Below are 72089 nucleotides of genomic sequence, written 5' to 3'. Positions count from 1 at the left end.
GCCAATTGGCTCAGCTTCTCATTGGAGTGATCCATAGGGTTCATGCTAGTCACGCGACTCTCGGAACACCACCCTCCCCCCGCCCCCCCCCCCCCTCCCCGCCCCCTTCAAGGATCACGCTACTACAAACAGGTACCCAAAAATGCATCAGAATCCTCATCAAAAAAGGAGGCGTTCACAGACGGAAATGTGACTCATCAGTGTACAGGTTTTCAAAACCACAAAATGATGTTCTAGCAGTGGAGGCTACAGCATTGTAAAAGCACACACAGACGGTCAAGTGTCAATGTAAAAATATCCTCCAGATACTTTGTGGAAGTATTTATTGATGCAATGTGGAGAAGAAAGCACAAACTACCCTAAAATATACTTCCTACATGTCCACCTAGAAAATATTCCGTTTCAAAAGAAGGCATCAAATATATGTTAGATTGCAGTGTGGAATAATTCAATTTAAAGATAATCCCAATTAACCTGTTAAAATAATCAATAATGAAGATATATTTACCATTTGGAAATAAGAGCCAGAGAGATTAATTTTTTTAAACGTAGTGAGTTGTTATGATTTGGAAAGCACTGCATTAAAGATGATAGAAGCAGATTCAAATTTAGGATTTGTACTTGAAAGGGAATGATCTGCAGAGATGGCAGGGTCAACATGTACAAAAATGGGCTGATTGGCCTTCTGTGCTGTAAGATCCTAAAATATCAGTTGCTAATCTTGAGTAGGGAAGCATTTTATTTGGTTTGTTTGTTTTGCTTTTCCAGTCTTGCCAATGTGGGATAGATACAAGTCCTGAAACACTTCATGGTTTCCCATTCTGTTGTATTGTTCGACAAAGACCAGAGTTTTCCAGCCATTCACGCCAGCGGCATCTTCCGGTCCTGCTGATTCTGCACCCCCACCATGGGTTTCACAGCAGCAAAGGGTGCATTCAACAGGAAACCCTGTTGACAATGACAGGACCCTCTGCCGGCCAATGATGGCCACGTCCCACCGCCATGAAATACGCATCAGGTTGCACGGTAAGTCCCGCCCAATATCTTCTTCAATCACCTAGGTAACTTTTGGGGTTGCAGTTTACAAGAAAGCTTTTCATACATTTCCCAAGATGAATATATAGATCGAAGCTCTGACCTGGACTGCTCACCCATTCTGAAAGGATGTGGAATGCTAGATCAGTGTTAAATTGAGTTCATCATTCTTTCTCAACAAAGCTTTGACTGTGCTAACTCCTCTCTCAGTCTCACCATTTGTTTGTGGGTACTTTAAAGAGCTAATGTCGTGAACAAATTGATATTCTTCTACAAATTTACTGGACCATTCATTCACAAATTGTGAAGCCAATTGTCTCCATTGACAATATATGGGTTGCCATATGTCGCAAAAATATCTTTTCGTGAATTGATGACTGCTTCTGAATTTGTTCCTTGAAGAGATTTAACCTCCACCCAAGGAGCAACAGTTGACAACTCTGAGAAATGTCTTCTCCTTGATCTCAAAAGATCCATTCCAAGGCATTTCCAGGATCTGGATTGAAATGATGATACCATCAAAAGTTCTCTCTGCTCTTGGCAATGGATGGTACAGGGTGGTACAGCTCACAATCATGTCACATTGTGACTTTGAATTTTCTGGCCACCAAAAAGAATTTTCTGCTTTAACCCAGCACGTTGTAATGCCTAGGTGTCCCTGGTGTATTCCTTAAAGCATTTTGAGTTTGAAGGCTCTTGGTATGACCAATCTCTCATCATAAATTGATAAATCATTCACAGTATTGAGATACCTCCATTGCTCAAACTATTGTTTTAGGATGATAGTGTTAGGAACATCATCTCTTTATCCATTCACGCAACATACTCTCAATTTAGCACATTCTTCATTTGTTCTGTGATCAATGTATTTCATTCAGTTTCCTTGTGGTTTTATTGTGAGTGAATTGTATGAATCTACCTCCTCAAAAATCTCAACAACACAATCTCTAATTAGCTTATCCTTCAGGGCTCCATATTCACAATTTTTGGCGAATCGATATGGGTCATTAGCAATGGAAACTCTGCTCTCTCCCGGTCTTTGGGTGCGTCTGTTAAATTTTCATTGCTCTATTATCATGTTTTCATGAATGTTATATTAAGCAGCAAAGGTTTTAATGATTTCTTTATTTGATTCTATGCCTTTGTTTACTCCCTGTTTGACCATAACATGGTCTGTACCACTGCCGATGGTGTAAAGTGAGGTACTGATCTGCTCTTTGGTAATCCTTCCTGTTAGTCCCAAGTTCTGTTTCTAATAAACCTACAATGCCACTTCTGCCATTCTTGGCTTGGCAGTAAGCCTTCCATGTGGTCAGAGAGGTGGGACTTGTTCCATCTCATCTTTTTCCTGTCGCTTTTTCTGGAGTAGGGCTAACTATTTTCCTAAGTTGTTCTTGAGCTGAAATCAGTTCCATCCTTGCTCTTTCCATTCACTGTTATTGATGTATTGGGTAAAGAATGTGATCCGTGACTGATAGATAAGACTGGAGGCAATACCATTAACAAACGTTGGGTGGGATTCTCCTAAAATAAACCTAAGTGCCGAATTCGTGTAAAAACTGGAGTAAACCCTGTTAGCTTTTTCAGCGGGATTTTCAAAATGAATCACAGAGAGCCCTAGCGTGAATCATACTAAAAATCAGGGATGGGGCCTATTCCCACTGGAGAGGCTGACAGCATAACGCTGAGTGGGCCACTGCGCATGCGTCGATCTGTCAGCACTGTGATTGGCGCTTGCACAGTAGCCCGCTGTGGTGAACCACTGTTACTAGATGTATATGCCTGGACACACCCATGCTGCACCTGGCCCGAGACTCCTCCCTTTCCACCTGAGACTCCTCCCTTTCCACCCAGAGTGGGGTATAAAGGTGATGGTCCCTCGTCCTCGCCTCAGTCTAGACCAGGTCAGCTACAAGGGTGTGCTCCTGTTCGCTGTGAATAAAAGCCTATTAGTTTCCCTCACTCACTGGAGTCTTCGTGTCGTAATTGATAGTGCATCACCCGCACTATCAGCCTCCCAGTCACTGGCCATTGATTGAGCTGGCCAGCACAATGACCATGCAACGCTACCGCACTGACCCCCTCACAGCCCAATCGCTGGCTTTCTAGATGTGTCCAGGCCAGCCCTCCCCCCTTCCCCCAAGGGGCCAGGCTCACACTGCAAAACTGGCAATTCCGGGGGGGGGGGGGGGGCAACCCCCCCTTACCTCTGACCTCTTGGGGGGCCTCCACGAACCCCTTTCACTCCAGCGGGATCAGGCCACCAGCTCCCCGCTAGTGCGGATCTATTGTAAACTCTGCTGGGGTAGAACACTCTTGGCGGGGAGGAGAGGCTAGTGGGCCCAGAGACGTCAGTCCCGGGTCCGCTAATGATATTAAAATAGTCGTCTGCATAATTTATTCAGCTCCACACTGATTTCTGGTGCAGAGCTAATGATGCCGGAAATCCGGCAGGCAGAGACACGCCCAGCAGGAAGACCGCCTCATGCCCTCTGCTTATGAGCAGCATAGTGGGCTGGGAGAATCACCTCCTTATCTTTTATTTAACATTATACTAACAATTTACAAGGTTGTCTCTACAAGATATCCTACATGGAACTATCTCTCTCCATGCTTTGTTATCATGTGACCTTATATCAGTGATGATGTTGACTATATAGAACCATAAAAAATTTGCTTCATAGAAGGAGGCCATTCAGCCCATCTTGTCCATGCCAGCCCAAGGACACCCGCATGCCCTTTTGTAATCCCATCTTCCTTCATCTGGACCATAACCTTGTAGCATACAGCACTTAAGGTGCAGATCCCAGCACTTTTTAAAAGAGTTTAGGGTCTCTGCCTCCACCACCAACTCAGGCACCAAATTCCAGACATCCACTATTCCTCATGTCCCCTCTACACCTTCTGCCACTTATCGTGAATCCAAATCCCCTGGTCCTAGAATTCTCCACCAAGGTAAACAATTGTATCCTGTTTACTCTATCTCTTCCTCTCATAATTTTGTACACCTCCATCAAATCATCCTTCAGACTTCTTTGTTCCAAGGAAAATAACCCCAACCTACCCAATCTCTCCTTGTAGCTGCACTTTTCTTGCCCTGACAACGTCCTTGTGAACCTCCTCTGCATTCTCTCCAGAACACTTACATCCTTCCTGTAATGTGGTGACCAGAACTGCACACAATACTCCAGTTGTGGCCTCAACAGTGTTTTATACAATTTCAACATTATATCCTTACTTTTATACTCTATACCTCTGCCAATGAATGAGAGCATTCCATATGCCTTCTTTACAACCTTAACCACTTGAAATGCTGCCTTTAGGGACCTGTGTGATTGTAAGCCAAGATCTCTCTCACTTCATCTCCCCCTCTTAGTATATCCCCATTTATTGTTTACTCCCTATAATTGTTTGACCTCCCTCAACGCATGACCTCACACTTCTTTATGTTAAAATCCATCTGCCATTTTACCGCCCACTCCACCAATCCATCTATATTGTTGTGGAGATTATAGCTATCCTAAACATTATCCACTACTTGGCCAATTGTTGCGCTGTCTGCAAATTTCCCAAGAGTGCCCCCCCCCCTCCCCCCCAACCACACTTCCAAATCATTAATGTATAACACAAACATTAAGGGACCCAACACCAAGCCCTGTCGAACATAACTTGAAACAACTTTCCATTCGCAAGGGTATCCATCAACCATTAACCTTTGTTTCCTGTTACTGAGACAACTTTTGATCCAGTTTGCCACATTACCCTCTATCCAGAACTTTTACTTTTTTGATCAATTGCCATGTGCGACCTTGTCAAACACCTTGCTAAAATTCATGCACACAACATCCGCTGCACTACCTTCAACAACTCTTCTTGCCACTTCCTCAAATAGTTCAATCAGGTTTGTGAAGCAAGACCCTTTCACAAATCCATGCTGACCATCCCAGACTAGTCCATGCCTTTCTACATGACAGTTAATCCTGTCTCTCAGGATTGATTCTACTAATTTGCCCACCACTGATGTAAGACTAATTGGCCTATTATTATTTGACATATCCCTTTGACCCCTTTTTAAACAATGGAATTACGTTTACATTAGTCCAGGCCTCCGGTACCTCCCCTGTGTCTAGTGAGGATTGGAAAATCATCCTCAGAGCACCTGCTATCTCCTCCCTGATCTCCTTCAGCAGCCTCAGAAACAATCCATCTGGCCCTGGCGGCTTAACAACATTCAAGGACTCCAACCCTTCGAGTACCTACTCTCTCTTTATGATTATCCCATCCAATATCTCACAGTGTTCCTCCTGGAATATATATCTGCATCATCCCTTTCCTTGGTGAACACAGAGACAAAATATTAATTTAAAACCATCCCCACAGCCTCTACATACAAATTCCCATTTTTAACTCTGATAGGTCCCACTTTTATCTTACCTAACCTTTTACTATTAATATATTGGTAAAAAATCTTTGGGTTTTCTTTAACTTTACTTGCTAATCATTTTCCTACCCTCTCTTTTGTTTCCTTATTTCCTTTTTTTACTTCGTATCTACACATCCTATATTCGTCTAGGCTATCTGCAGTGCTTAGTTCTTTGTGCTTATCATATGCTTTCTTTTTCTGTTTGATCTTCCCCTGAGCTCTACACAATGAGGAAGGTCTAGATTTGGCAGCACCACTCTTATCTTTGGAGGGGACATGTCTACTTTGTACATTTAGGATCTTGTTTTTTAGTGCTTCGCATTGGTTTTCCACTGATTTTGCCCCGAGCAGTTTGTCCAGTCCACCCCAGCCAAGTCCCTTCTCATTTCTGCAAAATTAGCCTACCCCCAGTTCAAAACTTTTACTCCTGCTTTATCTCTGTCCTTTTCCATGGTAATGCTAAATCTAACTGAATTGTGATCACTATCCCTGATATGATCGCCAACTGTCACTTTACCCAATTGCCCTTCTTTGTTTCCCAAGACTAGCTCGAGAATTGCATCTCCTCTCATTAGGTTTGTCACTAATTGGTTGAAAAAAATTTCCTGGACACCCTGCATTAATTATTTTCCCTTAGCGCTCTTTAGATTGTTTAAATCCCAGTTGATATTGCGATAGTTAAAGTCTCCTACTATTATTGCCCTCTTGTTCTCACAGGCAGAAATTTGTGCACACGTTTGTTCTTTTAACTCTCTTTCACTATTTGGGGGTCTGTAGTATACTTCCAATAGTGTGGCTGCCCCTTTTTTTATTTCTAAGCTCAACCCATAAAGCATCATCTCTTCTCACAACTGGAATTGATTCATTCACCATTAGTGTTACTCCCCCTCCTTTCTTATCTCCCACTCTATCGTGTCTGAAGACTCTATAACCAGAGATAATGAGCTATCAATTTTGCCCCTCCTTTAGCCAGGTTTCCATTGTAGCAATGACATCCTGCTGCCATGTGTCTACTTGTAGCCTTAACTCATCTAATTTCTTTGTAATACTTCTTGCATTGAAGTATAAACAGTTTAACTCCGTCAATTTCCTTTGCTGGACACTTTGTAAACTTTGCCTCTCCTGTAATTCTAAATCTATCACTACATCTTCTACGCCACTAGCTAATGTTCTATCTCCATTTACCTGATCCGAATCTGACCTACTTGATCCTACTCCTGGAATTCCATTCCCTTGCTACACTGGTTTAAATACTTCCAAACAGAACTAGCGAAACTCCCTGCAAGGACATTGGCCCCAGCTCTGCCTTGGTGCAGCCTGTCCAGTTTGTACAGGTCCCATCTTCCCCAGAACTGGCCCCATTGCCTCAAGAATCTGAAACCATCCTGGCTACGTCATCTCTCCAGAAACATGTTCATTTAGTCTATCCTCTTATTCGTGCTCTCGCTAGCATGTGGAACTGGGACTAATCCTGAGATTACTACATTTGAGATCTTGCATTTAGTTTATGCCCTAACTTCCTGTACTCAGCTTGCAGGTCCTCACCCCTTAGTTTACCTATGTTGTTGGTACCAATGGGTACTACAACCACTGGCTGTTCACCTTCCCTCCCCAAAGTCCCTGCAGCCATTCCGTGACATCCTGGACCCTGACACCAGGGAGGCAACATATCATCATTGTGTCACATTTGTGGCCACAGAATTGTCTGTCTGTACCCCTAACTATTGAATCCCCTATCAGTATAACCCTGTCACTCATTTCCATCCTGCCTCTCTGAGCAGCAGAGCCATCCATGGTGTGATGAATTTGATTGCTGTTGTTTTCCCCTGAGAAGCCATTCCCTCCAATAGTATCCAAAAAGCATATCCAATCTGTTTGAGAGGTGGATGGCCACAGGGTACTCCTGCACTAGCTTCCTGAGTCTTTTACTGTTCCTGATGGTCACCCATTCCCTTTCTGCCTGTGCAATCCTCACCTGCAGTGTGCCCACCTCACTAAGTGTTCTATCCATGACTTGCTTGGCATCACAGATTTTCCACAATGAATCTACCCACAGCTCCAGCTCCAAAGTCTGGTCAGCTAGAAGCTGCATTTGGGCATATCTTCTGAACACATGGTCACCAGGAATGCTGGAAACATCCCTCATATCCCACATTGTGCAGGAGGAGCATATTATGGGTCTGAGGTCTCCTGCCATGGAGTCCCTCTCAATTAAGCTAGCCACTCACTTAAAATTTTACATTAGCTATAGTCCTTCATTATGTTAGCCCGGGACATTCTTTCTTATCAAACACATCTAATATAATTGTACAGTACTATTCTATACTCTCTTTTCTTTAGTCCCTTTCTCAGCATTAAGCAATGACTTACTTTAATAGATTGAAAATACTCACCAGGACTTACTCATTGCCAGCTGCTTTGGTTGGCCCCATGTCACTTTCTGAACTCTGCTTCCAGAAGAGTGTCCCTCACAGGTTCAGTGCTCTCCACTCTCTGAAGATAAGCGAGGGTCCCAAACCGCATGCTCCCTTTATTGCCCGCTCCCAGAAGAGTGTCCCTCGCAGGTCAGGTATGCTCAACTTCCGGAAGGTAAATGAGAATCCCGAGCCTAGTGCTCCCTTTATCTTCCCTTTGTACTATATTTGCATATTCAATATTAACCCTTTACACTACAATACCCCCTTTAAGATTTTATTCAGATAGATTTATTTTATTCCGTGAAGAAAATGCAAAGCATTGCATTCTTAGGAACCATCTTGAATGCTGAGCTTGAAATTTTGACGCAAAATGACTGCTCAAAACCTGTGAAAATAAAAAGCTAGTTTTCTGGGACAAGAACAATGTAATGTAAGTAAGATTTTTAACAACATACAAACACACGACATCCTTTAGAAATTAGATCCATTCAGCATTTTTCAATTTGGTTGTAATTCTTTTTCGTGGGTTTTTGTTTCCAGCACAGATTGTGTTCTGTTGTTTATTTAGTTTGAAAGTTTAACAAACTCATTTCATTCCTGAATCTGACTGAATAATTAGTCAATCCTTTGCAAGATTTCTCCCTGCGCCACACAATAGAAGGTTTTGTTGAGTGTATGGGTTTTGACTTTTCGATTATCCATCTTTAATAACACTGCCTTTACCAAATACCTTCCTCTTTCTCTTGAGGCAGCTGGATTGTGTTTGGGTACAGTTCGATGGATGCAATGTGGCAGGCAACCCAGCAGCCTTCAGCCAAGTGACTTTCCTTCTCATATGTGCATCCAAAAACCAACTCTAGATCGGTGGCTCAATCATGGGAGGCAATGCAGCCAAGTAACATTATCTAAGCAGCCAAGTAACATTATCTATTTACCTGGCGTCCATTCATGTGCACAGTGTGGGGTGGTTTGAGGAGTGAGGTGTGATATTTGGACTGCTGATTGCCTTCCTTAAAACATTGACCACCGCTTCCATGTTTGTTGATGATATCACCTGACAAATCTCAGGCAAGTGTTTAAGTTAACACTCAGCAATTCTGCTCCAAAGAGGTGAGTGGTTCTTTAACAATGCAAACCAGTGTCTCGTACCTGATTACTACTTCCAAAAAGAAATGGGCCGAGCATATGGACAAAAAGCCAAGCCCATTTCTACAAACACTTAGAAATCTTGAAAGGTACTACTAGAGAATGTTCCAAAAGGGGATGCATTTTCTAAATAATTTTGCAGGGCCAGGGTGCACAAGAACGCCCACGCAGGTCCACCAAAAACCTTTCAGCTCAATGTAAGCACAGTTCCTTCCCATCCTACACTGCACTCCCACACAAGAAAGACATGCTGGTTAGGTGTATAGGCCATGCTAAATTCTCCCTCAGTGTACTCGAACAGGTGCCGCAGTGTGGCGACTAGGAGATTTTCACAGGAACATCATGGCAGTGCTAATGTAAGCCTACTTGTGACACTAATAAATAAACTTAAACTTAAACGTAAAACTTAAAACACATTCACTTCCACCCACTCCCCCACCCACCCAAAAACAGACATTGCATGCAAGCAGCTGCATGGAGCTGCAAGTTCAATTTCCACCACTGGAAACTGGTGAGCTATGCACACATGTTAACAATATCATTCATCTCACACACACACACAGACACACACACACACATGCACACACACACACGCACACAGAAGAGCGGCTGAGACAAGCACAGCATGCAGTGGAACTGTAACGTCATTTGAAAACTTAGCATGCTGCTGTTAGTGACTGTTGGAAAATTAGGCATGTGCTGTGCATGACTTTCCAACTATTTAAATTAATTGTAGCAATAACTCCTGTTCTCTAGACCAACTTAAAAACATACACCGGCTGTCTTCAAAGAGCGACAGAATTCCAAAAGTTCAATTTTGTCAGAGCTGGGGAAATAATAATATTGCTCTTTAGGCATGTGCCCTGTTAAATCCTGCTATGCTTGTGGACTCCTTATTCAAAAAGAAGAGTGAAGATTGCTTCATTTTTTTTTGAGAAGTTCTGTCATCTTTAATTGGTTTGCATTGGTAATACATCTTGAACAGGCTTTTGAGACTTGCGACTTAACTGTTTTAAATTCTCACTTGCCACTTGATTTGAGAATTCACTTTATTTGCTATTAAGATTTTACGAGTTTATTCTGATGTCAAAATGTGCCTCATATGCCTGATAGGATCAAAAGAGATATGAGATATAATTCCAAATTACTGTTGTCTATTTACATTCAGCACAAAAAAGATGTTTGGACGAAGCTCTTTTTAAGAAATTCTTAATTTATAATTTATAAATCTTTGGTATTGGCTTTTTCAACGTTCTATATTCAAATAATTTTCAGCTGTAATTACTCAATAGTTCTTTGTATTTCTGTCTATAATTAGTTCCATATTTTGCCACTTGTGAGTATGCTTCTGTTCTGAGCCATCTCTACTAAAAATCACCAGTTTACAAGCCAAATGCAATTCTGTTTAACTCTATTATTTCAGTTTGATTCCAGTCAGGGCATTATACGCACAAAGGGCACTTTAATCTCTTTAATACTTTCTTTGTGTAAAGTGGTTTTAACTCCTCCCCAGAGCATTCAAGCAGCTGTCTTCAAAATCCAGTCAATCAAGATTAAATATGATAGCTCTGTGGCTCCGCATATCGGATATAATGAGTAGGCTACAGGCTCATACTTGTACATGCACCAATACCAGTCTCATTGTTTTGCTACTCGTCAATTCTGGTTGAAGATTGTAGCAAATGCTTCAGCTTTATCTTTTGCACTGAAGAGCTGGTCTCCCTGAACATCAAGGATGGGAATATTTTTGGAGTCTCCTGCTTCAGTGAGTTGTTTAATTGTCCACCACCGTTCACAGCTGAATGTGGCAGGACCCCAGAGCTTAGATGGTTCTGGAATTGCTCAGCTTTGTCTATCACTTGCTGCTTCCGCTGTTTAGCATGTAAGTATTCCTGGTTTGTAGCTTCACCAGGCTGATACCTTATTTATAGGTATGTCTGATGCTACTCCTCGCATGCTCGCCTGCACTCTTCATTGAGTCATGGTTGATCCCTGGCTTGATGGTCATGTTAGAGTGGGGATATGCTAGGCCAAGAGGTTAGGATGACTATGTCAGACTGGTGCGAGTTTATGAGTCAGTTCTCCCAATTTTGGCACAAACTTCCAGATGTTAATAAGGAGAACTTTGCAGGGTTGACAGGGTTGGGTTTGCCACAGTCATTTTTGGTCGTCCGTCCGGTTTCATTCCTTTTTGTCGGCTTCATAGCTGTTGGGTACAACTCAGTGACTTGCTTGGCCATTTTTGGGGGCAGTTAAGAATCAACTACATTGCTGTGGGTCTGGAGTCACATATAACTAGGTAAGGGCAGCAGTGAACGATATGTGCTTTAACGACAATCAACAATGGTTTCATTGTCATCATTTGACTTTAATTCAAGATTTTTAGTGATTCCTAATTCTCCATCTACTGTTATGGGATTCAAACCTGTGTCCGCAGATCATTTCCCTGGATCTCTGGATCACTAATCCAGTGACCCTCCCACTGTGCCACCACCTTCCCTTTTAATGCAGTGAAGCATTGAAGATGTTTCGTCAGGAGGGTAAAAACAGCAAACCTTGGAAATTACTGTACATTAACTGGAGTTCCATTTTAAAGTATACAAGGCCAGTCAGACCAGTATTATTCATTTCCCAGATTTTACTGGCTTTTCCAAGCATTAGGCAAAATTCAACATCAAGAGATTATCACATTATGAAATATTGGAAAGGTGAACATAAGACTTTGAAGAGCATTTTAAAGGAAAGAAAGGTAGAGAGGCAGAAACGTTTAGAAAGAGAATTCCACAACTTAGAGTCTAGGCAGCTTAAGGAAGAAACACTGACCGTACAGCAGCTATAAATAAGGACGCAGACTGAAAATTGGCAGAATGCAGAGAGTTCAAAGGGTTACTCGGCTGAAAGATGTTACAAAGATAGGGCAGGGATTGAGGCCATAGAAGGATTTGAAAACAAGGATGCAAATTTAAAATCCAGGTTTTACAGCCTCGATTTTCACTCCTCACAGCACAGATTCAGAATGTTTCCTGTGGCAGGACAAGGTGGCTCAGGAACTTGGGTTTTCCTGGTTCCCTGTGAGTTGGGCTGGGTGACCCAGGAATGAGTACTGAGGATGCCAGGTTCAGGAGTGGGCTGGGAGGAAGGCCTACCTTGTGTGTCAGCACAATATTGATGTATTTTTTAAAAGAAGTAAGAAAAGCATAAAACAACACTCAGGGGAACCCTCAGGTGGTGGTGTTCCTGGGTATCTGCTGCCCTTGTCCTTCTAGATGCCAGTTGTCATGGGTTTGGAAGATGCTGCCTAAGGAACCTTGATGAGTTGCTGCAGTGCATTTTGTAGATGGAATAAACTGCTGCTATTGTTTTCTGTTGGTGGAGGAGTGAATTTTTATGCATGGAGTACCAATCAAGTGGGCTGCTTTGTCCTGGATGGTGCCAAACTTCTTGAGTGTTTTGTTGGAGCTGCACTCATCCAGACAAGTGGAGAGTATTCCATTGCACTCCTGACCTATGCATTGTAAATTGTGGACAGGCTTTGGGGAGTCAGGAGGTGAGTTATTTGCTGTAGGATATCTAGCCTCTAACCTGTTCTAGTAACCACAGCATTTATATGGCTCGTCCAGTTCAGCTTCTGGTTAATGGTAATACCCAAGATGTTGATAGTGGGGATTTGGTGATGGTAATGCCATTAAATGTCAATGGTTGATGGTTAGATTCTCTCATGTTGTAAATTGTCATTGCCTGGCAATTGTGTGGTGAAAATGTTACTTGCCACTTGTCAGCCCAAGCTTAGATATTGTCCAGGTCTTGCTGCTTCATAAAAACCAACTTACTACATTTAAATTTTTACATAATCAGCAACAACAACAACAACAAACATTTATTTCAATTATATAATCCCTTATAAAAACAATCCTTGGAATTCATAGTCCCATTTCAAAGAGTCCACAAACAATTGATCAAACTGCAGGCACCCCACTATGATTGTGATGGTTAGGACATCAGTTAGGCAGCACTAATAAAATAATGTCAACCTTAAGGCCTAGTTCAGCAGACAGATTGAAATAGCAAGCAATCTTTTTTTAAAACATTCCAGATTGGTTTTTTTTCAAAGCGTAAAAGGGCAGGAATTTTAAATGCCTTGACAGCTTTTGCAGCTCCCTTTGACAGTTCATCTTGATACTTTTTAATAGTTGTTTTGGCTGTCCCAGTGAACTTCAGAATTCCAAAGAATTCAGGCACTTTGTAAGCACATTTATGCCTACTTTAGCATTCCAATGGATACCTCACCTCTTCCAAAAAGCAACTGATCTCCCACAAAAGCTACCCGGGGACTATATCCAAAGGGTTGGCTTACCTTTCTAAAAGGATGTTCTGGCTATCCAAATGAATCCACAAAGTTCAGACCTGTTCCTATCAGGTTAATCTATGCACGTCGGGTTTCAGCGAGCTGTCATATCCAAATCACACAAGTGAAGACAGCTGCTGGTTTGTATGGGCTGCTGCATCTATAAAACTGGCTTGCGCAAATCCTGACCAAGGTCTCTTCCTACTCCAGTGAAAACAGTAGGTACCATTTTTGGGAGAGGGACTTATGTATTACAGCCTCTTCCACCAATTTTGCTGCAGTAGAGAGGCCCTCCAGCATGGTAAAGATCCAGGCCCGGGAGTTAATGTAGATCAGCAAGTACAAGGCTAATGGGTGAATGAGACTTGGTACCAGTTAGGACATATGGAACAGAGTTTAGGATGAGCAGAAATGTATGAAGTGGTTAGGTGCTTAGCCAGAAGAGTATTGAACTAGTTGAGTCTGGAGGCAACAAAAGCATGGATAAGCATTTCAGAAAGTTTTTAAAAAATGCCCAAGAATAGCCTCATAAATTGAATATTTAATAACGTGTCATGGGGCTGGTTTCAATTTCTTCCTACACGACTCAGTTGCATTTTAAATATTACCAGAATATATATCAACTACAACAGCCTTACAGGACTTAATACTGAACAATGCTACCTCTGATGGATTCCTTGCTGCAATTGCTTCTTGACCTGCAGTTTTAAAATATATATCATACTTTTTGTAATATTTAATCATAGTCAATGAGTCACAGTGTTAGGATTGTGAGAGATTGTGGTTTTGGAGCTTTGAAGTAGTGGAGTGAAGTATTGAAAAGCTGTCCCTGTGCCGATATATCATGTATTATACAGATAAGAAAGATGTGTTCCCACACTCACAGTAGAAATTATAAATATAATTGCCATGCCCAGCAAAGAGATGTCACATTATTAACTTTCAGTCAATACTTTTAAAAATTGGACACAAACAAGTTGGTGAGATGGCTGCTGCAAAATGTGTGACTTGGTGTTTGGACAGTGTCTCGCGTCAAGTCTTTGACAAATGCTGAATTACATAAGGACATAGTTGAGGGTGCCTCACAGCCATTTGTGGATTTCATTATTTAAGAGTGGGCCAACAGCTAAACTGCCCGACTTCATGTTTCATACTCGGCAGAAGGGAAGGTTGAAACTCAATGGCCATTATCAATCCCCATTGTATCACAATGACCTCCCCATCCAAACTAGATTGAATGGGCCTCAGAACTGGTAACCCAGCAGTTATGTGACTGAAACTGGTTTCAAAGACTGTATCCATATTACTTCAAGACCCAGAAGATCATCAGGACCAACTGCCATCAGCTACTCTGAGAACCAAACATCGACACTCGCTGCAAGTCAAAATACTCAACCTGTTTATGTTTGAAAGTTCATCTGAGAACCAACCTCTTAGATATTCAACCACACAAAAAAACACACAACCTCCTGTGAATTCTTCATTTTACAGTACCCTCCCTTGAACTTTACATAATCAAGTCCATTCAAAAAATGACACGCCTCCCACTTGGGAGACGGAAAATCATAGGGTAGAGCCTGAATCATTTGTAATCAGTAAAAGTGCACGATCTTTATATGTATTCAATCATTGTGTAATTGTGTGTGAGGTTATGTTTCTGGGCATGCATGAGACTGAGTGTGTGATGTTGGGCTAATTAGGGTTTTTGGGGTTCGGACAGAGAGAGGAAAAGTCTCCTTTTCTTCTTGCTCTGCCTCTTTTCGTTCGACTCACATCCAACCCATGTTGCCCCTTGCGATACCTTGCCCTCATATTGTGGCATTTTGTCTTCTTGTCTCCTGGGCCTTTTCCTTTTTTTTTATTACTCATGTTAGTTTTTTCTTGAGCAGGGTGGTGGGTATACGGCAGGGTATATTTGTGTGGGGGGAAGAAAAGGTGGGGGGTGGGTAGGTGTTGGTCAGGAGCCCTGGAGGGAGAGGGTTGTGGATGCATGGGTTCTGCTGTATTTTAGGTGGTTGGGGAGAGGTGGTTGTTGAGATGGTGTGTGTTGGGGAGGGTTGTAAGGTTGGGGACTTTTGTTGTGTTTCTGGAAGTTGGGGTGGATGTCAAGGTCATATGTGCGTTGGAGAGTTTATTTTGGTTTCCTGGCTGGAGAGGTTTTGTGTGCGTGTTGCTGAGTAAGTCTCTGGATTGTGGGGGGCTTCTTCTGGTGGTAGTAAGTGGGCGACTGGGGGAGGTCAGGCGGTGGGGGAAGATTGCTGGGGATTTCCTGATAGGGATGCTGGTGGGTAGGTAGTGGGTTGAAGCGTGGTTTGTTGTCTTCCTGTGTCTTGGCTCTTTTGCCACCATGTATGTGTCTATTGGGATGGGCGGGGCAAGAGGGTTATCGGAGCTAGTTGGATGCAGTAACTTTTTTTTGTGGATGTTTTATGTTGTGGTGGGCAGGGTGGGTGGCATGGATTGGGGTAGTACGTATCAGGCCAGTGTGGAGGCACTAGTTAGTGGAGCAAGGGGGTGTCAGGACATCCTTGTTTATCAGAAAGGTTTATAGGTTTGGTATGAGACAGGAACCTTTGTTGGCAGTACAAATTACTTCTTTGACATACTATTTATTTATTTATGTCCCAAGTAGGCTTACATTAACACTGTAATTAAGTTATTGTGGAAGAGTACACCGAGGGAGAATTTAGTATGGCCAATCCACCTAACTAGCACATCTTTGGAGTGTGGGAGGAAACCAGGGCTCCCGAAGGAAGCCCATGCACGCACAAGGAGAATGTGCAGACTCCGCACAGGTAGAGATCCAAGTCGGGAATCCAACCTGTGTCCCTACCCTTGTGAGACAGCAGTGCTAACCACTCTGCCATTGTGCCGTCCATAAATGAATGATTTCATGTATTTGGTTTATATGTCTGGCTTCTCACAATGCTGTCTTCTCTGTTGTCCACCTCCCCTTTTATCGCCATTTCTTCCTTGTTCTTCCTTGCCCATTTGCCTTGTGTCCTCTGGATTGTTCTTGTGTGCCACCTCATTGCTCCATCAGTTCTCCTCTTTGCTGTGGTTCCTCTGTATCCTCTCTCTGCTGCTCTGCTCTCTTGGCTTCCTTATTGACAGCTGTTTGGGGGAGGGGGAAGGATGGTGTGGTGACATAAACAGGGCCTAGTTTTAAGGCTGATAAAATTGGATATCCTAAATTAAAGAATTGGGCACATTGAAATCAAACACAGTCACACCTCAGGCAGGCCAATTGTACAATACACAAATGTGTCTGGGCCTGACCCATCAACCACCCATCAAAGGTCGTTACACTCTACTTGAGACTTAGCAGGAGATCATGGCACCTCATTGAAATGCATCGGTCTATTGTTAGAAGCCCAGATCGGGCCAGACTTTCTGTCACCAAGAATCCTGTAGAAACCTTACCTGATAACAAGTTTAACAACATGGAGATGGACACCTGGGGGGGGCGGACCCTGGTGTCCTGTCAGGCAGACATCAAGAAACCCACTGGGTATTGGAACCCCCTCCTGGGACCTCATTGGCCAGAAGCCAGAGAAGTTTCTGGAAAGGCTGGGGATAAAGGGACACACTCAGAGGCACACAGCAGCGAAGACTCGACAGGAGAGGTGGCCGTGACCATTCGGAAGACTGACCAGAGAAGGAAGGAAGGAAGAAGCGGCCATCGAGACTCACCTTCGTGATGACAGACCAGAGGGACTCAGAGAATCGGGCCTGCAGTTTAACCAAACCACCTTTACAGGTAGTATACTTGAATCTGGGGTATCCTCTTGTTTTATGTGGGTAATTTAAGGGTTAATAGTGTTATTATTAGTAAACTTGTTGAATCTTTACTTGTGTTTGTCCTTTGTCCAGCTTGCAAATAAGGGCACTGGGGTAAAACCTTGGAGTAAGTAAACTGGTTGAAAGTATCTGAGAATTAACAGGTACAACAATGGTTTGGAGAAAAAATTAGGAGGGGGCGGGAGGTTGATTCATGTTTGAGTCTGGGGTTTTTTTGGAGAAAGAGAAAAGGAGGGGGGAGTGTCCGAGGGTTTTTTTGACTTGTGTTCTGAGGGTGAGTCTTCTTTTTTGTTGTGTGTTGTCTGGCCTTTGCCATTGGTTGTGTGGTGGGGATGGTCGTGGCAAGGCAGTGAGCCAGTTTTGGGCCTTTCATTCTGTTTTAGGGTCGATATGTGAGACTATAGCGAGGAGGTCCACGGTGAGCCCGGGGGTTCTTTTTTTTGTTTAACAGTATATATTTAGGGGCGTTACAGGAGACTTGTCCCTTGGGATTCAATTATTTAGTTGTACGTTCCTACCTTGACATTCTGTCTCAGTATTCTTTACCTATCTTTTTCTCCTGTGTGTGAGGAAATCCCCAGACTTTGGAGGGCTTAGTAGTTTGTAAAAGGTTATTGTGTGGTTCCCTCTTGTTATGTGAACTGTTTGTTATGGTTTCCCAGTTGTGTTATGTTTCTCTACTCCTTTCAGTGGTGTTTGCTTGGATGCGTTATTGGTTTCCATCAGTTATTTATAGTTCATTGTGGTTTTGGATCTCTGTGGACTGGGTAGTTGACCTTTTAGATCCATATCTAACCTTGTTCTTGTGTGGTTTGTGTGTTCCTGTGTTCTAGGTTTAGGCCATTATGGAATAAGGTTTTTATTTTATAGATCCGCACCTTCTCTGCTTGTTTTCCTTCTGCTGTGGTCCAATGGACATTTATACCTAGTCCCATGATAGTTAGGGCTTCAATGCCATGTTGCATGAAATGTCTGTTTACGGCCTTGTTTTCCTTTTTTGTCCTAATCCCACTGAGGTGTACTGAGAGTCTTTCCTTTTGTGTGTTGCCTGTTTCTCCTATGTATATTATCTTGCATGTCTTACATTGAATGGGATACACCACATTGTGTTGATCGCATCTGATATTTGATTTTAGTGTTATGCTGTTGTTTGTATGGTGGTTTTTTATTTCGTCTGGTTTTACCAGGTGTTTGCAGGCTGGCAGTTTTTACTCCTGCATTTCCCCTCCTTGGGCAGTTTTATCCTTTTTCTGACTAACATGTCCCTCAGATTTTTGTGTCCTTTATAAGCTGCCAATATGTTGTAGTTCTCTAAGGTTTTGTTGTTCTTTTTCAAGTTTTCAAAGTTGTTTTTGACTATCCTACTTATTTCTCTACTCTGTGGGTTGTATGTGATGATTAGCAGTACGATAGGTCTCTCTTCTTTGTGCTGGTTCTCCTTTTGATCATAGGAAGTTTGATTTGAGTTGTCTCAGGAATCTCTTGGTGTACCCTCTTTATTTAAGTGCTTGGAAAAGGGTTGTTGTTGCCTTTTCAAAGTCTGCATGTTTACTGCATATGTGGTGGAAGCGGGACAGTTGTGATTTTACTAATCCCCTAAATGTATGCAGTGGGTGGTGGCTGGATGTATGTAGGAGTGCATATGTGTCTGTGGGCTTGAAGAATGCTCCAGTGGCCAATTTGCAAGTGCTTGCATTATCGTGTGGTGATTTAAATACTTTTGTGTCCAGGAAGTCCATTTGGTCCTTATGTATTGTTGTTTTGATTTTAATTGATGGGTGGTTGTTGTTTCGTGTGTTGGTGAAGTCCTTCATCTCCACCTCGGTGTGTATCCATACTTCCCAGATATCGTCTAGGTTTCTGTAGTAATGTAGTGGTGTTTTGGGGCATTTCCTAAAGGTGCTGTTTTCCCATTCTGCCATGTAGATGTTTGCATATGCTGGTGCAAAATCTTTGCCCTTGACCTATAGGTAGCACTTGCTATTGAATTCAAAGTCATTCCTAGTCAGTCCGAGGTACAGTAATCAAATTATTTCCTCATCTGGTCTGCCTTCTTGGAGAACTTTCAGAAAGCTTTTCTTACTACCCCAATTCCCCTGTCTGTTTCTATATACACTCTTTACGTATAGGCTCTCAATGTCCATCGTGAACAGGAGGCTGTTTGATTGGATGGCCAGGGAGTTTACTATTTGTACAAAATGGTGGGTGTCTTTGATATATCTTGGATGTTTTCTTGATATTGGGTTCAGGAAGTAGTCGATATATTTGACTATGTTGTAAGACTCACTACCACAATCCAATACTATGGGTCTGCCTGTGGGTACTTTCCCGGGTATTGTCCATGTGTCTGGGTGCTTGTGTATTTTTGGGAGTGTATAGAAGATCCTGGGGCTGGTTGCTGACCTGATAGATATTTCCTTTGTCTTTTGTCTGCTAATAATTGATTCAGGATGTTTTCTATGATTTGCCTGGTTTCTGGATAGATTGGTCTTTCTAATTGTTTATAATGTTCTCTTGTGGAGTTGTTTCTTTGCCTTGAATAGATATAGTTGTCTGTCCATGATGACAATGTCTGCCGTGTATGATGTCCCTATTCTCTCTGAGTTCCCTTATGGCCTGTCTTTCTGTTTTCGTGAGATTTGGTTTGTTTTTCAATTGTGGGATCCTTGCTGTTTTGTCCCTTGTTGCTGCAATGAATTTGAGGATCTCCATGCTGATTTTGTCTTTGGAGGGTTTCCATGTGGATTTTGGTGTGAATGGGGGCCTATCTGAGTCCCTCCCCTCAAAGTGATCTAAGTGATCTACTAGTTTTATTTTTCTGTAGAATTCCTTGAGATCTCCTTCCATTTGGCTGGGTTTCAGATTTCTGTGGGTACATAGGAAAGGTTCTTCGCTGAGGTCCTTCTTTGTGTTTCTATTATTTGGAAGATAGTGCTCAAGTTTATGATTGTGTCCCCTAGCTTAGGGGATGGGTTATCCCTGGTTGCATGTTCCCCCAATTGGTCTTCTGTACACTTTAGTTTAAAGCCTTCATCCATTTTGAGATCATGTGTTGGGCTGTGGCTTCTGTCCAATGAGTATTATCCTGTCCCACCCTAAAGAGTTTATTGCTAAGTGCCAGAATGTGGTCCTGCGTATTTATGAATTTATTTATCTCTCATATGATTGTTTCCTCCTCCTTAGGAAGGTCCTGTAATTTGGGGCTATCAGTAAAATGCGGCCATTGGGGACTTTTAATCGGGTCGTTTTTGGGGGTATTTGTAGTTGTTTGGTAATTGTGGCCCTTCTGTTTCCTGTTGTTGATCCCTACAGATATGATTAATGTTTAATGGAGATGTAGTTTTTCCAGGATTGACTGAGCATGTATAAATTTTGCCCCCAGGAAGCTGTCTATTTGTGTTGTCCCATTGGGGCAGTAGTTAATCTTGCTCAGGTTTGAGTCTCCCATGACTATTATGGGTTTTATTGGTGTGAGAGTCCAGTCCTTGATTTTTTGGTGGATGTTTGGGTGCCCCTCCGTATTGTGCGTTCTGAACATTCTTATTTGGTTGTGTTCCTGGTCTCTTTGGGAGTGGTTTGTTTGCTAGGTTGGTGGTTACATGTGGCCTCTCTGTTGTGCCTCTGTCTGTTATGTTTGGATTCTGCTGTCCGTGTCTTCTTGTCTGTGTGTCCCTGATTCTGTGGTATGTTTGTGGTTCTGTCTTGTCCCATCCTGTGTGTGGGTTTCTTTTGCTGATGTATGTGACTGTTTTAGTTCTGCCATGTTGGTGTTCCCTCTTTGTGTTGTTCGTTTGGGGTGTGGCATTCTGTGTGTTGTTCCTCTTCCCAGGTGTTGTCTGTTCCCCTTTCGTCCTTCCCCAGCTGTGGTGGGCTGTCCCCCCTTGTCCCTTCCTGGGGAGTCCCCCTGGGAGGGTGTTTGGCTGCGATCTGCCCCCGGGATTGTGCTATTATGTCTTTCAACGGGCGGAATTTTACCGGCACGCCCACCTGAGGTTCGTCAGATCTCGCCCGAGGTTAACGGAGAATGCTGTTCTTCGAGGCTCGCCCGCTCCCGGAATCGTGGCAGGAATGCCAGTAAAATTTCAGCATATTTGTCTTGGAACCCCCCAATCTGTTTGGGAATTTGAAGTAACTATAGCTAAATCTGACTATCTTGCATCTATATATTAATCAATCGTTCTCCCCACAAAGCCCAGAAATGGTTAAAAGTAATATAACATTTAGTTTCAGGGCTAATTGTTCTCAAGTGGCTCATTAATGTGCCTAATTAGCATCCCACCACCAGAGGAATTCTATCAAAATCTCTAATAATGCTAAAGGCATCTACTTGGGCCTTTTTCCAAGAGAAATCGTTTTGTCATATGTATATCCATTCATATGTATAGTAGCATACTTATAAATCTTTCAACATCCTCGTAAGCCTTTTAAAGGGCATCGGGAAAGCATGATTATGAATATTGGCATCTTTGGTGATGGTGGAGGTTGAAACATAATGGATTAGGTTTATGGTGTGTACCCATGGAAGGGCAGCCCCACAATTTGCCAACATCTCTCTGAGGATGATGTTAAAGGTGGTGGAAGAATGGAGGGAAGTTACGCCTCCAGAGTGTGGCCAGACAGCCAGTCAGACAGATAAAGCAAGAATGGCTGGAGGTGGCTCAAGAGTTGAGCAGCTGCAGTGTGGTAAACAAGATTTGGTGCAGGAATTTTGATTTTCAATTTGATTTGATTTATTATTGTCACATGTATTAGTATACGGTGAAAAGTATTGTTTCTTGCACGCTATACAGACAAAGCATACCCTCCATAGAAAAGGAAATGAAAGAGTGCAGAATGTAGTGTTACAGTCATAGCTAGGGTGTAGAGGAAGATCAACTTTCTCGAGGTGGGTCCATTCAAAAGTCTGAAGAAGGGAAGAAGCTGTTCTTGAGTCGGTTAATCCATGACCCCAGACGTTTTTATCTTTTTCCCAATGGAAGAAGGTGGAAGAGAGAATGTCCGGGATGCTTGGGGTCCTTAATTATGCTGGCTGCTTTGCCGAGGCAGCGGGAAATGTAGACAGAGTCATAGATGCAAGGCTGGTTTGCGTGATGGATTGGGCTACATTCACGACTTTTGTAGTTTCTTGCGGTCTTGGGCAGAGCAGCAGCCATACCAAGCTAGTATGAAGTGGTTCAACCACCTTCTGAGATCTAACAGGGTGAATGCAGAGCTGCACGCAGATGACAAGCCTCCAGTTCTGGAGTCACCAACACATCTATGGGCAAAGAAGCCTGAGGGTGCATTGTGCTCAGGAACTGTGAGAATATGTGTGCTAAGGTGAACTGAGCTGCAGACAATACTCAATACAATTGAGTGCTAGCTGATTCCAGAGCTCCTGAGGTAATGTCAGGATTCCAAAGTGACACCAGGCAAGTGGAAGCAACTGGTTGGGTGAGTACAGTCAGGTAAGTATTTATTATTTTTATTGCTTATAGTTTATAAGGTCTTTATTTTTTGGTCCATAGTTTGTAAGAGGCATATCCTGTAGTAACAGCAGAATATGCAATGAGCAAAGAGAGTGGCAGTTTGGTAAGTGTGGGAGTTACATGAAGAGAGAGAGGGAGGTGTGTTTTTCTTTTTTGGAAGAGCGGATTAATTGAAAAACAACACAAAAAGTAAAGTCAGGATCATTATAATAAAGCAACATAAGTAAGCAAAGTAGGACAAGGGAAGTAAAGTTAGCAAAAGGGAGGTAAGTTTAATGGAATTCTTATATAAGCATTTTTTTGTTAAAAAAGGGAGTGAGTAAGAGGCTTAAGGGTAATCATGGCAGGGGAGCGGACTTATGATATTCTCCTCCTCTGCTCTGTAGAAAATCATGGAAGCTTCACTTGTCCCTGGTGACCACGTGTGCAGAAAGTGTGTCCAACTGAGGCTGCTGGCTAACTGCATTTCAGAGCTGGAGCTGAGGGTGAATTCACTATGGAGCATCTGTGATGCTGAGCAAGTCATGCATAGTACATTCAGTGAGATAGCCACACCACAGGTAAAGATTGAACAGGCAGAAGGGAATGGGTAACCACCAGATAGAGTAGAGTAAGGCACGTACTGCAGAGATCCCTTACGGCCATCCCCCTTTCCAACAGACATACCATTTTGGATACTGTTAGGCGAGATGACTATGAAAGGGAAAGCAGTGGCAGACAACTTCATGGCACCATGTGTGGGTCTGAGGGGAGGAGGAAGAATGGCAGTGCTATAGTGGTAGGGGGTACAATCATAAGGGGAACAGACAGGTGTTTCTGTGGCTGCAAAAGACATTCCAGGATGAAATGTTGCCTCCCTGGTGCCTCCCTGGTGCCAGGGTCAAGGATGTCACTGAACGGCTGAAGGGCACTCTGAGGTAGAAAAAGGGATGAGGTCCTACAAGCAGAATCGAGGGAGCTCGGAAATAGATTAAAAAACAGGACCTAGAAGGTAGCAATCTCTGGATTACTTCCAGTACCATGAGATAGTGAGTTTAGGAATAGAAGGTTAGTCCAGGTGAATGTGTGGCTGGAGAAATGGTGCAGGAGGGAGGATGTAGATTTCTAAGACATAGGGACAATTTTTGGAATTGGTGGGATCTGTACAAGGTGGGCGGGTTGCATCTCAACCGAAATGGGACCAGTGTCCTTGCAGGGAAGTTAGCTCGTGCTGTTGGAGAGAGTTTAAACTAACTTGGAAAGGGCGTGTGACCCTGAGAGAAGGTTCAGCAGGGGATTTACATAGCCAAAATTAGAAGAGGCAGCAAATGAGTCAGGAAGGAATAGAAACTGTGAGCCAGTTAAAGCAGTTTGGTAAGATTGGATGGTATTTATTTAAATGCAAGGAGTCTGACGAACAAGACAAATGAGTCAAAGGCACAAATAAAGACAGGGGTACAATGTCATTGCTGTCACTGAGACATGGTTGAGAGAGGGGCAGGATTGGAAGCTCAATATTCCAGGAATATTCCAAGAAATGGAAGATGCAGAGACCCTCATAACATTTAAGAAGTATTTAGAGGTGTACTTGCGATGCCAAGGAATACAAGACTATGGACCAAGTGCAAAAAATGGGATTAGAATAGGTGGATGGTTTGTCTTTGACAGGCACAGACTAAATGGGCCAAAGAGCCATTTTCTGTGCTGTAGACCTCTACGACTGTATAACAACAAATACTTTTGGTGGAGGTGACACTAGAGCCATGGATATTGCATGTGCATGAACCCCTGAATTTGGGGACAAAGAGAACTCTTAACTCTTTCACTTTTTACTCCTGACAAAAACTTTGGGCCAAAGGAAAATGTAATGAATGAATGATATATATTCGCAAGAGAAGCCACAGTAAGCCCATGAAACAACACATCGCAGTGTTAGGGCAGTTGGCCTCCATATGTAAATTTGGCACAATAACTCATTAACTAATTTGTGACCAACTGATTGAGAAAACTTCAGTTCCACAAATTAGAGGACACCTATTCGTGGAAGATGATAATTTAATCCTGGATAAAGTTCTAAACTTCACAGTTCAAATTGAATCATGTTTTACTCAAAAGGATTGTACAGATCTGCACCCAGAGACTAAGGGTGACAGACACAGCTTGCCCGACAAGACCTCAGCAGGTTAATAAACACATGGCCAGATCATGGTCAGATGCCCTCAGAAATGTGCTAAAATTGTGTGCTTGTTCATCAGTTCACAACATTATGTTGAGCTCAAGGGAAAAAGTGTATCTCCTACTTAAAGATGAACCACTTCACAAAAGTGTATGGGTCAAAGAAGATTTCATCAGCTCAACAAGTAGGGGAATCTATTTCAAAATGTGAGGTGCAGCATCTGTATATTATCACGGTTGATGAAGCACCATGTTATTTTAAGGATCACACAGTAGAGATTGCAAACATCTCAATGTCACTTCTCATTAATGTTGCTGTGAAATTTTGAGCAACAAGCTCTACCATCAACATTTTCCGCAACTTTTTCTGTCTCCTGTGACAGACACTCTATGAGCTTCCAATGATTCATTTATTCCGGTTCTGGAAACAATCACAGCCCCAGTGCGTAATATTTCACTGTGTGCTCAGAGTCTAGATGAGGTTCTTTAAAATGTACCTGTTTTTCTAAGAAAGTTGCCTTAGGTTGTAGTTTATTTACAGACGTATATACATCTCAGAAACTGTCCATGAGGTTGTAGTTCTGCTTCCTTCGCAATCCAAGTTATTTAATTATGTTACATTGCATAAACGCTACATCAGCATTTATAGAGTCATAGTTACTTCAGTATTACTTGCTTCTAATGAACTCTACATCTCTGCCAAGTCTTTATCCCAACTATATACACCAAACTTCACAGGGTTATCTCTCTGGTGCCTTGACCAATCTCACTGATTTGGTTCGTATCTCACTAAGAGTTTGGGTATGATCTGCACTCTTTTATCAATTGATGTGAAAGTCTTTCTCCTTGGTGATTGTCTTGTTTCTTGCCTCCAGCGGGATTTGAATAATAGGTCCAAAGTTCCATTGGTTTCCTTTCTGATGATATCAAGATTTTTCAGTTCCTCCTTTTATTTCCTTGATCCATTTTTATTCTATAAGATCTTGGATGTGGAGCGTTTTCTGTTACCAAGGTTTTTTTTTCTTGGTCTCATATTCATAGTCTTTCCCTGGGCTGTTTCCATTTTATGTGCCCTGTTCTGTGCTTGAAGTTGAAATTATGAGCTTGATTCGGTCTTTTTCGCTCCTCACATTTTCGAACGTCTTCATGGTCTACTGAGTTAACGTTAGATTGTAGTTTTTGTTGTGTAAAGCTGTAAGTTGTGTTCATAGCCATTAACATTTCTGAAGGTGGGAACCTATGCATTGGGTTCTGTAGCTAAGATGGCTTAAATTAATATCTTCATATTTATTTTTCAACAAATACTTGATTGCTTGAATTCTGCTTTCTGATTCTCCATTCCACAGATGATATCTAGGCGAGATAGTCACATGCGTGAAAACATATTCCTGGTAAAATTGTGGAACAGCTCATTAGTAAACTGAAGACTATTGTCTGATGTTAGAATGAGTGAAGAAAAGTTATATTTCAAATTTATTTTAGGTTTTTTTGTATTATTCTGTGAAACGGGCTCGTGGCTGTGATTTTGTGTGTATGTGTGTGTGTGTGTGTGTGAATGACTAATAAGACTGAAGACAGTTTGTCTGTAGGGTTGAGGAGATCAAAGACATCCAGGTGTCAAAGGCACGCACTTGAGGTAAATATGGCCAAGCTGAATTTTCTATAATAGGAAATGGGTAGGAATTTACATTAGGAGGGAAAGAAGGTTTGTTGTGTTCAGTCATTAAATTTCAAAGGGAAGTAAAAATGGTTTGCAACTTGAAAGAAGTCAAAAATAAAAAAGGCAAAGTCATTAAATTTTGTTTCATCCAAAAATGGGGCAATATAGAGAATGCAAAGATTCTGAGAAATGTAAATTTCAAAGAAAAATAAGGACAATGGGAAAAGGATTGGGAGCTATGTTGGAGAGTGGCCATGCAAGACTTTCTCCAGTGTGTTCTGCTCTTGGACAGTGCTATGAAGAAGTTAAGTGAGGAGTTTCTGGCCAACCCAGAAAACTGGCTGTTTTTCCAGAAGGGTTTTGTATTAAAGCTTTTTGGAAATTCCACAGCAACAGTGGTTTTACTTTGTAATATTAATTTGTGTGTCTAACCAAGCAGGAGGTTCTTTGGGGAAAGGTTCTGGAAGACTATTTTCAAATGTATAAATATAATCTTGTGTGTATGCGTGGGTTTCCTCTGGGAGCTCCGGTTTCCTCCCACAGCCTGAAAAAAATGCTGGTTAAGTGCATTGATCATGCTAAATTCTCCCTCAGTGTACCCAAACAGGTGCTGGAGTGTGGCACCTAGGGGATTTTCACAGTAACCTCATTGCAATGTTAATGTAAGCCTACTTGTGACACTAATAAAACAAAATGTATTTTTTGGAGAATTTCAAGTCGTGGTGTTTTAGGGATGACTATCTTGTCACTCAAAACTAACAAATCATCAATGATTGTGAGATATTTTCTTTGTCCAAAGTGGTGGTATAGTATTGTGTTGTTAGGAATATAATCTGGCCATCCATTCTGTCAATTCTATTTTTATTTGGATTTATTCTTCGTCCTGATGCTGTGCTTGCTCAATCTCTCGTAGTCTCTTCTTAGTGGTCGGTAAATGTTTGGTAATGAATGAATTATATGATTCCACCTCCTCAGTGAAATTCAAATCTTCCTGTTTTGACTCCTTCAACTGCTGTTGTCGGTCTGATTATTCCTTTGAGTGTACTCATTCACTGAATCATATCTCATTCATCTGAATCTGAAGGCAACATTTTTGTAATCTCCTTTAGGTTAGGAACAATAACCAAAGGCTTGCGATCAGTTTCAATTGTAAACCTTAAGTTTATATCATCAGAGAACTTCTTGCATGCTGTTGTGGCTGCCATTTCTTCTTTCTCAATGGTTGCATGCCTTTTCTCAGTGCCTCAGAGTTATCTTGAGGCATTATAAACTGGTTTTTGTTTGCCAACTTTTTATACTTGCAACAAAGCTGCACTCAAACCTCTGGATGATGCATCTGCTGCTACAACTGTTCGCTATCCTGGATCATAGAGCACTTGAATTTCAGGCAAAATTAGAAATTTTTTGATCTCGTCAAAAGCATTTTGCTCGATCGCATTCCAATACCATTTTTCAGCTTGTCTCAACAGCTGCCTCAGCAGTTCACTGATTCCCACCCAGTTTGATAAGAACTTACCTATTTGGTTGACTTTCCCAAGGAATCTTTGCAGCCTCATGCTGTTTCTAGACTGCTGAGACTCTCTATTCACCTTGGTTTTCTGTGGGCCAGATTTTATTCCTGAAGCTAGCACAATGCGTCCTAGGAATTTTGTCATCGGCTTTGCAAATTCACATTCCTCATTCAACATCAAACCTGCTTCCTGTATATCTTTGCGGCAGGGGTCAGTTAGCCCAGTTGGCTGGATGGCTGGTTTGTGATGTGGAATGATGCCAAAAGCACCGGCTCAATTCCCGTACTGACTGAGGTTATTCATAAAGGCCCTGCCTTCTCAACCTTGCCCCTCCCCTCAGTAAAGGGGAGAGCAGCCTATAGTCCACTGGGACTTTGGTGACTTTCATATCTTTGAACTCTGCTTTACATCACGTTCTTCCCTCGATGAACCATTTCTGAGTATGCCATCTATAAGGAATGTTACTCCTTCCATGCCTTTTAGGGGTTGGGATGTTGTTCTTTGGAATACCTCTGGTGCAGAAGCAATTCCAAATGGTGACCTGTGAAAACAATAATGACTAAATGACATTATCAAAGTGGTTAGCAATCTGGATTATTTGTCTAGAGACAACTGCCAAACACCACTATTTGGATCTAATTAGGTGAAGAAGATACATTTCACTAATTTAGCAAGACTGTCATCTACTGATGTCATTGAAGTGAAATCTTATACCAACAATAAGTGGAGATGTGATAGATAATGCACCGGTTTTCATTATTTTAGATATAGAAGTCTTTGTATGGTAATTCTTTATCAAGCCTTACACCTCAGAATGTTAGTAGAATACGACACAAAGTATTCACTCAGATCTGATGTGTGACAAGTGACAGTAGTCTCAAATTTGCTTCAAACAGCAGATCAAGTTGTTTCCCTCCACAGCATAGAACAAACATTTCTGTTTCTTATACACATTCTTCAAAATCATCCTTGAGATTCCATTATTGAAGGCCAATATCCTGTCATATTTAATCTGTAAGAGTAGACATTTGACATTTATAAGCCAGAAATCACAGCCGGTCCCCCCTCTGATCATATTAGCTGACCTTCTCTTGAATAAAAGTCTTGTTGAAAAAAATCTTTCTTCTGTTGTGGGAAAAAGTACAATTCATTGGCCGTGAAATTGAGTCATGCAGCATCACTTTCAACATTGCCACGCTGGCCTCCCAGAGGTTTCCTTGTCTATGATGCATCACTGACTGCTTCCTGTGTATTCGCATGGTATTGTGTGTGCCTGAAGACCTTCAATGGACACTATCAGGTTGTCAGTCAGTCGATCGGGCTGACACAAAGCCATGCTACCAAATTTGATCAATGCATATAGAGGTAATGGCTTAATTAATCACTCCTAAGGCAAAAAGCATCACGAAGCAAAGGGGCTGTGGTCTGCGACCACTTCCAAGAATTTTTAGCTTATTTTTTCTAAGACAATGTTAGCATTGTTTTGCAGTGCTGCAGCAATTTGGAGATATTTACTGCAACAGTAAGGAAGAGAAGGCTTACAGAGATATGGTAATAATAGTTACAGCTCAACCTGGCCTGCAACAGGAGCAGGACATGGAGAGGAAAAGGCAGGGAGGACAAATTCTGTGAGAAGGGAGAACAAAAGTTTTCCATAGAAGGCCCTTCTCACAAAGGGTATGACAGGAGCACCACTCCTACCAAGCAGTGAGCCAGGAGCAGTGCCTGAGGAAACTAGGATCCATGGAGGAGGTCATCGCAGAGTTGTGGCAGCTCCTTCACATTGACCTGGAGCCTCAAAACCAGGGTGAGGAGACCTGGGGGATCATCGGCCTAAAATTCTGATACCACAGGATCCTTCCAACAGGGAGCAGGTGGCATCAGTAACATCTTGCAGCTTGTCATTTATAAATACATCAGGGAGGTTACTAGGGCACTATATGCAAAGAAGGGGGACTTCATCACCTTTGGTTGGGGGAGGGAATAGCTGGATTAAAGAGCATGTGGATTTGTCAGGATAGTGACCATCAACTGCACATACATAGCCTTACAAAAGACACTCACGAGGGTGCCCATGTTTATGATGATATGATGCATCCTCTACAATCTAGCAATCATGAAGACCCAGCCACTACCTCCTGTGATTCAGAGGCAACCTCAGGAGAAGGAGGAGACAGGGAGGAGATCACATCCATCATATACAGATGGATGAAGAGAGACCTCATTGTGAGACTTTACTACAGTTGATATGAGATTTCCTAAGGCTAAGGGATGGCAAACTTAAAACAGAAAGGAGGAAGAATTAATTCACTAAAATGGTCGTGAATCTGTAGAATTCTCCAGAGTACAGTGGATGCCGGAAAACTAAACAAATTTAAAGAAGCAATAGATAGGTTTTTATTTAGTAGTGGGACAAAGGGTTCTGCGGAGTGGGCAGGAAAGTGGAGCTGAGACCGAGATGAGATCAACCATATTTGTATTGACTCACTTGAGGAAGGAGCAGCGCTCCAAAAGCTTGTGATTCCAAATAAACCTGTTGAACTTTAACCTGGTGTTGTGAGACTTCTTACTTTGCATTGAATGGTAGAACAGGTGTGCTCCTGCTCCTAGTTCTTATGTTCTTATGTTTATGTAATCCATCATGGATCCACCATTCCTTAATTGTACACCCATATCAGAATCCCCATCCAATGTCAATAAATTAAGATCAACGTCAAAACCCTTACTCGTCAACTTTAGCCAGCAACTATTGTGGAAAGCTGTAATAACAAAAGCAACATAATGTCGGAATTGATGAAATTCGGGGCGGATTCTCTGCCCTGAAGTGCCAAATTCCCCATTCTCTCTGGCAGTGGCAGCAAGGTGTGAAAGGTTGAAGAATTCCATCCTCAAAATTTAAAAAAAGGCAGAGTTGTTTGGCTAGCAAGCCACATGACAGTGTAACGTTCAACAAAAAATTGATTGCAGATTGACTTCTTTCTACTGGGATGCAAAATCAAAAGACTCAATTGAAATACCAGAAAACTGTTTTTCCAAGGAGTCAAATGGTGTTGATTTTCCTATTTGGTGAAAGTAATAATATATTTAACACCACTTAATATTCAAAAGCTATTTGATATGTTAAAAATGAAGTTGCACTAGATTTGAATGAAAAGTTTTCAGAAAAGTTTTCAGATTAATTAGCAGAATACATTAGCATTGACTCCATGGAAGATGATGACAGTCTATACCCTCCAGAGTTTCTACATAATATGGGCATGCCACCTCACAAACTTACATTCAAGAAAAGGGCTCCTATAATGTTGCTGCAAAACTTGAATCCTAAATAAGGATTTGAAATGGAACAAGGTTGCTAATTAGAAAGCTACTTTCTTCGATAATAGAGGCAGAAACTATAATGGGCAAATTTCAGGGAAGTACAGGGCTAGATTTTTTTGCCTCTACCTGTGTCGAAATGGCAGAATAAGGGATTTAGAAATGATCCCGGTTGTAGGATTTTGATTTGATTTGATTTATCATTGACACATGTATTAACATACAGTGAAAGTATTGTTTCTTGCGCGCTATACAGACAAAGCATAAAGTTCATAGAGAAGGAAACGAGAGAGTGCAGAATGTAGTGTTAGAGTCATAGCTAGGGTGTAAAGAAAAATCAACTTAATGCAAGGGAAGTCCATTCAAAAGGCTGACAGCAGCAGGGAAGAAGCTGTTCTTGAGCCGATTGGTATGTGACCTCAGACTTTTGTATCTTTTTCCTGACGGAAGAAGGTGGAAGAGAGAATGTCCGGAGTGCGTGGGGTCCTTAATTATGCTGGCTGCTTTGCTGAGGCAGCGGGAAGTGTAGACAGAGTCAATGGATGGGAGGCTGGTTTGCCTGATGGATTGGGCTACATTCACAACCTTTTGTATTTCCTTTCAGTCTTGGGCAAAGCAGGAGCCATACCAAGCTGTGATACAACCAGAAAGAATACTTTCTATGATGCATCTGTGAAAGTTGGTGAGAGTCGTAGCTGACATGCCAAATTTGCTTAGTCTTCGAGAAAGTGGAAGCATTGGTGGGCTTTCTTAACTATAGTGTTGGCATGGGGGGACCAGAACAGGTTGTTGGTGATCTGTAGACTAAAAACCTGAAGCTCTTGACCCTTTCTACTTCGTCCTTGTTGATGTAGACAGGGGCATGTTCTCCTTTATGCTTCCTGAAGTTGATGACAATCTCCTTCATTTTGTTGACATTGAGGGAGAGGTTATTGTTGCCGCACCAGTTCACCAGATTCTCTATCTCATTCCTGTACTCTGTCTCGTCCTTGTTTGATATCCGACCCACTACGGTGGTGTCGTCAACAAACTTGAAAATTGAATTGGTGAAGAATTTGACCACACATTGCCAACCCCATTCCCATTTCTGGCAATTTTTGATGACCCAGGATAAAGATGCATGTACACAGCCCTTGCCAGATCCATTATGGGGGTCAATTTTAATGGAATTGGGGCAACTTTTGCAGAAGGTGCGGTTCATGGAAACATGACATCTCTGCTGGCCTCCATTTATCTCACCAGGGTGCCATCACTGAAGTTTTTCTTGATGCACTGCAATATGCCCATTGACCCTCAGTGAAAGCCAACATTAGTGCAGCTTTTGTTTTATGGGGAGGGACTGAGCTTTTAAAAGGGGATGGCTGCTTGGACCATGTGGCTTGCTAACCAAACTGCTCTGTCATCTTTGGTGGACAGAGATTGACAGCCGCACCACAGAGAGGATTGCACAGTGGGATCAATTGGGGTTATACCGTAACCATAGGAGTCAGATGAATGGATCGATTCTGAGTAAGGTCCATCCCATTTAGAAATGGTGCAAGAAGCTTACAAGTTGCAACTCCAGTGCTCAAAAACCAGGGCTTACCATTTTCTAGCCCATTGTTTCCTAGATTGCTCAGCATCTTTTAAAAGAACATTTGTTGTACTATCGATATTTAATATGTGCTGCAGTGCCTTTCCTGACAGACTGAGCATGACTCCTATATTGGGCCTATCAGATAACATAGTTTAAGGGCAAGCCGGCATGTTGTGGTCAAGACATCTACAAACATCCACTCCCTCCACCACCAACGCTTAATAGCAGCAGTGAGTACTATCTACAAGATGCACTGCAGAAATTCACCTAAGATCCTTAGACCGCACCTTCCAAACTCATGACCACTTACATCTAGAAGGACAAGGGCAGCAGATATATGGGAACACCACCACCTGCAAGTTCCCCTCCAAGTTACCTACCATCCTGACTTAGAAATATATCGCCATTCCTTCGTAGTCGTCGAGTCAAAATCCTGGCATTCCCTCCCTAACGGCACTGTGGGTCAACCCACAGAACATGGACTGCAGCGATTTAAGAAGGCAGCTCACCACCACTTCCTCAAGGGCAACTAGGGATGGGCAATAAATGCTCGCCAGCCAGCGACGCCCATGTCACATGAATGAATAAAAAAAAGAATTTAAAAGAGACAGGATTTGCCCAATGGTGTTCAATGGTAAACAAGCTGAACCTGAATATAAGTCACAACTCTGCCTCTTTGTCAACTCCTATCATTGTCACATCTGCGCACAGCATATGCTAAGGATATCATCTAGTTATGCTTATCCTGTAACAGGAGACAATGAGCTCATTAAAACATGAGCCAGAAAATTATTACCTGTTCCAATGAAGCTTAAAGTCTGCTCTCCCAGTGAAAGTGAACTATAGTCACTCATGCAAGACATCAACTTGAGCCAATTTGATTATGGTTTTTAGAAATTTATTTTTGTTGAATATGCAGTTCACTTTTACAACGTTCTCTTATTCTGTGTGATTCTTCTACAGAGTTTTCCCCTTTCCAATAAAACACCAGCTCTTCAAAAAAGTAATTATAACGCATCTGGTTAATCATAATCCCTTATTCCAGAGGCCTCCCTTAGGGCTTGTGAGATCCCCTCTCATTTTGATAATGTTCATTTTCATCATAATTCTGATAATGATAGAGAAATAATTCATTTCATTTTTAAATGTTTGACTGTATTAAAAAAATGTCTTTCTAAAACACAGATGACACTGAAATGCAGGTTTCTGAAGGGACAGGACTATTGAAGAGTCATAAAGATAAAGCGATTTAAGTGGTGTGATTTTCAGTCGGTTATGGTGGTGTGATCAGTGTGGACACACTTTTAAAATAGCACTCCCATTTGGTGTGTCAATGTCCCAATGATTCTGGGACACAGCGTTATTTCAAAGTGAGGGCAGGCATAGGAACCCACTCACTTCTGCCAGTTTAGCTCCTTGGGAGCTTTTTAGTGGACTGGGGAGGGCCAGAAAGTAAATTTGAAATTGTCAATCAGGAAACCTGACTAATCATTCTGATTAATGTACAGCTGTCAGAATGGAGAGCCATAAGATAGTGTTTACGTTGAAGAAAAAGTTTTGTCGAAATGAGTGACTGTGTCAGAGCGGGTGCAGAACATTTTCACTGGCCACTTCTCTGCACCCTCATCTCCTACCTCCTCTATTCTGTAATTAAGGCAGGGGAAAAGCCAATCACGGCTGCAGTCTGCCTTTGAGGATTGCTCTGAGTGAGTTGCAGCTTCCTGGCAGTACCCGATGCCACTAATTGGACAGAGGATAGGAAAGGAATGTGAATTGTAGGCAGTGGGGTGGGAGAGCAACAAATTAAAGTTTGTTGTTGGGAAAAGTTGTAAGATTGCTGATCACGACAGTCCAGATAGACACCACAATCAGCAGGAGGGAGGTTGGAGAGCGGTAGGAACATCAATCGGTCTCCTCCTGCTCTGCACAAAGTGTGTCTTTCTGAGAACTATACAACGGCTGAAGAATCTTCCAGTGAGAAATAAAGAATTCCCGACATCAATACAGCAGAAGTGAAGTTACCAGATGCCAGTGCTGTGGTTCTTTTTGTCAATATGAATTCAGCATTACACATAGCTGGATTGTGCTTTTGATTATGAACTTATCTAAAGTGACAGTGAACAACTAAAAAGTCAAAATATTCACTACTTTATGTTTAACCGTTTCTAATGTTTTCTGTGGTGGCACAGATTGGCATATTATGGTCCACCAATATTTTGTTATGATATACTAATTGGCAGAATCAACTGATACTCATGCTCATCCTTTCAGAGAAAACTGAAATGTCTCTCCCATTGCTCTCCACCTACCCACTACAGCATATCTTCCTGAGTTTATTTCAGGCATAGCACATGAACTGCTATCTTTGATTGCGTGCTTGTTTTGGAAGAATAAATAGTATTGACCTCAATTTTATTTAAACACATCAACATAAACATGGGACTGAGAAAAGGGATCAGAATCTGTGCTGATGGACTGGAGGTTCCACGGACTCCTGTCACATTACCATTCAATGCACTTTCATGATGCTATTTTACCATTTTTTAATCTAAGTGCTGGGTGGACTTGAAACTGGGAGAGTTTCAGGTCTGTCTTTAGGGCTCTTTGACCACCCCCCCTGCCCACAGCTCGCAGGCAGAATAGTAGTGCCCCCCCCACCCTCCCTCACCGATCGCTGGCAGATTGATACCACCCCATTCCCCCCCCATCGACCGCACGCAGAGTGGCAGCACCCGCTCCCACTCAGGACGCTCCCACACAAGGCCCCCATCTCCCCCTGACTTTGATGGCTGTATGACACATCCCTCTCTCTCCCCTGCCCCCAATTATCATAAAGGCACACTGATTCCCCACCCCATCCTCCTCCCGCACCAGCACATCTGCAAGTGCTCACTTGCCTTTCCCTCAATGCTAACAAGCAAACTGCATGTAACTTGCTGGAATGCTCTGCCAAACTGCCTGCAGCTGATCTGCCCTAACGAGGGGCAGCTCCATAAAAACCCTAAGGATGGACAGGCAGGCAGGCAGTGCAGGAAAAAATATCCAAGACGCCAGCACTCAGATTCACGGAGGGTGACCTCAGCAGGTTGCTGGATGCAGCAGAGGTGAGACGGGACACCCTCTTCCCCGCAGCAGGACACAGACTCAGGGGGCTGATGGCAATGCAGCGTGGGAGGCAATCGCCACCTCAGTCAGTGCCATGGCACTGGCCTCCCGAACTGGGAAGCAGTGCCGCAAGAATGTCAATGACCTCATCCAGGCAGCAAGGGTGAGTGCTGAACCCCCTCTAGCATCTTTCCCCAAATCTCCCCCAGATCCTCCCATCCCTAGCACCCTGCATGCTTCCAGCCTCTGACCCCAAGTACCTCCTTCCTCGACTTGCGTGGGCTTGCAAAATCTCACTAACTGTCCTGGGTTGAGACAGTTCACACCTCTTTAACCCCCCCCCCCCCTAAGGGTAGCACTGTGCCTTCCCTCTAAGGGCCACCCCCTGATACTCTGCAGGAGTCACACCATAATTTCTTTCACGGCTCCTGTCCTCTCAGGGGAAGACCAACCATCACATTCGTGAGAGGGGGAAGACAGGGGGTGGTGAGCCTGACCTCTGGGTCATCACCCCCTTTGAGGAGCGAATGCTGGAGCTGTCCAGGGAAGGGGACATCCGGGTTGTCAGCGACAGCATGGTCGGGCTGGAGTCAAGAAGTGAGCACTTGTCATTCCTCCACTCAATTTGAGGCAATTACTAGGGGGCATGGGTTTAAGGTGTGAAGAGCAAGGCTAAAAGGGGATATACGAGGCATGTTTATTTGCACAGAGAGGGTAGTGAGTGCCTGGAACTCACTGCCGGGGGAGGTCGTGAAAACAGATACGACAGTGACTTTTAAGGAGTGTCTTGACAGATACACAAATGGGATGGGAATAGAGGCATATGGTCCCCAGAAAGGGCAGGGGTTACAATTCAATGGGCAGCATGGTTGCTGCAGGCTTGGAGGGCCGAAGGGCCTATTCCTGTGATGTAATCTTCTTTGTGCTTTGTTCTATATTCAATGGAGAAATGTGAATCACATTTTTTCAGAGTGAGGGAGAGTGAGGGAGAGTGAGGGAGAGTGAGGGAGAGTGAGAGAGAGTGAGAGAGAGTGATTCCTCTCCCTCCCTTGCACTTAGCCTTGTGTCCTGTGTTGCAGGATCAGATACAGATGCCCCGGGGCCTTCTGGCATCATGGCCCACATTGCGGCTCCTGCCCATCCTGTCCCAGACAGCTCAGATGAGTCTTTGGAGGGTGGCACAGTTTGGCATCAGCTTCTACCTCACAACTCACCATCTCTGATACACTCACATCGGTGGATCCAGTTAGCAATGAGGCTTCTGAGTCACTCTGTGGTGAGCACGAAACATATGATAATGTACATCGGGTGGAGGAGGGAACGTGCGAGGCCTCTGGCATGCGGGGGCCTGCTGGAGGCGAGGACTCAGCTGGTCCCAGGCTACATGCTAGTCCTCTAAGATCACTTCTCCCTCAGCTGCTGGAGATGCAGCAACAGAGCCAGGGAATGCAGGAGGGGCTGATGGGCACACTGGACCAACTGCGAGGCTGTTGGGAGGAGGCCCAAAGCTTTCAGATGGGCCAGCCTGTCTTGCATGGTTACCAGGCCAAAACTGCTAGGGTGGCATCGGCAGTGGAAAGCTTGGGGCAGGGAATCCTCAGCATGAGTGGCAGGTTCCAAGCGATGGCTGAGTCACAGCAGGCCACGGCGGCATCCCGAGGGCCACAGCTGACGGACTCACCAGGATTCTTGAGGTTTTGTGGCCCATTGTTGAGAGGTTTGAGAGCTTGCAGGAGACACAGTGGGACAGCACTGAGACCCAGTGGGCTATGGCAGCAGCCCTTGAGAACGTGGTCCAGTCACAGAGGGTCATGACTGAGGGGCTGCAGAGCATGGCCCAGTCTCAGAGGGCACTTGCTAAGGCCATTGACAGATGGCCCCCGACTCAGGTGGCCATTGCAGAGGGCTCGACAACCATGAGTAGGACGCAGGTGGTCCTCCAGGACTGGCAAGGCCAGGTGACGCCGGAGCTTCTGGAGCTCACTGCAGAAGCACTGCTATCCCATGGAATGATCCAGGGGCCCACAGCAACCCCAAGGGAGGAGGAAAGGCTCGAGCCCATGCTGAGGCCTTCCAGCCAGGAGACTGTGTCTGTGGCTATACCTTCTGATTCTTCCTGACACCGGAGCATATCAGGGGCAGCAGGAGGAAGTGGGTGTCATGGAAACATCCCATGAAACATGGAAGCAGGCCAGGGCCCTCAAGGTCCAGACCCTTCAGAGGATATCTGCCAAGCACATGATAGGTCATGGGGCATGGTAGGCAGCTGGCCCCCTCCACCTCCGATGCACATTCTGGGGAGACATGAAGACGTAGTGGTCGGCCACATAAGGTTAGGAAGTTGTAGTTGCACTGAGGTGGCACGGTTGAAGGGCTGCACTAGTTGGATAGATTTTTAAGCACCTTAATGTTTTCCGTTCACATGATTTTATGTTAGAACTTATTATTTAGACACTATTATTGTAATCAATAAATGTTTTTTCACTCCCCACCTGTGAACAATTTGAATCAGGTTTGCCTCAAACAGGAATCCTCTTCCCTTGGTGGTCACCGGAGGGATCCTTCATGTTGATGTCAGTTGGGGAGGCCCCTCAATGCTGTGTCACTGAGAAAATGTTCCCCAGAACACAGAGCGATTCCGTCCATTCCCCCACCCCACCCACCCCACGGCCCTGTATGGGGTTTCAGATCCCTCACCCACTACACTGACGTGGGCCCAGGTGCCAGCGTGCATGCGGAGCTCAGGTCGGAGTCAGGATAGTTTGCAACAGGGTATCATCATGGTTCTTCACAAGTCATCATCACCCTCCTGCCTGCCAAAGAAACTTGCTAACAGTGTACCCAGGCCTGCCACTCTAGCTTTACAATGTTGCAGGAGATAGTAGGACTTGCTGGGGGAAGGGGCGAATGGAACCCACGTGCACAAACACAGGCCCTTAGTAAGGGTGGTGTTGTTCAGCGTGTTCTTCCTCCTCTTCCTCCTCTTCCTGCTGAGCGGCTTCCTCCCCAGCGATCCCTGGCTGGTCAGCCTCCACATCCTCCTCCTCTTCCTCCAAAAGGTCTCCTCTCTTCTGCGCCAGGTTGTGTCGGGCACAGCACATCACCACACTGCAGGAAGAAATCGGGGAGCTGTATTGGAGAGCCCAGCCAGAGCAGTCCAGGAACCTGAACCCCATTTTCAGGAGCCCAATGCATCTCTCCACTATAGGGTGGGTGGCAACGTTGGCCTCATTATAGCAGGTCTCTGCCTCAGTTACAGGCCTCCGCACTGGCGTCATCAACCAAGTCCGAAGCGGGTATCCCATATCACCCACGAGCCATCCCTGCAGCCTGGGCTCCTCCTCAAAGGCCTCCGGGATGTCTAAGCTCCTCAGGATTAAGTTGTCATACACACTGCCGGGGTGTCTTGCGCATAATGTTCATCTTGTGGTCACAAACCAATTGCACATTTAAGGAGTGGAACCCCTTTCGATTGATGAATCTTTGTGGATTCTGAAGCGGGGCCTTGAGGGTGACAGGGGTGCAGTTGATGGCCCTCTGTACATTAGGCATCCCCGCAATTGCAGCGAACCCTGCAGCCCGAGCTTCCTGCTGGGCCTGGTGCAGGAGCCATTTGATGTACTGCCCAGCCCGGGCATGCAGGGCTTCAGTGACCTGCTTGACACAGGTGTGGAGAGCTGATTGTGAAATGGAACATACATGTCTGCTGGGGGTCTGGAAGGAACACATTAAGAGTGTTAACAACACCAGGTTAAAGTCCAACAGGTTTATTTGGTAGCAAACACCATTAGCTTTTGGAGCACTGCTCCTTCGTCAGATGGAGTGGAAATTCATGTCCACTCCATCTGACGAAGGAGCAGCGCTCCAAAAGCTAATGGTGTTTGCTACCAAATAAACCTGTTGGACTTTAACCTGGTGTTGTTAAAACTCTTACTGTGTTCACCCCAGTCCAACGCCGGCATCTCCACATAAAAGTTCAGAGCGGCCATCAATTTGAGAGCCACCAAGAGTGGGTGCCCCCTCCCGTCCCGAGTGCCAGGTCCTGCAACAAGTGACACACGTGTGGCACTGTCTCCTTTCCGAGCCGCAGCCGTCAGCAGCACTCAGTGTCTGACATTTGTTCAAACGACATTGGTGTGTGGAGCTGCCGGGGTCTCTGCTCCCTCCTTCTCCTTTGCCCCCCACCCCCCTGGGCGAATGGTGGCCATTTCTTGTCTCCGGTGGCTGTCTCCTTCTACTCCTGTGAGTGTTAAGGCCTGGGCCTCCTCTGCCCGCAATTCACCCCCCTCCTCCTCCTCCTCCTCAGCTCCAGCAGCAACCAAAAGAACAGCAGGATCAATCGGTTGCATCGCAAAAGACATCTCGTCACTCTGAAGGGGAGGTGGGATTTGGAGAAGGGGAGAAACACATGGAGAGGTTAAGGAATGCTACATGCACCTTGCCCAGCAACACACACTGCCCATCCCCGCCACCCACATGGCTCCATTCCCCAACCACAGGAACCTAACCAAACCAGCCCCCATTCCCCATCCTCATGCCCCCCAGAAATACAGCCCCTCCATTCCCCACCCACATGCCACCCATCAACACCCCCCCCCCACCCCCACACCCCCATCCTCCTCCCAGTAACACACACCCAGACCTCATGCAGGAGTGAGCACAGACACTGCTGCTTGAAAAGTTCTGAGTGCAATGTATATTCCATTTCACACCACTGCAATTTCAAAGGGCTTTGGCACATCCTTCAGCTGGAACTAGGAACAAACAGCATCCCCGAGACCCAAGGTCAGTGCTGAGACCCGAGTCTGTGCTGCAAATCAGACATCAGACACCCTGCTGAGAAACAGCCCCCACCACTCCCCACACACTCGCAGAGCCCTCCTGGCCCAAAACACAATATGGCCGCCATGAAAGGATCCCCCATGAGCAGCACAGAGCCGTCTGACGGTAGGCACTTCCCTCCTCACTAATCCTCACTGATGGAGTGCCCGAATCGAACTTTTATCGAGTATGTCTGCTCCAGGCCGACTCTGGATTGGGCGAACAGTGGTAAAGGCACACGCGTTGGTAAAGTGGGGTGTGCAGCTCGTTAAGTGGATTGAAATACATGCAAAATTATTTAAATTGACATCGTGCCCTTTTTAGGCAAGTTCCCGATCGCGGCCATTTTTGGGCCTTGGTAAAGTGCAACCTGGCGTAGAAGTGGGCACAGATCACGCTGTTTGCCTCACGCCCCAACTTTATCAAATTTTTGTGCGCAAAAATGGGCACAACACGATGGTAAAATTGCCCCCACAGTGTCATAGCCATTGATCCATCAGTATGGGTGCCTTTCTGTATTAACTTTTTACTGTTGGTACTGAAAGGAATAGACTAAAAATGTAATACAATTGGCCTCAGTAGTATATCTGTCAAAAACAATACATTCATGAAAGCATAATCTAATTTGAGTGTCCCGATAGTTATGAATTGTTCAAGCTTCAGTCTCACAATCTGTTATCTGAGCCCATTGATGAAATTATTACCTTTATAATCTTTCACACACAGGTATGGTGCAGTTAGCTGAATTAGCTAGCTTGCTAACCTGTGGTTCAGAATAAAGCGAACACCGTTTAATTCCGGCTGAGGTAGACGTAGGACTGGCCTCTTCACCTGCCCTATGTTTGATGTGGAGAGGTGCTTCCCACTCTATATAATAAACTGTACCTCTAATAGAGAAGGGGGCCTACAGCCCCCTGAGAACGATAGCTATTTACCCACCTAATCACTCCTGGATATTCAATATTGTTGACACATATTCTAGAGATGCTGTTGTCCTAAAATGTGTCGTAAAATAAAATCTAAAATCAATGCCATTCAAACATTGTGTAAAACACTACACATTCAATTCAACCTGTCCAATTTAGTCATTGAGCTTGTCCACACTGTCAACAATATCAACAAAAAGAAACTTGACAAAGCGAGTAATAAACCACCGCCACAAAACTGCAGTACTGGACTTGACAAATATATGCTTGATCAAGTTGTAACTTTCTTCAACGACATGATAGAGCTTGAAGTGCCAGAGCACTCTGGCATTGTTCCTTAAGTTTATGAAATCATTTCTGTATCGGCTTGCAGCCCGACTATTGTATGCTCTATATTGCTGGATAGAGACACTGAATTTTTGCATAGAAGGAAAGGCTCTCCGTCTTTATGAAGGTGGCGTCAGAGGTCCGAATCCAGAAATGCCATCCCCAAACTCAGTAATTTTGAGAGGGGCGAGGGTCGGTCAAACCTTGGATATTTGTGGTTCATGAGGCAGCTGCAGATATTAAAATGCAGTTGCCTTCAGTCTAATCTGATGTTTGCAAGGAGGGAGTTGGAAATACAGCTTATGCATGTTGAACCTAGTAGGAGAAGGTCTAATCTTACTGATGGTCTTTGCTTTGGAGATAAAGGACGAGAGTCTCCGGCCTCCCAGCCATGTGTTTCCTGCCCGGCTGTCTTGTCTGGAGACAATACACATCTTTTTAGCCTGTCTTGATGCTCTCCCCACTCCCATTGTTTTGTTTCTTAAAGACTGGATTAGTTGTTAGTATTCGCATTCCAACCATTATTCATGTAAATTGAGTCTGTGTCTTATAAGTTCTGTTTGTGAACAGAATTCCCACTCACCTGAAGAAGGGGCTCAGAGCCTCGAAAGCTTGTGTGGCTTTTGCTACCAAATAAACCTGTTGGACTTTAACCTGGTGTTGTTAAACTTCTTACTGTGTTTACCCCAGTCCAACGCCGGCATCTCCACATCATGGGAAGTGGAGCATTGTTTGCTAGCGGTGCGATTCTCTGGTCAATGGGAATTCCCATTGGTCTCCTTTTGGAGAGGGAAGGTACTCTTTTGGATGTGGTCTAAGGATACATTTGAAGAACTTAGGTGTCCTTTGTAATAGGGGATGGGTAAATTTCCCTTTGAGATTGTTAAAAGTAGACATAACTATGTGTGAAAAAGAGATAAAATCAGTGGAACCATCATGCTCCTTTGAGGTATTAAGATGAATGTCAAGTGAACAGTCCAGGGAGCTGTCAAGCTATCAAGGGAACTATCAAGGGAGTTGTCTAAGGGAACCATTAAAGGGAACTGTCAAGGGGACTGTCAAATGCCTGTCAAGCTGTCAAAGCATTTAAATTTCCTGCCCTTGAAATGTTTGGGGAGGGAAAAACTTGTCTGCAGTTTTTAAAAAAAAAATCAGTTCTTGCTATTTCACTTTGTCAATATAGACCTGAGGACTATCATTGCAGGATTAGTGCTGCGTGACTGATTTCACAACCTATCTTATCAGTCAGGTGCCTATCAATTCAATTTGAGTGACTGCTCCAAGCGCTTACAAAGTCTTTGAAGTGGGACTATGATTACGAGTGCTTGTTCTTCTAAAGTATTAAAGGAAGTTAAATATAATGAATTGGCTTTTATCAATGAAAGTTTCATTTGGGGGAGCATGGGATGACATGTGTTGGCCAGGATGGGGCATGGCGAATGCGGGGTTGTGGTGTCGGAGGACTTTTTAAAATTTAATTTCTTTTTACACAAAGTGCTGAAGTACCAAGGTGGATCTTTCAACCAGCCCACTTCCACAGCCAGCAGTCCCTGCTAACACATTCTAGGTTTGACATAGAATTCCTACAGTGCAGAGGCAGGCCATTTGGCCCATTGAGTCTGCACCAACACTCTGTCAGAGCATCCCACCCAGATCCAATCCCCGTACCACATGTATTTACCCCACCATTCCCTCTAATATACACATCTTGGGACACTTAGGGCTAATATAGCACAGCCAATCCACCTAACCTACAGATCTTTGGAGTTCGGGAGAAAACCGGAGCAGCCGAAGTAAATACATGTAGACATGAGGAGAACATTGAAACTCCACACAGACAGTTACCCAAGGCCAGAATTGAACCCGGGCCTCTGGTGCTGTGAGGTAGCAGTGCTAACCAATGTGCCATTGTGCCGCATGACTCCCATAAAAGCTACCCGTTCCCCCACCTCCCATTCCTCAGAACAGCGATCTGCACTTCCAGGGGCACTTTTCAGAAGCCGGGTTCACAGAACCGAGAATTCTCCCATCTCTTCACAAGAGCGAAAATTCAGGCCTTAGTTTGGATAAGAAAGTGTCTTTTAACATTATACACTTCCAGAGCACGGGGAAAAAAAATTCTTCAGAGGTCTTCACTATTAACGAGATGTTGCTTCATTTTAAAATTAGCATTTTGAGTGACCAAACCTCTGGCTTTCTATTTTCATTGAATAGCTGATGGAATCATGGAACTCGTTCATCCGGAAGAGGTGAAAATCTCAGCCAACCCTGTGACAAAAATGCAATTTAATTTATCCAGTCCAGGTAAATTGATCATGACAGCCAGCCAGTTTAAAATTCATCCAACCATGTGCCAAGCATTTCATTCAACCTGCTCCCTGAAAATGTTCGGGTAAATTCAGCTAAGCTGTTTGGAGCGGTCCCTCGTGGGAAGCAACGCAAGCCACCGACGAGGTTATAACGCGGCAGGTCTGACTCTCTGCCCAGCCAGGCTGCAATCCAGTAACGCCATGAATATGCTCGGGAAAACTGCTCCGTTTTGTTGTCACTTTTGGTTGAGTTTAACAGAATTCAAACTGTGAGGGAAAATTTCAACAGAATGTTGAGCTGAATTGGCTTCTGTTCGCAATTTGAGGTTGCAATTTCCTGAAGAGGGTGCAGTGGGGAACTCACAGTCTGGCTGTACAAGCGGCATGACACTCGTGACCTGCATCTGCTCCACTGACCTCTATGTCTGCTGTAGCTATTCTGTGCCGCTTTTGGAGTGCTGTTGCTGCTCCCTGGTCCATTTGTAGCTGGATCCTAATTGAATAGAGCCTCTGATTTCTTTCATGCTGACCTGGAACTTTCCACCCTAGGGTAAAAGGAATTTTATATGAAAAGAAAAGAACTGCCAAGCCACTAATTGCTAAATCTGGCTGCGCTAAAGGTCTGTGTTCCCAGAGACACCAAATTATGGGAAGTCATGATGGGACGGTGTACCTGACTGTTTTTGCCTGACATCAGCATGTACTGCACCTGTATTTGCAGCTCTCTCCCAAGTAACATTCAATGGAATTTCAGCATTTTGTGAAGGGCCACACAGAGCTTTATATGAGAGTCAATAATTTGTCGGAAATCTTGGCACACCAAACACCAGCTGGTCTTAGTAACGCCAGCCTGCGCAGAATACAAAACAGAACAAAAGCTTGTATCAGTAATGATGACCATAAAACCATCGGATGATCGTAAGAACCCATCTGGTTCAGGACAGTCCTTCAGGGAAGAAATCTGCCATATCATTCGTTCTGGTCTACATGTAACTCCAGATCCACAGCCAATTCTCTGAAATAGCTTAGGAAGCCATTCAAACCATCACAACAAAGTACGAATAAAATCTAATTTAATTTACCTCATTTCTGTAAATTGATCATGACAACCTGCCAGCCTTTTGGAAGCTTAAAATTCATTCAACTATGTGCAAAATGTCTTTTTCAACCCCAGAAAACATTCGAGTCAATTCAGCTTGGTTGTCCCGTGAGTCACTGAACTTCATTGAATGTATTCAAGGCTGAGTTTGGCAGACCTTTGATCAACTTGAGACTCAAGGGTTATGGGGGACAAGGAGGAAAGTGGATTTAATGCTATGATCAGATTGGCCATGAAATTATTGAATGGCGAAGCCGGCTCAATGTTCCAAATGGTCGGACTACTCCTGCTCATATTTTTTATGATCGTATGACCTTGTCACTGCACTAATCCAGAAACCCAGGGTAATGCGCTGGGGACCCCGGTTCAAATCTCACCACAGTAGGTGGTGAAATTTGAATTCAATAAAAATCTGGAATTAAAAGTCTAATCTTGTTTTCATTTGTGGGACACGGGCATCACTGGCTGGCCAGCATTTATTGCCCATGCCTAGTTGCCCAAGGGAAGTTGTGAGTCGACCACATTGCTGTGACTCTGGAATCAGCTGTAGGCCAGATCAGGTAAGGATGGTAGATTTCCTTCCCTAAAGGACACTAGTCAACCAGATGGGTTTTTACAACAATCAACAATGGTTTCATAGTCATCAGTAGATTCTTACTTCCTGATATTTTTTATTGAATTCAAATTCCACCATCTGCTATGGCGGGGTTCAAACCTGGGCCCCCAGAACATTAGCTGAGTTTCTGGATTAATAGTCTAGTGATAATACCACTCGGCCATCGTGTCCCCTAATGGTGACTGTGAAACCATTGCCGATTGTCACAAAAACCCATCAGGTTCATTAATGTCCTCTAGGGAAGGTAATCTGCCATCCTTACCCAGTCTGGCCTACTTGTGACTCCAGACCCACAGCAATGTGGTTGCCTCTTAAAATGCCCTCGGAAATGGCCCAATATGTCATCAGTTCAAGGGCAATTAGTGATGGGCAATACACGCTGGTCCAGTGATGCCCAGGAACCATGAACAAATAAAATAAAAATCAAACATAACAAAGGCATAATCAGCCTAGTCTATCCTGCAAAGTCCTCCTCACTAACATCCAGGGGCTTGTGCCAAACTTGGAAGAGCTGTCCCACAGATTAGTCAAACAACAGCCTGACATTGTGATACTCCCAGAGACATAAAGGTCCCAGAATCTTCACCCACCATGTCTGGAGATGCTCTGTTCCACCGCCAGGATAAATCCACCAAAGGTGGTAGCACTATGATATACAGTTAGGAGGGACGGTCTTTGGAGTCCTCAGCATTGTCTAACTAAAGTCCCATCATCACACTAAGGACACCCTCCATCATCTTGTGTGGCAATGCCACATACTAAACATGATAGATTCAGAACATATATTGCAGCTCAAAATGAGGTTCTGTGGTCACTCAGTAGCAGCAGAATTGTATTCAATCACAATCTACCTCATGGTCTGCATAATCTCTCACTCTACATTACCGTCAAGCTGCAGGACTAACCCAGATTCAAAGAAGAGTGCAGAAGAGCCAGGAGCTTCTCCAGGCATGCCTAAAAATGAAGCACCAATTTAGTGAAGCTACATGTATGCAAAACAACAGAAGCAGCACGTCTCAGACATAGTTAAACAAAGGCAACCAACAGATCACTTTGCCCCTTCAGTCTGCTCCATCAAAACCAGGCAGTCCTGCACCACATCCATGAATGGTGGTGGACATATAAACAACTAAGGGACAAGGAGGCTTCACAGACAATCACATCCTCGATGAGGGCAGAGCCCAGCACATGAATGCAAAAGACAAGGCTGAAACTTTTGCAATCATTTTTTGCCAGATGTAGCGATCGGATGATCCATTTCAGCTTCCTCCTGAGCTCCCCATCAGCATAAATGCCAGCCTGCAGCTGATTCCATTCAGTTTATGTGTTACCAACAGCTGAACACACTGTGTACGCAAAGGTTATGGCCCCTGACAGCATCCTGGCTTTAGTGCCGAAACTTTGTGCCCCTGAACAATCTGTGCTCGGACCATCTTGTTCCAATACATCTGCAAATCTGGCACCTACCCGACAAAGTGAAAAATTGCCCAAGTATCTTCAGTTTACAAAAAGCAGGACAGATGGAACCCAGCCAGTTACCAACCCATCAGCCTCCTCTTAATCATCAAAGTTACCAAGTGACATTTGCTCAGCAATAACCTGCTTACTGATGCTTAGTTTACACTCTGCCAGCATAACTCAGCTCCTGACCTCATTTCAGTTTTGGTCCAAAAATAGCTAAAAGAGCTGAGGTCTAGACAAAGTCTGGAGTATGACAGAATACACGCCATGTGCCTGGATAAAGCTCCAACAACACTTGAAGCTCAACACCATCCAGGACAAAATAACTGTTTGATTAGGATCCCACCTGCTACCTTAAACATTCAATCCACCCACTGCAGTGGCAACAGTGTGTACCATTTATAAGATGCACTGCAGCTAAGTTGTTTCTTTGATAGCACCTTTATAATCCACTATTTTTAGCATCTCGAAGGACCAAGTGCCTGGGAACTCTGTCAACTTCAAATTCCCCTTCAAGTACATGCTGCCCTGAATTTTGTCATTGTTCCTTAACTTTCACTGGGTCAAAATCCTGGCACTCCCTCCCTAACAGCACTGTGGGAGTACCTCCACCACATGAACACCAACAGTTCAATAAGGCAACTCACCATTACTATGTGAAGGGCAATTAGGGATGGGCAATAAATGCTGGCCTTGCCAATGGCACCCATATCCTGTGATTGATTTTTTTATTCATTCATGGGATGTGAGCATCACTGGCATTTATTGACCAAAAGCTAATTACCCTTGACAAGGTGGTGGTCAGTTGCCAAACCCGCTATGACACTCCCAGGCTGTGCTCCCAGCGCTGATTACATTCCTGGCCCGAGCGACCCGACCCCCCCACTCAGCCCGCCTCCTCCCGCAGACCCCCCACTCAGCCATCCTTCAGGTCAAGCAGCTTGGCAGTGCCAACACTGCACTGCCCCCGGCACCCCGGCACTGACACACTGATCTGATGCCATGGACTCCATGGGGGCTCGAGGACATAGGTCCAGTGACCATTTGCCCCTGTGCTGCTGTCAGGCTGCAGAGGAAGTGTCCCTCAAGAGTACTGGGAGTTGGGTGGACTCAGGCTGGGGGCAAGTTGACACTCTCCAGCTGGATGAGGTTGTGGGATGTCATGAGTGCACTGCCCCTTCTATCCCTGGCAGACCTGAAGATTACCTCTGGCATGGTGATTTCATGATGTGGAGATGCCGGCGTTGGACTGGGGTAAGCACAGTAAGAAGTCTCACAACACCAGGTTAAAGTCCAACAGGTTTATTTGGTAGCAAATACCATAAGCTTTCGGAGCAATGCTCCTTCGTCAGATGGAGTGGTCTCTGTTCTCAAACAGGGCACAGACACAGAAATCAAATTACAGAATACTGATTAGAATGCAAATCTCTACAGCCAGCCAGCTCTTAAATGCACAGACAATGTGGGTGGAGGGAGCATTCAACACAGGTTAAAGAGACGTGTATTGTCTCCAGACAGTACAGCTTGTGAAATTGTGCAAGTCCAGGAGTCAAGCTGTGGGGGTTACTGATAATGTGACATAAATCCAACATCCCGGTTTAGACCGTCCTCATGTGTGCGAAACTTGGCTATCAGTTTCTGCTCAGTGACTCTGCGCTGTCGTGTGTCGTGAAGGCCGCCTTGGGGAACGCTTACCTGAAGATCCAAGGCTGAATGCCCGTGACTTGAGAATAACTTGAGAAACTCGGCATCACCACCAGCAGCAACCAAGCCTCCCCCGGTACCACAGTAGAAAACAGTACCACTGCAGGAAAGTCCATTGTCAACCTATCGGACTACACACTTCAGCCAGATGAAATCGAAGTTCTCAGCCGAGGGCTCAACTTTTGCCCCACTACCAAAATAGACCCCATCAGTCTCGCAGCGGACACAGAGGAATTCATCAGGCGAATGAGGCTGCGGGAATTCTTCTACAAACCCCAAGAGGCCAACAGCGAACACAATGAGACAGCTAATGAACTGGAACAGCAGACAGAGAGACCCGCAGTGCAACCGAAGAGGAAAGAGTCGAATTGGACTCCTCCGGAAGGCCACTGCCCTCGACTTGACATGTATGCCCAAGCCATCAGGAGGTGCGTCAACACCAAATTCATCAGCCGCACTCACAAGACAGCACCGAACATCACCCAAGCACAACGCAACGCCATCCACGCTCTCAAGACCAACCGCAACATTGTCATCAAACCAGCAGACAAAGGAGGGGCCATCGTCATACTGAACAGAACGGATTACTGCAAAGAAGTGTACTGACAACTGAACAACGAGGAACACTACAGACAGTTACCCACAGATCCAACCAAAGAACACACCCGTCAACTCAACACTCTGATCAAAACCTTTGATCCGGACCTTCAGAGCACCCTCCGTGCTCTCATCCCACGTTCTCCACGCGTTGGAGATCTCTACTGCCTCCCAAAAATACACAAGGCAAACACACCCGGCCGTCCCATCGTTTCAGGAAACGGAACCCTGTGCGAGAACCTCTCCGGCGATGTCGAGGGCATCTTGAAACCCATAGTACAAAGAACCCCCAGCTTTTGTCGCGACACTACGGACTTCCTACAGAAACTCAACACACACGGAGCAGTTGAACCAGGAGCACTCCTCGTCACAATGGATGTCTCGGCACTCTACACCAGCATCCCCCACGATGATGGCATTGCTGCAACGGCCTCAGTACTCAATGCCGTCAACTGCCAGTTTCCAGATGCAATTTTACAACTCATCCGCCTCATCCTGGATCACAATATCTTCAACTTCAACAACCAGTTCTTCATCCAGACACACGGAACAGCCATGGGGACAAAATTCGCACCTCAATATGCCAACATCTTCATGCACAGGTTCGAACAAGACTTCTTCACCGCACAGGACCTTCAACCGATGCTATACACTAGATACATCGATGACATTTTCTTCCTTTGGAGTCATGGTGAGCAATCACTGAAACAACTATATGATGACATCAACAAGTTCCATGCCACCATCAGACTCACCATGGACTACTCTCCGGAATCGGTTGCATTCTTGGACACACACATCTCCATTAAGGACGGTCACCTCAGCACCTCACTGTACCGCAAGCCCACGGATAACCTCATGATGCTCCACTTCTCCAGCTTCCACCCTAAACACGTAAAAGAAGCCATCCCCTACGGACAAGCCCTCCGAATACACAGGATCTGCTCGGATGAGGAGGATCGCAACAGACACCTCCAGACGCTGAAAGATGCCCTCATAAGAACAGGATATGGCGCTCGACTCATCGATCAACAGTTCCGACGTGCCACAGCGAAAAACTGCACCGACCTCCTCAGAAGACAAACACGGGACACGGTGGACAGAGTACCCTTCGTCGTCCAGTACTTCCCCGGAGCGGAGAAGCTATGGCATCTCCTCCGGAGCCTTCAACATGTCATTGATGAAGACGAACATCTCGCTAAGGCCATCCCCACACCCCCACTTCTTGCCTTCAAACAACCACGCAACCTCAAACAGACCATTGTCCGCAGCAAACTACCCAGCCTTCAGGAGAACAGTGACCACGACACCACACAACCCTGCCACAGCAACCTCTGCAAGACGTGCCGGATCATCAACACGGATGCCATCATCTCACATGAGAACACCATCTACCAGGTACATGGTACCTATTCTTGCAACTCGGCCAACGTTGTCTACCTGATATGCTGCAAGAAAGGATGTCCCGAGGCATGGTACATTGGGGAAACCATGCAGACGCTACGACAACGGATGAATGAACACCGCTCGACAATCACCAGGCAAGACTGTTCTCTTCCTGTGGGGGAGCACTTCAGCAGTCACGGGCATTCAGCCTTGGATCTTCAGGTAAGCGTTCTCCAAGGCGGCCTTCACGACACACGACAGCGCAGAGTCACTGAGCAGAAACTGATAGCCAAGTTTCGCACACATGAGGACGGTCTAAACCGGGATGTTAGATTTATGTCACATTATCAGTAACCCCCACAGCTTGACTCCTGGACTTGCACGATTTCACAAGCTGTACTGTCTGGAGACAATACACATCTCTTTAACCTGTGTTGAATGCTCCCTCCACCCACATTGTCTGTGCATTTAAGACCTGGCTGGCTGTAGAGATTTGCATTCTAATCAGTATTCTGTAATTTGATTTCTGTGTCTGTGCCCTGTTTGAGAACAGAGACCACTCCATCTGACGAAGGAGCATTGCTCCGAAAGCTTATGGTATTTGCTACCAAATAAACCTGTTGGACTTTAACCTGGTGTTGTGAGACTTCTTATGGTGATTTCAGACAGCCCATGAATAATTTCTGCATTTCTGTCTGTCAGCTGTGCAATCCTAAAGTGGCCAGGTCACTTTAATCTCCATGACCTCTGGTCACCTTGCATGATTTTAAACCATTGCAGCACTCCATTCTGCAGCAAAGGATTTCCCTTTTTCCCTGTCAGAAGCTGCAGGCGAGAGCAGACCTCTTTGAAGTCCTCTGACAGGGAGGAGATGTCATTTTCACCTGGGGTAGTCCAGTCTGCCCAGCTGTGCATTCAGTCCCAATGTATGCACACAGCTTTGAGCTGAAGTTGCTGTGTCTTCCCAGCGGGTAGGAATTGTTTAAACCCTCTCCATTGCACTTGAAGCCCTTGATCTGTTACAAGTTCAACTGCAGTGTCTCATAAAAGATCCGTCAGATGGAAGGCTTTCTATCAGCATCCATGATGTGGAGATGTCGGTGTTGGACTGGGGTAGGCACAGTAAGAAGTCTCAAACACCAAGTTAAAGTCCAACAGGTTTATTTGGTAGCACGAGCTTTCGGAGCGTTGCCCCTTCATCAGGTGAGTGAGCCACCCATTGTGTTAGGCTTTCCCCTTTACACCTAGTTTCAGGAGAAGTGTGCCAACGATGTCAGGGAAGGAAACAAAACTAGAGGTAGTTTCCTGAGCTTGTGATCCTACCGTTGGCCAAGGAGGAGGATTTCCTGCTCTTAGTTGAATCCTTTAGCTTGATTGGCAGAGGCGAGGTTGCAGGAAGGTGTGGATCCGATGAGATAGCAAATGGCTGTAACCGGGACAAAGGGGGATAGGACAGCTGGAAGGTGAATTATTGCTTGGCATGATCAACGAATCTTAAAATTCCCATTTCTGTGCTAATAACCAGTGAAGCTTCCTCGTGGAAAGGTTCTGATGTTGCTGCAAGTGTGTGCAGTGTTTGCATTGTATCATGTCTCATATTGCACATGACTGCAATGGTGCTGAGCACTGTGACTTACACAACTGTGAAAAATTTGGAAAGCCAACAAAAGCTCTTTCTTCTGTCTCCCTTGTGTAGGTGAAGTCTCTTCCGTGGCCTAAGATGTCGGCCCATTATTTCCCTCTGAGGATGAGGAAGAATGCTCGATGGAACCATCGTCACATCCTGTCTCTGTTCCAAGCACCATTGCAGAAGCTGGCAGCTTGGCAGGGTGATGCACATCAATTTAGACACGAGGCTCGAAGCTCAGTAAATGAAGGCTTTTATTTACTATTAATGAAGCTACCAGAACTTATGTACACTATCCCAGACTGAAGGGGTCCCGGCCAGAGCAGGGACTCTTATACCTCTCCCAGGAGGCGGAGCCCGACTGGGATGTGCCACAACACTACAATACAAAGGTGAAACAACCCCACCCTAACCCAACAGCAACAATAGCACAATCCAACAGTAACATATGTACATCCTTGTAGTCCTGGCCAGCCCCTGGCTCAGCACTATCCAGTGGGAACCAACGATGGTTCACCACACAGGGATTAGTCCTTCAGAACAAGAGCAGATGCAATCTGATGAGGGCACTTCGCATCCACATGTGCAGCTGCTGGAGAAATGTTTAAAATTGATTTGTTGGGATAGGGGCATTACTGACTAGGCTAGCATTTATTGCCCATCCCTAACTATCATTGAGAAGGTGATGGTGAGCTGCCCTCTTGAACTGCTGCAAGCCCTGTGGTGTAGGTACACCCAGTGTGCTGTTAGAGAGGGCCTTCGAGGATTTTCACCCAGCAACAGTGAAGGAACAATATTTCTAAATCAGGATGGTGCGTGGCTTGGAGGGGAACTTGCAGGGGTGGTGTTCCCAGATATCTGATGCTCTTGTCCCTCTAGATATTAGAGGTCATGTGTCTGGAAGATAATGTCACAGGAGCCTTGGCTAGGGGTGGCACAGTGGTTAGCACTGCTGCCTCACAGTGCCGTGGACCCGGGTTCGATTCCTGGCTTGGGTCACTGTCTGTACGGAGTTTGCATGTTCTCCCCATGTCTGCATGGGTTTCCTCTAGGTGCTCCACAGACTGAAAGACGTGCTGGTTAGGTGCATTGGCCATGTTAAATTCTCCCTCAGTGTACGTGAACAGGTGCCGGAGTGTGGCGACTGAGGGATTTTCACAGTAACTTCTTTGCAGTGTTAAGGTAAGCCTACTTAAGACACTAAAAAATAAGCTTAAATTTGCAGTGTATATTGTAAACACTGTTGCCGTTGTGCATTGGTGGTGGAAGGAGTAGATGTTGAAAATGGTAGAAGGGGTGCCAATCAAACAAGTTGCTTTGCCCTGAATGTTGTTGGAGCTACACTCATCCAGGCAAATAGAACATATTTCATCACAGTCTTGATTTGTGCCTTGTAGATAGTGAACAGACTTTGGGGAGTCAGGGGTTGAGTCACTCACTATAGAATTTCCAGCCTCTGACCTGCTCTTGTAGCCATAATATTTATATGGCTGGTGCAGTTCAGTTTATGATCAGTGGTAACCCCTAGGATGCTGATAGAGGGGGGTAGTGTAGTAGAGCAGGCCTTATAAGCAGATTCTGGATGTCCAATGCAAGGTGTGTGAGATTTGGTGGATATACCAGAAGGGTTGCATGCTCTGGCAGAGACTGGTGTACATCCAGGCGATGTACACTGCAGTCACCCACTGTTCAGAGTGCTAAGCCTCCTCCACAGACTGGCAACTGTCCTGGAGGGACAAAACAAATATATTGCAGACACAACTGTGGGCATGAACTCTGACATGAAAACCATTGCCCTGGAGGGTCAGAGCCAGGGTGCAGAGGGACCGGGAGCATGGACACTGAGCCATACCCTGAGATCTCACGGGAAGAGAGGATAAATCAAGCAGACTTAACGCCCCAACAGCCTGAACAAGCGCACTGTTAAAAAAAGGCAAGAAACCCATCTGGAGTGAAATACACTCAACGGGGGCGATTCTCCCCAAAAAAAGTTCTAAGTGCTGAATTTGCAAGAAAAATGGTGTAAATCACAATTGTTTTTTCAGTGGGAGTTTAGACTCTAATCTCCCCACCCTGTGCAATGCAGAGGTCACAATCGTGAATATCATTAAAAGCTCAGGGGGCAGGGCCTATTCATGTCAGAGTCTGACAGTTCCGGGCTTCTGCACATACACAATGGCCCCGAACTGTCAATCTCCCGTTTTCTGGGCAGCCTGATCACTAGCCAGCCAGGAACCCCAGCAATGCTGCACCTCCAACCACTGCTCCACAGCCAATCACAGCCCTCACGACCATTCCCAGGCCAGACCCAAACCCCCTCCCATAAGAACAACATAAGAACATAAGAAATAGGAGCAGGAGTAGGCCATCTGGCCCTTCGAGCCTGCCCCGCCATTCAACAAGATCATGGCTGATCTGAAGCGAATCAGTTCCACTTACCTGCCTGCTCCCCATATCCCCTAATTCCCTTATCGATCAGAAAACTATCTACCCGTGATTTAAACATATTCAACAAGGAAGCCTCCACCACTTCAATGGGCAGAGAATTCCAGAGATTCACTACCCTCTGAGAGAAGAAGTTCCCCCTCAACTCTGTTCTGAACCGGCCCCCCCTTATTTTGAGGCTGTGCCCTCTAGTTCTGGTTTCCCTTCTAAGTGGAAAGAATCTCTCCACCTCTACCCTATCCAGCCCCTTCATTATCTTATATGTCTCTATAAGATCACCCCTCATCCTTCTAAACTCCAACGAGTACAGACCCAATCTGTTTAATCTCTCCTCATGAGCTACACCCCTCATCTCCGGTATCAACATGGTGAACCTTCTCTGCACTCCCTCCAAGGCCAATATATCCTTTCGCAAATAAGGGGACCAAAACTGCACACAGTATTCCAGTTGCGGCCTCACCAGTGCCCTGTACAGTTGTAGCAAGACCTCCCTGCTTCTATATTCTAGAGCACATCCTTGAGCACTCCGATCTTCAGCCATCCCCCCCAGCAATGATGATCCTCCCCACAACCCCCATCCCAGCAGACTCCCCCCCATGGGAGGCAGACACCCCCCAGGAAGCAGACCCCCCCCCACCACAGCAGAACACCCCCATGTGAGGCAGAATCCCCCCAGCAGATAACTAACCCCCCCCAGCCCGCCCCTATTACTGACCTCCCTCCAACCCCGACCGATCCTGTCTGCAGAGTGGCAGTGAGGCACCTCCACCCCTACTCGTCACACCTTTGGCCCCGCCCCAGCTGGCCCCACCCCCAGGCCCTGCCCTAGGCTCACCCCCTTGGCACTGCCCCATGCCTGGATAATTCAGTCCCAGGCCCGATAATTATATTTAAATCACATTAAAATAAGATTTGAAGTTCGTACCTGCTGGTCCCGCCAGTTTCCTGCGTGGTCTCGACCGCATGGGATATTCGGCAGTGGGAGATGCATGTGTGTCGCAAACGCATGCACGAATCCCACAAATTGGCACATATGCAAATCTCAGGGTCTTACCCGCCAAAATATTACTGGGTCAGAAGGGGAGAATCGTCCCCCTGCAAGTGGGTTTCGTGCTTACACCACATATTACTGCAGTAAATTGGGAAATTAACCAGCTTAATAATAAAAGTTAAATAATATGATTGTGTTACAGATTCCTAGCCCAACCCGCCTAACATATTCACTGGTTGAGGTGTGATGAGGTTGAAAGGTGGACTCATGTAATCGCGCTCGATAATATTTGGGTGTGGATGTATAATGCTCCTGTTTCCAGCCCCGAGTTTCCGCTGAATTTCTGCCAAATTTACACATAGAGAATATAGGAACATGAGAATATGCAGCATCAGATGGGAACGTTTTCATCTATTTGTCTATCCTTAAAAAATACAATGTGTAGTTCCCTACCTATATCCTTTAATTGTTTTTTTCACCAAACACCACTTAACATTCGACATTATCAATCTTAACCCTTGCCTTTGATAGTCCATTTCAAACATGGTGGGGAGATACCGGCATTGGACTGGGGCGGGCACAGTTGGAAGCCTCACAATACCAGGTTAAAGTCCAACAGGTTTATTTGGAATCACGAGCTTTCGGAGCGCTGCTCCTTCATCAGGTGAGTGGAGCAGCACTCCGAAAGCTCGTGATTCCAAATAAACCTTTTGGATTCATTTCAAACATGCACTGCCTCCATGCGAATTAGTTATATCTGCTCTTTTCAGTCACCATCCTTCTGCTAAGATTTATCCCTTGACTCTCCTCATTTTTGTTTTTGGAACTGACAGCTTCTTACTGTTCCAACTTGCTGATACCCTGAAGGATCTTGAGTACATCAGTAGGCTATGCCTTTCAGTTTTTTTCTCTGGCACAACTAAATTCACCTCCTGTAATCTGTGTTTATAGCCAGGGTTTGGCAGAGAAAACAATAAGTAAAACTGAAAAATATAAAAATAAACCAGAGACCGAATATGGAAACTGAATTACTTTGTTGACTTATTTATTTTAATTAAAATTATATTGAGGCTTTTGTATGGTATATTGGAGTTGAGATTACTGTAATAAAGATGCACCTGTCATTTGAGTATCTTTATTGTTGCAACTTGAGAGTTTGGTTCAGCTGCCGAGTGCATGAGCTGGAAAATTACAAAACTGGCTGGTTCACGATTGAAATGTTCATTCAGGGGCAACGTTAATCTTGGCACCCAATAATGTCGGATCACTCACCGAGGGATATTATCACTCTCCTTCCACTTCAGTCAATAATGCTTGCCTGCAAAGAGCAAACAGAATTGAAGTAGGTAGAACGGCCATGGAGCAGGGAAAATTACCACAGAAACTGCTTATGAAAGTTAAGTTGTGATGTTATTTTTCAAAAGAAATAATGACTTAAACATATCATTAGAAAAGCTGATTATTCCAACTCTGTGACAGTTTAAGTGTTTTTGATGGAATTTTAACTCTCCACCCTCCCCCTCCCTCTCCCCTCCTCCCACATCCCCTCCCATCCTCCACTCACCCCCCCAATCCTGGCAGCCACTGGGCTGCGCCAAGCACCCACCAACTACATCTTTCCACCTGTTTTTGTTCAACAATTAGCATGTGTGATGCAAGTGCGATCCAAAAGTTAAACTAGTTGAAGTGAAGAAACCTGGTGATATAGAAACAAATATGTTTTCTGCACAGAAGGAGGCAATTAATTTCATCTTTTTTTGTGCAATCCAAAATTGACCTCACGGTCATTTGCACATAGACTTTATTTTGGCTCAAATATCTGTCCAAAGTTCCCAGAGAAGATGCAATGATCCCTATCTCAAGCACTTCCTGTGACAAGACATCCTAGACCCAAATCCCCTAGTTCAAAATAATTTCTCTTAACTACTCTCATCACTTTCCCATTAATACTGTTAAATTCATGATCTCCCTTCACTGACACTCCAACAGTTGGTGTCTCAGTGAGGGAGTGCTGCTCGGGCTGCAGTGGAGAGTGACAGTTGGTGTCTCAGTGAGGGAGTGCTGCTCGGGCTGCAGTAGAGAGTGACAGTTGGTGTCTCAGTGAGGGAGTGCTGCTCGGGCTGCAGTGGAGAGTGACAGTTGGTGTCTCAGTGAGGGAGTGCTGCTCGGGCTGCAGTGGAGAGTGACAGTTGGGGAAGTGTGGGAAGTTTTTTTTTTTTCTTGCTGGTAATGGCTTCAGGGATGGCAGTTCAGGCAGTATGCTGCATCTCCTGTGGGATGTATGTGGTGAGGAAATCCAGTAGTGTTTCAGGAGATTTTAGTTGTAAGAAGTGCATTAGATTGCAGCTTCTGGAGGAGCGTGTAAAGGAGCTGGAGGGGGAGGTAGAGGAACTCCGCATAATTCGGGAGGCGGAGGTGGAAGTTGATAGGAGTTATAGAGAAATAGTAACTCCTAGAAATGAGGCTTGGGTCAATGCCAGGAGGAGGGGTAAGAAGCAATCGGGAAGACAATCCCCTGGGGCGGTTCCCCTCCATAATAGGTTTTCGGTGCTGGAGGCTACAGTTGAGGAGGAATCAACTGAGCATAGAGAGCAGATCTCTGGGGGTGAGCCGAGTGAGAAAGCTCAGGTGGTTAGGGGCTGTAAAAGACTGGGCCTTGTGATTGGGGACTCCACAATTAAGGGGACAGATAGGAGGGTCGGAACTAAAGGTAGGGACTCAGGGTTGGTGTGTTGCCTACCAGGGGCTGGGGTCCGGGATGTGTCTGACAGGGTATTCAGGACTCTTAGGGGGGAGGGAGATAAACCACAAGTTATTGTACATGTGGGGACACACGACATAGGGAGGATAGGGGAAGGGGATATTAGGCAGGGATTTATGGAGTTGGGGTGGAAACTAAAGGCCAAGACTGACAGAGTGGTTATCTCTGGACTCTTGCCTGTACCACGGGATAGTTTAGAGAGGAATAGGGAGAGGGAAGGTTTGAATTCATGGCTGAGGGGATGGTGCAGGAGGGAGGGGTTCAGGTACTTAAGCAATTGGGGCTCGTACTGGGGAAGGTGTGACCTCTATGAGAAGGATGGTCTACACCTTAATCAGAAGGGGACCAATATCCTGGGGGGTAAATTTGCTAAGGCCATGCAGGGAGGTTTAAACTGATTCGGGGGGGGGGAGGGATCCTGAGTAGTGGGGCTGAAAGTGAGGGATGCATGGATGGGGACTGCAATGCACGGCATTGCAGAGGTGGGGTGGAGCAGGGTTTGAAATGTGTATACTTCAATGCCAGGAGTATTCGCAATAAAGTGGGTGAACTTGCAGCGTGGATCAGTACCTGGGACTTCGATGTTGTGGCTATTTCAGAGACATGGATAGAGCAGGGGCAGGAATGGATGCTGCAGGTCCCGGGGTTCAAATGTTTTAGTCGAAGTAGGGAAGGAGGTAGAAGAGGGGGAGGGGTAGCATTATTGGTCAGAGATTGTATCACAGTGTCAGAGAGGAGGTTTGATGAGGACTTATCTGTTGAGGTAGTATGGGCGGAGATTAGAAATAGGAGAGGAGAGGTCACCCTGTTGGGAGTCTTTTATAGACCTCCTAAAAGTTCTAGAGAGGTTGAGGAAAGGATTGCGGAGTCAATCCTGCTTAGGAGTGAAAGTAATAGGGCAATTGTTATGGGGGATTTTAACTTGACTAATATTGACTGGAATTGTTATAGCTCTAGCTCGTTAGAGGGGTCAGTTTTTGTTCAAAGCGTGCAGGAAGGTTTTTTGACTCAGTATGTAGACAGGCCAACTAGAGGTGAGGCTATATTGGATCTGGTGCTGGGAAATGAGCCAGACCAGGTGCTAGACTTGGAAGTTGGTGTGCATTTTGGTGATAGTGACCACAATTCGGTTACGTTCACCTTAGTGATGGAAAGGGATAGGCATGAACCTCGGGCCAGTGGTTTTAGCTGGGGGAAGGGTAATTATGAGGCTATTAGGAGAGAATTAGGAAACATAGGTTGGACTAAGAGATTACAGGGACTGGGAACGTCCGACATGTGGAGTTTTTTCAAGGAGCAGCTACTGCGAGTCTGTGATAGGTATGTCCCTGTCAGGCAAGGAGGAATTGGTAGGGCTAGGGAACCGTGGTGCACCAAAAAAGTTTCTTTGTTGGTTAAAAAGAAAAAGGAGGCTTATGTTCGGATGAGACGTGAGCACTCGGGTAGTGCACTAGAAAGCTTTAGATTGGCTAAGAGGGAGTTGAAGAGCGAGCTTAGAAGGGCTAAAAGGGGACATGAGAAGACTTTGGCGGATAGGGTTAAAGAGAATCCTAAGGCGTTCTATAGGTATGTCAAGAACAGAAGGTTGGTTAGGGCAAGTTTAGGGCCAGTTATAGATGGCAGAGGGAAGTTATGTGTGGAACCGGAGGAGATTGGTGAAGCATTGAACCAATATTTCTCTTCGGTGTTCACGCAAGGGGACATGAATATAGCTGAGGAGGACACTGGGTTGCAAGGGAGTAGAATAGACAGTATTACAGTTGATAAGGAGGATGTGCAGGATATTCTGGAGGGTCTGAAAATAGATAAATCCCCTGGTCCGGATGGGATTTATCCAAGGATTCTCTGGGAGGCAAGAGAAGTGATTGCAGAGCCTCTGGCTCTGATCTTCAGGTCGTCGTTGGCCTCTGGTATAGTACCAGAAGATTGGAGGTTAGCGAATGTTGTCCCATTGTTTAAGAAGGGGAACAGAGACTTCCCCGGGAATTATAGACCGGTGAGTCTCACTTCTGTTGTCGGCAAGATGTTGGAAAAAATTATAAGGGATAGGATTTATAGTTATTTGGAGAGTAATGAATTGATAGGTGATAGTCAGCATGGTTTTGTGGCAGGTAGGTCGTGCCTTACTAACCTTATTGAGTTTTTTGAGAAAGTGACCAAGGAGGTGGATGGGGGCAAGGCAGTGGACGTGGTATATATGGATTTTAGTAAGGCGTTTGATAAGGTTCACCATGGTAGGCTTCTGCAGAAAATGCAGATGTATGGGATTGGGGGTGATCTAGGAAATTGGATCAGGAATTGGCTAGCGGATAGGAAACAGAGGGTGGTGGTTGATAGTAAATATTCATCATGGAGTGCGGTTACAAGTGGTGTACCTCAGGGATCTGTTTTGGGGCCACTGCTGTTTGTAATATTTATTAATGATCTGGATGAGGGTATAGTTGGGTGGATTAGCAAATTTGCTGATGACACCAAAGTCGGTGGTGTGGTAGACAGTGAGGAAGGGTGTCGTAGTTTGCAGGAAGACTTAGACAGGTTGCAAAGTTGGGCCGAGAGGTGGCGGATGGAGTTTAATGCGGAGAAGTGTGAGGTAATTCACTTTGGTAGGAATAACAGATGTGTTGAGTATAGGGCTAACGGGAGGACTTTGAATAGTGTGGAGGAGCAGAGGGATCTAGGTGTATGTGTGCATAGATCCCTGAAAGTTGGGAATCAAGTAGATAAGGTTGTTAAGAAGGCATATGGTGTCTTGGCGTTTATTGGTAGGGGGATTGAATTTAGGAGTCGTAGCGTTATGTTGCAACTGTACACAACTCTGGTGCGGCCGCACTTGGAGTACTGTGTGCAGTTCTGGTCCCCACATTACAGGAAGGATGTGGAGGCTTTGGAGAGGGTGCAGAGGAGGTTTACCAGGATGTTGCCTGGTATGGAGGGGAGATCCTATGAGGAGAGGCTGAGGGATTTGGGATTGTTTTCGCTGGAAAGGCGACGGCTAAGAGGGGATCTTATTGAAACATATAAGATGATTAGAGGTTTAGATAGGGTGGATAGTGATAGCCTTTTTCCTCTGATGGAGAAATCCAGCACGAGGGGGCATGGCTTTAAATTGAGGGGGGGTAGTTATAGAACCGATGTCAGGGGTAGGTTCTTTACCCAGAGGGTGGTGAGGGATTGGAATGCCCTGCCAGCATCAGTAGTAAATGCGCCTAGTTTGGGGGCGTTTAAGAGATCCGTAGATAGGTTCATGGACGAAAAGAAATTGGTTTAGGTTGGAGGGTCACAGTTTTTTTGTTTTTTTTTTTAACTGGTCGGTGCAACATCGTGGGCCGAAGGGCCTGTTCTGCGCTGTAATGTTCTATGTTCTATGTTCTATGTTCTAACTGGTAAAATTAAACCTCAATTTGGAATCTGTGGCACAGTGGCTCAATGGGTAGCACTACTGCCTCATGGCATCAGGGATCCAGGTTCAATTCCCAACTTGGGTGACTGTCTGTGCAGAGTCTCCACATTCTCCCTGTGTCTGCGTGGGTTTCCTCCCACAGTCTGAAAGACATTCTGATTAGATGCATTGGCCATGCTAAACTCTCCCTCAGTGTACAGGCGTTGGAGTGGTGACTAAGGGATTTTTGCAGTAATTTCATTACAATGTAAATGTAAAGCCACTTGTGACACTAATAAATAAACCAAAAACTAAAACATCCGGTCTGTTTAAAGTGAACCTTAAAGTGCTGGCAACAAGGACAACCGCTCCAAGCTGGAAGGGCCTTTTCAAATATGTAGACTTGGATCTGATTATGTCACAGCATCCAACATGTCCTTCAACCTGAGATCTGAATTGTGTAGCAAATAAGGGAGCTTCCCCACCAGGACCAGATGACCTGGCAAAGTGAAAGGCCAGGAGAGACCCAGAAAGATAAGTTTAATTTTTCTCTGTTTTTTTTCCAGAAGAGTAGACATCTTCCTCCAGGCCCCACAAGAATACTTTCAGCCTCCCCTGTCTCAGGTTTTACATCCCACTTCTCCCTATTGGGAATTCCTTGTGAGAGATGGAGAAAAACCGGATTTCGGCTCCTGCCCATTAACTATTAAACTCTCACTTTAATTGTCGTTCTCTTTTTCACATCTTAGCAATGTAGTTAATTTGTACTCAACATATTTCAGATTTGAAGATTTCTTACCATTGGTCCGCTGACCCATTTGTTTACTTTTCTACTAGATCCCTTCCTACATCAATGAAATTTGCCTTTTTTCACTCCAGCATCATTGGCATTCGCCCTAGATAAAGAGAAGTGCGTAGACGTGCTGTACTTGGATTTGATAAGGTGACACCTCTAAAATTATTGCAGAAAATAAAAATTTGTGGTGCAGGGGTAACATACTAACGTAGATAGAAGATTGGCTGACTGGAAGAAAACAGAGAATATGCAAAAATAGGTCTTTGTCTGATTGGTAGGTTTGGCATCATAGTGCCAGCAACCTGGGTTTGATTCCAGCCTTGGTTGACTGTCTGTATGGAGTTTGTTTGTTCCCCCCGTGTCTCAGTGAGTTTCCTCCAGGCATTCCTCCCACAGTCCAAAGATATGTAAATTAGGTGGATTAGCCACGGCAAATGCATGAAATTATGGGGATAGGATGGAGCGGGGACTGGACCTGAGTGAGATGGTCTTTTGGAGAGTTTTAAGGCAGAGGTATATAGATTCTTGTTAGGCAAGGTAAAGGTAAGTCAAATTCAATGCAAAGTACCACACTCAACTCTCCTAAGCATGGTCATTGCTGCAATAAGTACCTGTCCACATGCACCAGTTAAAACCTCAACTTTGACAAGCTGGTTACTGGCAGGCCTTTAAATACACCTTTGCCAGTGGATGCATTGGAGCCAGGTTGCTATCGCAATGGCAAATTCAGTTATTTTAACTACTTTGCTGCCCTCATCCCACCCACTCTTAGTGGTTGTCTCCAATCCTCCAGCAGCCTCTTCTATTTGTACAATAATCGTAACTATGCCGTGGTCTCTATTTTCCAATTGTTCCCCTACTTTTAATTCAGAACTTTATCTGACTTCAATTCCTCGGACTAAATCAAACAATTTTGTTTCCAACGAGGAAAGTGTTCTGATGAAAGATGATCAACCAAAAATTTTAACTTTTTCTATCTGTATAGATGTTGGAACACTTGCTGATTATTTGCAACATTTTCTGTTTTTATCCCAGCATCCACAGTGTATTGCTTTTTTTTTTTTTCTTGTTGGACTGGAAACATACTGATCGAGCCAGAATCCTGGATGGATTCTAAAATCCATTTTCCATTTTGTCAAAAGGATTACATTTACATCATGGAAATTAAGCTGATATTTATTTTTGCTGTAATATCCTTAAGGGACAAGAACATGACATCACTGGAAAAGAAGTGTGTCATACGATCCAATTTAGTTTCATTTTTGCTTTAAGGTAGTACACAGTAATCAGCTCTATTGCTATTGTCTTCAAACTTTATGTTTTTGTCTCCATGTGCCTAGTCTCAATGAATAAACCCACAGTGTGCTTACACAATCTCTTATGAGCAATTTGTGTTTTTATATAATTGTAAAACCACAACATGGTGCAGCAGCAGTTTCTTCTAAATCAACATTGCGCTCAGTCTGGCAGTAAGATTAAGTACATATACAGCATGGTGAACAGTCATCGATCACACTACATGACAAGAGATGACCATTCTGGTCAGACTGCAGTTGGATCACAGTGCAAGAGAGTGTCCAAATTGTGTTGTGGCGATGACACAGAGAAGCACAATGGTGAGATAGTATTCACAGTAAGAAGTCTCACAACACCAGGTTAAAGTCCAACAGGTTTATTTGGTAGCAAATTTGCTACCAAATAAACCTGTTGGACTTTAACCTGGTGCTGTGAGACTTCTTACTGTGCTTACCCCAGTCCAACGCCGGCATCTCCACATCAGATAGTATTCAAACAGAGAACTTTTAAGTCGGTGGATCCTTCATGGTGTGATTGCAATGCATAGTTTATCAGATCACTGAATGGGGCAGGACACTGAGAGGACCAGTGTCAGGTTAGCGTAGTTGGAATAGGCCAGAGACTACGGAATGGGCTGGATCAATTGAGGGAAAGTCAAACAACAAAGAACTCAAAACATCAGTCTTGAGAAGCTGTGATTATTGTGGGTGAAGCTTTGCAAATTCAGCTACGGGGGCACTCATCCAAGCACTATAGAAGAAAGAAAGTCAAAGGAATATTGTCAAATTCCCCAGTTTGAATTGGAATGCAACTGACCTCCTATCCAAATTCAAAATATTTAAACAACATATAGAACAATGGTTTCTTGATTCAGGCTTGTCTGAACAAGACAGACAAGGCATAAAAAATTTGCCTAACAATTGGGAATTAAGCTCTATACAGACTGAACACATGAGGATTAACAGCAGAAAAGCTAAAGGATCCACAAATGATATGGGGCGGAATTTTCTCAGAAAAATTCGAAGTCTCGAAAACGAGAGGTTTTCTCACCCTTTTTTCCAGCGAGCTAAGTTATGTGAATTTATGGCACTCTGTGCAATGCAGAGGCCATAATCTGATTCTCGTCAGCAGGGTGGGGCAGGAGCCTATTCATGCCAGAAACTGGCTACAAACTGCTAAGGGCACCATATTGTATACAGTATAACGGGAGATCTATTACTCCCCCCCAAGGGACATTGACCCCTACCCCCCAATTGCCACGCCTATCCCCATGGACCCCATCCCAATCGCTGGCCTCTCGAATCGCCAGCCTTGCCTATTGCTGGCCTCCTGATTGCCGCCCTCAACCCCACCAATCGCTGGCCTCCTGATTGCCCAGCCTGGCACTGCCCCTATCATGCCCAGCTCCCTCAGGCCCCACCCCCTTGGCACTGCACAATGGACAGTGCCAGGGTGCCCAGTGGGCAGGGCCACGGTGCCAGGCTGACAGTGCCAGGCTTGCACTGCCCATAGGGCACTGCCCGGCCCTGTCCCTGACCACCCGGGGGGGCTTCAATGGCCTCCAGTCCCATCGGCAAGGCCATCACATCTGGTCCCCTTTGATAGGGACCATCTATGATCCTCGCTGGTGAGGACCTAAACCAGTGAGGTCAGGAGGCTAAATAAGCCCAGACTATTACATCCTGGGCTCATTAATAACATTAAAATGAGCCTATACATATTTAAATCAGCCTCACACCCTTCCCGGGCATGAGGCTAGTTACACTGGCAGAATGGTGCTGGCAATATCGGGAGAGGCGAGAAATCGGGCACAAGCCCAATTTTACGCCTCCCACTCATATTCCCCACCCTGCTATGCTACTTGATTAACGGAAAAATCCTACCGGATATCAAAAATTAGCTGAAAATACTGGAACCTGCAAAGTCGATGGACCTGACAATATTCCAGCAATAATACTGAGGACCTATGCTCCAGAATGAGCCATGGTTCTTGCCAAGCTGTTCTAGTACAGCTCCAACACTGACATCGACCAGGCCATGTGGAAAATTCCCCATGTATGTCTTGGGGAACACTAATCTAATCCATCCAATTACTGCCCCATTTGTCTCATCTTGAATATCAGAAAAGTGATGGAAGGGATTTTCAAAAGAGCTATCAAGTGACGCTTAGTCAGCAATTACTTGCTCCCTGACACTCAGTTTGGGTTCTACAAAGACACTCAACTCCCAACTTCATTGCAGCCTTAGTCCAATCATGGACAAAAGAGCTGGATTTAAGAGGTGAGGTGAGAGAGACTGCCTTTAACATCAAATGACCAAATGTAGTTTCAAAGAACTCTTGCAAAACTGGAATCAATGGAAATCAGAGGAAAAACTCTCCACTGATTGGAATCATACCTAACAAACTGGCGGCACAGTGATTAGTAGTGTTGCCTCACAGTGCCAGGGACTCAGGTTCAATTCTGGCCTTGGGTGACTGTCTGGAATTTGCATGTTCTCTCTGTCTCTGCATGGGTTTCCTCCATACTTCTTCCCATACTTCAAAGGTGTGTGGGTTAGGTTGATTGGCCATGAAAAATTGCCCCTTAGTGTCAGGTGGATTAGCAGGGTAATACTTGGGGTTACGGGGATAGGGTGGGATTGTTGGGCTTGATGGGCCGAATGGCCTCCTTCTGCACCGTAAGGTTTCTATGATTCTATGAAAAGGAAGATTCTTTAGTTATGATGACGTAAAAGATGTTTCCTCAAAGTGTCCACACGAGCTAACAATTTGTGTCTTTGTGTGCAAAAGAGACAGTCTTTTGGCTGGATATGAACGATGACGTTGAAGTCATCATCAAGAAGTGTGAGACATATCAAGAGAGTATGCCAAGTCAGCACAAAGAACCATTAATTCCACATGAAGTTCTGACCGATCACTTGGTCTAAAATATCATCTGACCTCTTTCATGTCCAAGGCATTAACTTCACTGTCATCATCGACTATTTCATGGAATATCCCATTATTTGGCAATTGCACAATATGTCATGCACAGTTGTTGAGCACACTCTAAGGGCCCGATTTTACCAAAACTTTGCGCCCGTTTTCGGGCTCGAAATCGTGGCAAAGTCGGGCGTCGGGCCTAAAATGCGATCCGCACCAGAGTTTTTGCAAATCGCGCCTTTACTGACAGCCGATTTTGGCGCAGTTCCGATGCGCGTCCGAATCGACCAGCGCGATGATTTAAATGCATTTGCATGCAGTTAAATCGACTTAATGAAGCTCCCGCCCAACTCTACCGCCGATTTCCACTCTACCACCGTGCGGCCCAATTCGCATCCACGCATTAAGCGCCCTGCTGTATAAAAGTCTGATTTGGACTTTTATTCAGCAGGGGAATCGCTGAGGCCCACCCTTCGTGGACCCCCCCCCCGCTAACCACCCCGGCAGACCCCCCCCTGCCCCACCCCCCCGGGATCGGACCCCTTTGGGAGGCAGGCGCCCCCAGCAGAGCACAACCCTAACCTACCTTGATCGTGGTCTCCCTCCACCTTCCTTCCTGCTTACCTTCAGTCCTTCGACAGCCTGCAGCACGTTGCTCGAAACTGACTTCAAGCCATGGCTGAAGGGACCGGGCTTCACACAGGTCCGCTGGCATCTGCCGGAGTGGGGGGGGGGGGGGGGGGGGGCGGCGGGGGGCAGGCCCAGTTGGAACTCTGGTGGGGGGGATGAAGAGAGGAGCGGGCCCACATCACCCTCTTGGGGGGGGGTGGGAGGAGGGGAGGGGGTGTGACTTATCATCCCCTGGGGGAGGGGGAGTGGGGGTGTGATGTATCATCCCATGGGGGGGGGAGAGGGGGTGTGACTCTCAACCTTTTTTTTTTCACGAGCTCCTATCGATCCGGCAGCGCTAAGCCCTGCCCACTGGACCGGCGCCGGAAAAAAGCGTATGGACGCGCTGGAGCACGGCCTCCGGGCTCGGATCTATTTGGCGCCCACACCCGGCACTTAGTCTCGAAATGGTAAAATCGGGCCCTAAGTTCCATTTTCAGTTTATTTGGTGTACCTAGAGAGATCATTAAAGATAATTATTAGTTATCCAGTACAGGATATCTCTGAGAAGTGGAATATCAATCACACTAGTTCTTCTCCTCATTTCCCTTGATCTATCAGTCGAGCTGAAGGTATGATTTGCATGGTGAAATCCCAAATTCAAATGATCAAGACATTGCAATGTTACACCTGAAAGCAACCAATCTGTCACTTGCAGAGCTCATGTTTGGCAGACCAGTATGTGCCAATCTACCTCCTCTTACTGTAATAACTTAGGAATCCCAACTGGAAAGTAACATCGTTAATTTACAGAATGAAAAATAAAACCATTACTGTAATATACACACACCAGTTCCTTCCTGGGACAAGTAGTTCAGCAGGCCCAGTCCTGGGTCTGGCTTAGAGTAGTGAGTTCCAGCTGGGCAAGACATTACCTGTTACCAAGGGAACTTGTACTCAACCAGCCTCACAGGGAGATCAATCAGTGATTCCTCATGGATCTTTTGGGGATTATTATACTTACCTATTCTACTATATCAGAAAATAAAGAGCAATTTTTAAAATTGTAAGAGAAGATAACCAACAAGCAAGGTAAAAAGGCGGGTAAGGAATTGCGAAGTTTACAGTTGGGCCAACAAGTTTGCATTCAGCATCCCACAAAAGGTGCATGACAACCAGCTGAGGTAACAAGGAATTGTTCAGAACCAAGGTGCTATGAAGTCATTACAAACAAAGGCATGATGGTGAGATGTAACCAGGGACAAATCAAATCCATTCCAGCTCCTCAACCACCATATAGTCCTATTGTGTCTTGGACAAAATCACAAATGCAACCAGGAGCAACATCCAACAATATCAATTCCACACATCACCATGAGCAATTAAATAAACCTCCAGACAAGGTTACCATTACAAGACCTGGGTGTACTAGCAGGTTCCCATAATGTTTTAAAGACTCATAGATTCACCAGGCCTATAACTTATGTAATAATCTCTAAACATGACCATGTATTGTAAATAGTTATGCCTCTTTGAAAGGGGGAAAGAGAAAATATCTTTAAAAAGAAAGGGGATGTTGTAATATGCTTTTAAGGATAGGAGGATGAAATCACTAAAGGAAAGCACTTTAGGCGATCCAGTTTAGTTTCACTTTTGCTTTTAAGCAAAGCACACAGTGGTCAGCTCTGCTGTTGGTGCTTTCAAGATTTATACCTCTGTATAACTGTTCCCATGTCCCTCGTCTCAATTAATGAAGCCACAATGTGTTTGTACAATCACTTATAAGCAACTGGTGCATTTATACAATAGTGTAAACACAATAGTTCTCTGCCAGGTTCCAACAAGTTTGATCTCCTGGAAGGTCTTGGATGTTGAAATTGATTAATTAAATCAATAAAAGAGAAGTAAATAAAAAGAGGTGAATATGCAGAAAACAATTAATCACAATCTTGGTTCAGGTAAAGTCACTCAGTATTATTGTCCTATTGTTCTTGTCCTGAAGACGTCCCCATCTATCTCATTCCCCAAAGTTTCATGGGCTAAAGCACACTGGGAATTGTACTGATACCCTTTTTATTCCTAGCTCTGATCTTATGGATTTTGACCGAACCCCTAGTATATTTTTATTATCTATTTCTGGGGTAGATTCCATTACTAAACTGTCATCACCTCCAATTCTCTTCCCCATTCTCCAGAATTATGCTAACTAAGAATATTAAGTTCCCATTTCCAGCCAAGTCTATGATAAGCTCCTGTTGATAGCAAAGTCAAAATTTTTAATGCTTCTAACTTTGAACTTTGTTTTGAATGCTTTTTTAACACACACCCCACTTGATTCCATTTTTTATTGTGATGTTGTCCCTTGCATTATATCATGATTGTGTACTTATAGATAAAAGATACATTTGTAACTATTGTTTCATACAGATAATGTCCCTTTAAATGATTAGCTTTTAACAATTGAGTTGAAAATATATAAATTATAAATGCTAAATGGCATTGCCATGATAAGAATGCAAATAATGTTGACCAGACAATGAAACAGAATAAAAATCCTTTCTTCATCAATCTTCACCAATTAATTAAGCTACCTATCTCACAAAAGGTCAACAAAATAACTAAATAAACAGTTTCCTGGGCCTTTGCAGATGGAGTGACAATAGCCTTTAAAGGAATGACAATACATTTTGACAAAAATAGCAAAAGCTTGTTAATGCACTTTAACAACGTTGAATGTAAAGTATACTTCTGTGAACTATATCTGTCTAATTTAATTGCATGCTGGTAACATAGGGCTGGATTTGTGATTTTGGCAGGATGGGGAGGCAGAACAGAAATTTAATGGTCCATTCAATCCCGCGTCACCATCTCAGATCATCCAATCAAGCAGTGCATGGCTAATTAGTGACCATCCAGTGGTAAAAAGGCCAATTAGAGTTGCCGGGGTGGGGAGGGGGAATGTGCGGGGGGTGTGCGCAGGGATGCCATGCTGCAGAGGAATAAAGCCATCAGCAGGAAGTCTGCCATGACTACAAGTTTAAAGGATCCCTGCTCTCTGAATGTCTCTTTAATTTTTATTGATCGCTCAAAAATGATTTAAAAACAAACTCATGCAGACTCCGTCACCTTTGCCAGCAGAATCTGCTGCTACATTCAACCTTGGTCCCGGTGACTGGCCTTTTCTTCTGCCTTTGTGTCACCTCATCACAATAAGACACTCCAAACATTTTCACAACTCCAAAAGGAAACAAATGATCAGGTCTTTAATAAGCTCAATAACTTGCTAACTAGTTATTTCAAAATGGCAAGCAGTCTGCCAATTTCCACACCATTTCACCTTCCAGAATTTTGGAGACTGGTGTAATGATATGGTTTTGTTGACTCTACATCATCACGCCTTATTATATGTCCGCACAGGGCAGGACTGATTTGTGGGAGCAAGCTCCAGCCCGTAATATCCTCCTTTTGAAAGGCAGGTATAACTTTTGAATTATTACGTATAAAATAACAGAAGTGATTGCATGGCAGCATTCTGTTTGAAGATATCAAATCAAACTACAGTTTTGTAATAGCTTGTTTTGCGACAAAGAATTACTCACCAGGTATTAGTGTCTCCCAATTGGTCATGTTGCTGTCCAAAACTGAAGAAAAACCCACAGATTGACATGCCTCTAAAACATTTTGCATGAACAATTAAATATTTCTGAGCAGTATATTGAGTCCAAAAGTGACAGAGCTCAAAGGGTTCATAACCAACAGCTCCAATAGTATATATCTCAATGTGTTTTCTTTGCTAACTCCCATTTCCCCCCATGGATAATTAAGGATTGAAACAATCTTCCACAAACCTTAATCTCCATTCCCTCTAAGGATTCATTGAAGGAAAATCTGTTGAACTTTTTGAATTAATGTGACGATCAACTGCACTCATTTTGCACCTCCTATGAAAATCCCCTCGTGGAAGATATCAAGTGCAGTGAAATGAATCACATTAAGGCTTATAACATCTGAACGGCAAGTTTATATTTCAGTGTTGAAATCACTGCTCGCTGTCTGTTAT

The sequence above is a fragment of the Mustelus asterias genome, chromosome 20 (assembly GCF_964213995.1).
Source record: "Mustelus asterias chromosome 20, sMusAst1.hap1.1, whole genome shotgun sequence".
Classification (NCBI taxonomy): domain Eukaryota; kingdom Metazoa; phylum Chordata; class Chondrichthyes; order Carcharhiniformes; family Triakidae; genus Mustelus; species Mustelus asterias.
Note: the sequence above shows the minus strand (reverse complement) of the source record.